Genomic DNA, 60,948 nt, shown 5'->3' with positions numbered 1-60,948 from the left:
GCAAGAAGAGAAGCCAGTGCGATGAGAGACCGGTGCACCGCCACTAGGGCAGCCCCGGACCACCACAGCGAGAGAAGGCCGCGCAGCAGAGGCCGGAGCAACCCGAACAAATACACAAATCTTTGTTTTTTCAAAGTCTGTCTCACAGAACAAGCACTCAAATGCTGGCTGTTATCATTTGTGAGTTTCATGGAGGAGAAAATGTGAGTCCTGTCACTAAAGAACAAAACATGGTTTGAGCAAAAAGCAAACAAAAACAGCAAAAAAACAAACCCAAGCAACCCAAACTTCAGAGCGGCAGAGAGGAGAGACATAAAACCCCAAACACTTCATTAACAATGGAAGACACTTTATTATTATTTTTTAAAGCATCTCTCAACATTTCAACTCTTGGTAGAAATCAAATGCAAAACATCTGCATTTTTAAATTAGCATCTATTTATCTCGATCACAGCAACCTTATACAATTTAGATACACACCGAGGAGGAGCACGGTCACAGCATTTCCTATTCCAACCCATGAACACAGTGTTTCCGTGATGATAACCCACACTGGACTTCTCTTCCAGAACAAGTGGGTTATTCCTGCTTCCGTCTGCTGTGTCAGTTACGTGGCATCACGGTTGGTTAAGAGTTAGTGTAGTGCTAGAGCAGTCTGAAAATGGAAAACTGGAAAAGTCAGGACTGGGACAGGCACTGACATGTCTGAAATGTGAAAAGGAAGAACAACATCAAAGATGGGTGCCCCCGAGTGGGAGGGCCTTAGTAATAAAGTTGGTTGAAACTCAGCTTCATATACACATGGAGTATCTACAAGTGATCCACTAGATATATATATTAAAAAAGCCATAGGAGATTTTGAAAACCTTAAAATCTCTCAACTGAGTTGGAAGAACATCAGCAAATTCACAGTGGCCTCAGGATTCAGCCAGATGGAAATGTGCTCAGGAGCTGAATACCTCCTCCCATCAGAAAACCCACTGCAGGTCAATCCCCGTAACATTCTGTACATCACCAACACTTATGGCTAAAATATATTGTTAGTTCACACGGAAGCGGTTCTATTTTCAGATTCTTGCCCCGCTCCTCCTCTGTAACCCAAAAGGATAATCTGGGGTCAGTTAATTCACATACGGAGAGGCTCGGCTAAGAATCTGAGGAGGCGCCCATCTGCTGGGCGCACGCAGACTCCTGCCCACTTCTAGTGCAAAAAGGTCGCGTAGGTTACAGACGAGTCCTGGAAACAGGTGAAGAGGAGAGGACTGAGGTGGAGGGGTGGTGGGGATCCCAAACCCTCTTCCTTCTGAACTGAGACTCGAGGAGACTGCAGTGCAAGGTCCACTCAGCAAGCAGCGAAGACCAGGCTGGAGGTCCACAGGGCGAGGTTCCCGACTCGTCACTGGTGGTCACAGTCTGCGGGCGCAGAGACCTCTCAGCCCGGACGAGCCCCCCGAGGTGCACACTGGAGGTAGGTGTTGAGATTGGTTGCAGGGAAGACAGCGGCTCTCCACGAGCCCAGGGGACATCGTCTCTGTTCCTCCTCCGCGCCCACACGCTCCACTCAACCTTCCGGCTGCGGCGAGCGGAGGCAGCAAGGTGGAAGGGCATGAGCCCCTCCCCTGGAAGACTAAAGAACCTGGGGCATCTTTATAAATAGCTACATCGGTAATGTTTTCACCACTTTGAAACACACGGCAAGTTGAATATTTATTTAAAAATAAATCTCAAAAATATCTATGTACAGTACAGGAAGAGAAGGATGTGCAAATGACAGAAGGTGGGGGGCCGGGGGTCAGTGCCGTGGTGGAAGGTCCACACTGCAGAGCGTGAGGGCCAAGTTCACAGACCCCACAGCTGCGCTGAGCTGTGGAGGCAACAGCATGACATTCAGTGAATCCTGGGCTCGGGTCACCGTTGATGCGTAGAGGCAGGGAAGGCAGGCGGGGGATGCCGTCGGGGGTCCCGGTGTTTGGGGACGGTGACGGAGGGATGAGCCAGTGGAGGAGGCCCGGTGTGGCAGGAGGGCTCATTTCACAAGCCAACAGGCCTCTAGCTCACCGCTCCAGGTGGGCATCTGGAAGCAACCCGGGGGGGGCCCTTCCCAATCCAAGTTGGCTTGCCGTGGGAGTGAGTGGTCGGCAAGAGTCCCAAAGATAGAAACCATCTTGAAGAAACAACCCCCCCCCACCAAAACAAAAAAAAAAAAAAAACAGGAACAGGGAGTGGAGAGATTAGCAAAAAGGAATCCCAACAGAAGCGCCACCCTCTCTCCTGCCAGAGGACAAAGCAGCCATCAGTTGAAATAATCTGAGTCGGTAAGGGAACTCCCACATGGGGTGGCCGGCCCCAGGATCCCCCAACACCCGCGTGGTCAAGGGCAGGGCTCTGCTTCTGAGATCTATGCCTTAACACTGCTTCCCCGTGACACCAGAAAGGTCGGAGGTGTAGCCCTTGGAGCAGAGAGGTGAGGGGTGGCGTCTATCTGTACACGAGATGGGAGAACTGGGTGGACTTGTAATTCAGCTGGTTGTTGGGCATGAACTTGTGCAGCTCGCTCTTTTTGCAGCAGGGGTCGTAATGGTAGGCGCTGAGGCAGGCGTCACATGAGACTTTGGAACATTGCGTGCAGGTGTTGGCGGCCCCCGGGCGGTTGCAAAAGCCACAGCGGGAGGTGGCGGCCACGGCGGAGGGCGGCTTGGACTTGGAGTGGAGGTGCGGCGGCCGCTCGAGGCCCTGAGTCTGGCCCGCGTACTTCTCCCGCAAGGCGGCCCCGTGGGCCAGGCTGTCGTGGCTGGAGGCCTTGCCGGGGAAGGCGCTGGGCTTGGCGGCCGGGGAGCAGGCCAGCAGGCTGTCGCAGCGCTGGCAGAGGGCGGCACTGCAGGACAGGCCGCAGTTCTGGCACTTGGAGAGGGCGGACTCTTTGGCGGGGGTCGAGCGCTTGTGGTAGCCGGGGTGGGCGTCGTTTCTCAGCAGCCAGACGTCGGGCCGCAGGGCATCCTGCCTCCGGTAGGCGGCCCGGGGCTCCGCGTCCGTGTACAGATCCACGTCGTCCGAGCCGGGCAGATAGGGGCCGCGGAGCAGGCCGAGCCCGTTGCTGGGCGCAGGGGCCGGCAGGTCGTCGGCGCCGCCGTGCGGGGAGCCGGCCACGGTCAGGAGCGAGGGTGGCGGCCGGACGATCTCGTCCTTGAGCTCGTCCCCCGGCTCGGCGGCCGCCGGCTCCTTCCGCAGGCTCAGCGAGGTCTTCAGGGGAGGCTTCCGGCTCTCCCAGTAGCTGTCGTAGGTGTCCACCGACCGCGAGGGCTTGGTCACACGGGGCTTGTAGTAGTCCTTGGCCGCCCGCTCGCTGGCCGACTTCTGCAGCACCACGCGCGCCATCGAGGCCGACAGCGGCTCGCGGGCCTCGGCGCGCCGCCGCAGGGCCTCCGCGCACCCCCGCGCGTCCTCCACGCTGCCCCGGCGCTCGCTCACCACGTCCAGCTCCGTGTAGCCCTTGTCCTTGACCTGCGAGTGGATCTCCAGCATCTGCTCGCACTCCACCTTGGCCAGAAAGAGTTCGAAGGAGACCATCTTCACTTGCAACGTCTCGACCAGCTCTTTGAGCCTGTAGGCGGTCCCCAGCTCAGGCATGTAGCCCATGTAGCTCAGGATGGCTCGGATGTCCTCCTCCAGTAACGTCGACTTGACGTAGTACACGAAGGGGCCCGTGTAGGTCTAGGGGAAGGGAGGGCAGAGGAGCAGAGGTGGGTTCTTCTCTCCCAGACACACCGCGGAGACTGTACCCGGGCGGGCTGCACCCAGTCTGCACACGGGCAGGTGGGGAGCGGGGTTCGGGGCCATCTCAGGGCGGCAGGTAGAGGCTACTGCTCCCCAACAACTCAGCGCAAGGGTCTGAGGGAAATGACCCCGGGGGGGCAGGGAGCAAAGCCACTGGCCTTCCACATGGGCTGCAGGGGCCCTGTTCCTTGGGGAGGTGCAGGGCAAACACTGATGGAGAAAGGGAATCGGGTCAGAGGCAGAAACACCCAGGAGCAATGCGAGTACCCTTTCTGGTATTTCCCTGAGACTTAGCCTGACCCGGGGAACTCTCCTGAGCCACCACCACCTTTGAAATGATTCAGAACTCTCGGTCTCCAGTTCCTCCTCCCCCCTCATCCCTGTCTCCCTCGCCCGCGGCAGCCTCCTCCAGGCCTCCACGCTGTCTACCTCCCATACAACCGCCAGGAGTCGTCTTCTCCAGTGGAAACTGGATCCTGGCCCTGCCAGTTTCCCAGCCCCCTTAGAATAATTTCCAGCCCCTGCCCCGGGCTCCAAGGCCCTGCATAACTGGGTGCTGCCCACCTTTCCAACCTCACGGTTTCAGATGTGAGCTGCCAGGGGCGGGCAACCAGTGAAGAGAAGGCACTATGCAGGGAGGCCAGGTGGCAGCAGGGAAGCCAGGAGGGCCCAAGCAGAGGAAGGAGGAGATTACACGGGCACAAACCCTCTTCCCAAGATGGACAGGAAGGCGCAAGAGGGGAGAGCAGCATGCAGAGCCCGTCCCCAGACCTTACCTTGATGCTTCTGAACTCCTTCTTCCAGGGGCAGAGGAAGAGGTTGATGCCCATCGTCTCGAGCATGCTGAAGGCGCAGCGCAGGGCCCGCAGGCTGGAGGAACGGAGCGAGCGCAGGGAGCTCTCCACCACCTCATAGAACTGGATCAGCCGGAATCGATAACAGGGGTCCACCTTGTGCAGGCTGAGCAGGGTGGAGGCTGCCGCCCGCAGGGACTCATCACTGCTGGGGGTGGCGTCCCCTTGGCTCTCGTGGAACTGCACGTACTTCCGGAACAAGTCATCCTTGTATTTTGCATCCATTGAACTGGGCTTCCCCATCTAATCCGATCCAGGGACAGGGGCTACCTTATCTCCTCCATGGCTTCTGGCTTAGAGGCAGGGACATTGCCAGAAGCATCGACATGCTGCCTGCCTGGACCCGCAGAACACTCTGGAAGGGGAAGACCGAGAAGCACGTCATTCCTCGAAATGAAAGGAAAAGGCTAGTGAGGCTGAAGCAGAGAGAGGAGGAGGGTCACAGGACACAAGGCTGCCCATACCAGCAGGATCCCAGCCTCAGGTCTCAACGAGTCAGACATTTCATTCCAAGATCCCCATGCAGCCCCTGAAGGGTTCAAAGCAAGGGGGACAGGTACATGATCACACCTGTAATCATTTTTTTTTTAAAAGGCTACTTTGGCTGCCGACCCTTGGAGAGTCCCTTGATCTGCCTTGGTTTTTCTGTGGGGCAGGGGTTTTGGCCATGCCCTGTCTTCTGGGATATTAGTTCCCCAACGAGGGATTGAACCTGTGCCCCCTGAAGTGGAGGCATAAGTCCTAACCACAGGACCACGAGGGAATCCCACCCCACCTTTGTTTTTTACGGTTCTCTCTTGGGAGAGGACAAAACCTTCTAAGCTGGACGCACAGGATTCACACACTCTTGCCGTCTCCCTGGCCACTTGTTAGTAGAGCAGGCACAGATCCATCAGTATTCTTGGCGCTACGATGCTGCAGCAATCGGTATTCATCAAGGGATACTGCCAGGGCCAGGGGAGGCAACACAGCCCATAGGGGTTACAGACAGATTTCAAAGCTGGACTGCCTGGGTGTGAACCCTGGATCTGCTTCTCCAGGTTACTTGGGCCAAGTACTCAATTCAGTTTTCTCATCTGAAAAAGGGGGTTAATAATTCTTACAGTCCAGAGCTGGTAGAAGGATTCTCTGCAGTCTGTACAGAAAGCTCTTCAGGGACTTCCCCGTGTCCAGTGGTAAAGAACCTGCCCTCCAATGCAGGGGGTGAGGGTTCCATCCCTGGTCAGGGAACTGTGACCCCAGACACCCTGGGGTAACTAGGGAAGCCTGAACACTGCCACAAAGAGCCCGCAGACTACAATGAAGCCCCAGTACAGCCAAGGGAAGGAAAGGAAAAGAACGCTCTCCAGAATGCCAGCTCAGAGTAGGCTCACGAGGCACACAAGCAGGCGCTCCCAGTGTCAGAAGGTGCGACACCTGCCAAGCGCTCTCCGGAGGTGAGATCAGTGAGGCAAGTATCTCCCGCTGGGGTGGACATGTGCTTCCACACTCACCTGGCCTGCATTTCCTGCCCACAAGCTCCATGGGTGCAGATTGTGACCAAGTGACTCAGGAAAGGTCACAGTGCCAGGGCAGGGCACACGCTTCATAAAAGCCTGCCGCTGTCTTGAGTGAGTGTGTGGGGGGAGGGGGAGGGTCCTGTTGGCTGTGGGAGATGTGTGTGTGTCGGGGGCTCCTGTTGACTGTGGGAGATGGTGCGGGACCGAAAACAAGCTGGGGTGGAATGGATGGACCTGCACAGTCCTCCAGCAGCTCTGAGTCTGGCTCAGAAGTCCTAAGTGCCCATGAGCCTGGTGACGATTAGGAAGTCCATAAAATCACACAGGCGGCAATGAGATACTCCTCTGGCTTCTCCAGTTTTGGGGAGATGCCCGGGGGGTAAGACATGCAGGAGAATTAGGGACACAGAGAGGCCACCTTCTCCCACCCACTGCCCTGCCAAGGAAGCCCAAGGCTCAGACCTGAGCAGCACACAGGTGAGCAGTGCCACTTGGGATCAGATTCTCCCTCCTGCCCAAGGTCGCTGTGGCCCTCAGAACAGCCATCCCTGTCCTTTGAGGTCCACCCACACAGACCCTTCTGCCTGCTTCTCAAACACATCAAGCCCATTTTGATCTCAGGACCTCTGCACACGTTGTTCCTTCTGCATGTTCTTCCTCTGGTCCCTCCTGTCGCCGGCTCACTTTCATCATTCAGGTCTCAACTCAATCATCACTCCTCTGAGGCTCTCCCTGACCACCCCAGCTCAGTAAATCGCACCTGCCTGGCCCTTGTCATCCCATTATCCTGGGGTAATCACCATCTGAAATCATCAACTTTGGGCATCCCAGGCGGTCCAGTGGTTAAGGCTCCACAGTTCCACTGCAGGGGGCATGGGTTCAATCCCTAGTGGGGTAAGTTCTGCATGTCACTGGGTGTGGCCAAAAAAAAATACTCTGGGAAATTTTCAACTTTATTCATTTACTATCTTCTGTCTGTTTCCCCTCAATATCCAGTAAGCAGTCAACCCTGCAAAGGCAAGGACAATGTCTGTTTTGTTCACCATGATGCCTAATAGCACCTGGCACACAGTAGGTATTTGATAAAACAGGCAAAATGCACGATGCTAAGCACGTCAGCATTCACCACGCTCGCGTTTCTCATTTAGCTCTCCTTAGAATTCTGGAAGGCCAGCGGGAGCGGGAAGAAAGCGAGGCTCCATGACATGATCTGCCATGGGCTTATGTAAGCTCAGGGTTAGGAAAAGGTGGACCCCAGGTTCCAAGCCTGGCCTGAGGACTGGAAAGCTGTGTTCCTCCCGCCACCCCATGCTCCCTGAGCTCAGCAATATGCAGGCCTCAGCGGTGCCAGGCCCCAGGCTGGTGCAGTGAGGGGGACAGGGCGTAGGCAGGGGACAGGAGGGCACAGCGGCTGAGAAGACAGAGCTCTGCCCTGAATTCTAGCTGAACAGGCTTACCGCTCAGTATCAAAGTATGTGTGTTCACTTTAAAAATAAAACTGCATTGCAACCTGAGAGAAGACATCACTGTCCTTGCTAAAAAAAACCCATATGCATTTACCATTTTTTTTTTATTTATCCAAAAGAAGCTTCCATCCGGCCTCTGGCCCCAGGGACTGTTTTTTAGTACATCTGAGAACAATTTAGACAGAGCGACATCAAGCCTCTGAAATACTGCTATGATTTTTCTCCAAAGAAGTCAGGCTTGAGCCAATAGAGACTGACTTTTTTTTACAAAAACAGAGTCAGCCACCCTCAAGCTCAGCTCTGCGTCTGCTCAGTGCTGTAACCATACCACAGTCCCCACCCTTGTTTGTGGCTGGCAAATAGACAAGCAAAAGGGCTGCAAACAGCCCGGCTGGTATTCAAAGTCCTAAAGCCAAGGGCGGGAAACACATCTAAGGGGAATCTTGAACCATCCTCCACTGGTGAGGAAACAAGTGAAAGAAAATGCTACAAGATCCTTGAGGAAAGGTAAGAAGGAAGGGAACAACTGTCGTGGTCCTACTGTGCGCTAGGCCTTGGGCTTTCCACTTTAACTGCATCATCCAGTTTAATCCTCACAGTTCTACGAGGAGAGAAACCAAGGCTCTGCCATTAAACAACCTGCTCAACAGAGCCTGAAAAGGTCAGAGCTGGAATTTGAACCTGGGGTGGCCGGCACCATGGCCTGGGATCTTCCTCCTTTACTTCACTCATTTATGGTTACCATGAGTACCATTCACCAAGGGATTAGCACAGAAGGGCCCTCTGCTAAGTGCCCCATGAAAATCAACAAAATCCACTCGACAACCCCAAGGTTAAACAAGAAAAAACTGAGGCTCAGAGGGGCCAACTGGAGGAGGGAATGGCAACCCGCTCTGGTAGTCCCACAGCCACGGAGAATCCCACAGCCAGAGGAGCCTGGTGGGCCACAGGCGATGGGCTCACAAAGACTCTGACACAACCAAGCGACTCGGTGTGCATGCGCAGAGGGGCCGAGTCACTCACCCTAAGCCATAAGGAGAGGGAGAAGGGGCTCGGGGATCTGAACCCGGGTCTGATGCCAAAACCCTGACTCAAGCTCTGAGCTGCGCTGCTCTCAGGCACAGCTGTCCAGCTGCTGGATAGCTCTTCTCAGAAGGGCTTGATGAAGGCAGACGCCCTGTGGCAGGGCCAGCACAGCTGAGTTCTAAAAATTTCGGTGGCAGCAAGACTCCCATCTTCTCACACGGAGTGGGACTGGAAGAGCACAGATCTCTCTATGACGTAAGCTCAAGGGCTGAGAGGGGAGGCTGACCAGCGCCCGGCCAGTGGTAAAGCAGCTGACATCATCCCTCCTGAATTCATTTTCTGAGAATACAGGCTGCATTGTAGCTGGTCATAGCTGGTGTCTCTTCTGAGCACAGAGCCAGCAATTTATTCCTAGCACTCTGCAAGAACAACAAAAAACACGCTCTGTGCAAAAACAGCGTGGTTACAGAATACCAAGACAGCGCAGTGACAGAAGCCGTTAATTTCTCCAAGCAACCCAAGGACTGGAATGCCAAGACATGCCAGGCTGGCGGAAGAATAAAAAAAAAAAGCATGGTACCATGAACATCCCTAACAGAATCGGTGGGTGTCCAGAGCCAAGAGACCTGGTCAGCACCTTCCTGCACCCACAATCTGGGCCCCCCTTTGAAGAGAGATATTGCAGTCGGGGGCGGGGGGCAGGGGGGTGGTGGCATTTTAATTATTTTTTAAACATCTCAGAGGAAAGCTGGCTCTGTTTAAAACCTTACTGAACGGAACTGAAATGATTCTGGATAGCAAAGCATGAGCTTGGCTTTACCTCAGCTGGCCCATTCAAGCAGAAACATTCCCCAAGCAGCATCTGAAGGCTTCCTCCTCCCTGCACAGGCAGAAGCTATTTTGGGCCCGGCACTGCCCCAGTCCACAGGTTTACAGATCCCTGGTCTAGCTTCAGGCCACTCAGAGTTCCCTAGGCCTCCAAACAGCAGCAAGGGGAATGCCCATCAACCCCCTCCACCTCTGCACCCCACTCCTTGGCACTCATCCCCAAGCCCCTGAGACACATCCTAGGCAACCTTCCACTGGCAGTGAAAACACCAGAGGGTCCCCACACCCCAACCCAATCCCAGAGAGATTCAGAAAGAGGGCTTCCTGACCTCTGAAAATAGCCTCAGCCGATGCTGAAATTGGGCTTCCCCAGTGGCAGCTGCCGCTGGCAGAGGGGCTCTGGAGCAAGCAGGCTCCCCTCCCCGCAGCACACAGAAGCTGGCAACTGCTATTCCCAGTCTGGTAATTCCTACAGCCTCTAAGCGCCACATCAGTTGTGCAAAACACCCTAGTCCCAATCTCGGGCCCTCCCCAGGGACTGTGGCCGAATCGACAGCAGCTGTCATTTATTGGCGGGGGGTGGGGGGTGGGGGGGGTGGCTTCCCTGGTGGCTCAGACGGTAAAACATCGACCTGCAACGCAGGAGACCCGGCTTCCATCCCTGAGCTGCGAAGATCCACTGGAGGAGGGCATGGCAACCCACTCCAGTATCCTTGCCTGGAGAATCCTATGGACAGAGGAGCCTGGCGGGGCTATAGTCCTGTGGGGTCGCAAAGAGTCGGACACGACTGAAGCGACTGAGCACGCACGCATCATTTATTGGATGCCTGCTGTATGCCAGAGGCTGTGCTTCCTATGCATCTCCCTTTATCCCCACCCCGGCCCCGAGCAGACAGGTTCACTCCCCATTGAACTAACCAGCCAACTGAGACTCAGACGATGGAGTGACTTGTCCAAGGTCACAGAGTGAGTACAAACCCCGGTCTGCCACCGGAGCCCGGGCTGAGGACCAACTGCGCGGTAACTGCCTGCGGCTGGAATCGGGGTGTTCTGCTGCCGCGGCAGTCGCCGGACATGGGGTGCTCCTCCTGAGCTGCCCTGAGCCTCCCACCGCCGGTCCCCAGGAGGCTGCGAGGCAGCCCTCGGGGGGGAGCGGGTATCCCGAGGAGCAGCCGGGCCCCCGGAGTGCCGGAAAGGCGGGCTCGCCCATCGCCCCCTCGCCGGCCGCGAAGGGACCCCGCTCCCGGGCCGGCCGAGCCCCGCTGAATCGGGCGCCCCCTCCGCCCAGGGAAGCCCCAGACGCCGTTTCCGCCCGCGGCCGAACCGCCCTTACCCCGGCACCGCCGCCGAGGACGCCCCGGCCGAGGTGAGTAGGAAGCAGCCGCGGCCGCCGCCGGAGCCGGGCCCGGATGGGCACTCGGAGCTCCGGCCGGCTGCGGGAGACCGAGACCAGTACCCTGGGGCCGCGGCGACCCGGAAGCACTCAGTCCGGAAGTGACGTCTCGGAGGCGGGCCCAAAGGGAGGCCAGGCCGCGGCTGCGCGCTGGGCCGGGGAGAGGCCGACGCTCGCCGGAGGCGGAGAAGAAGCCGGAGGTAGAAGGGTGAGCGAGAAGCGGCGGCGTCTCACTTCGGAGCCTAAAGGCCTGCCGCCGCCGGGCTGGGGCTGGGACCCGGAAATAAACGGGCCGGAAGTGACGCATGCCCTGGGTCCCAGGATGGCGGCTGGCCGGGTTGTCATGGGAACCTGGCTGGAGCCCAGAGGTGGTAACTTGGATCTGTGAGCTCGGATGGAGAGATTCGCGGCTTCCACCTCCCGGTCTTCCCTATTATCCATGCGATCTGACCATGAGCTCTCGACCGCGCCTGAGAAGAAGCTGACAGTTGGATCCCTCACCCCCATTTTACAGGTAGAAATACCAAGGCTTAAAAAAAGCAAATAAGATGCCCAGTGTCACGTGAGACTGAATCCAGCCTTGAGGGGAATGGCGATGTTACAGGCTGTGTCTAAGAGCGAGGGTTCCCGTTTTGCCTTACCACTTACTAGCAACATAACCTTGGAATAGTTACTTAACTTCTCTGAGCCTCGGCTTTTTCACCTATAAATGCAATAATAATATACCGCCTCCTGGGATTCAAGTGAGTATGGAAGCCACTTACTAAAGTTATTAAAGTAGTTGCATTCAGTTCAGTTGCTCAGTCGTGTCCGACTCTTTGCGACCCCATGGACTGCAGTACGTCAGAGTTCTCTGTCCTTCACTATCTCCTGGAGTTTGCTCAAATTCATGTCCGCTGAGTCGGTGATATCATCTAACCGTCTCATCCTCTGTCCTCTCCTTCTTCAATCCTTTCTTCTCCGCCTTCAGTCTTTCCCATCATCAGGATCTTTTCCAGTGAGTCAGTTCTTCGCATCAGGTGGCCAAAGTTTGGAGCTTCAGCTTCAGCATCAGTCCTTCCAGTGAATATTCAGGTCTGGTTTCCTTTAGGATGGACTGGTTGGATCTCCTTGCCAGTCCAAGGGACTCTCAAGAGTCTTCTCCAACACCACAGTAGTTGCATTAGTGTAATAATCTAAATACACTGTTTTAAAAATCTGGTTAAGTTGGTAATTCCTTGGTGGTCCAGTGTTTAGGTGTCCATGCTTTCTGCTGAGCGACTGCGTCCAATGCCTGGTAAGGAACTTAAGATCCTGCAAGCTGCATGGCATGGCCAAAAAATAAATAAATAATAAAATATAAAATAAAATCTGGGTAAGTCAAAGGAAATGACTTTTCTCAGCCCTCAACTTCCCTGAATGGAAACCAGCATTGAGGAAGACCCAGCCAAATACTGTCTCCTTGATTTGTCACTTCACCAGACTCCTGCAGTGTAGACTACACTGGCGTTAATTCTGGTGGCTTGTCACACTTCACTTCATGGATTTGTCTTCCACCCATCATGTTGATGGTTTTCCCAGAGGTGGCTAGTGGTAAAGAACCCACCTACCAGTACAGTGAGACTTAGGAGACTCGGATTTGATCCCTGTGTCGGGAAGATCCCCTGGAAGAGGAAATGGCATCCACTCAGTATTCTTGCCTGGAGAATCCCATGGATGGAGGAGCCTGGTGGGCTACAACCCATAGAGTTGCAAGGAATCAGACAGCTGAAGCTACTTAGCACACACACACACACACACCATGTTAACTGTGAACTTTGCTTTTGTGGTTCATCCCTCACTGAACCCTTGGTGCTTGCAAAGTGTCCAGCACATACTCAAGACTTTGTTGAACACATTTACCATTGAACCACTCATTCTCTCTCTCTAACTCGCCCCAGATATTTATTGAAGACTCGGGGCCCACAACATGCCAAATTCTCTTTCTCCAACATGGTCTTGGCTCTCTGTACCTACCATATTCTCCGACCACTTTGGCCTCTATACCTGTATATGCTGCTCACTGGGTATGAATGTTCTTCCTTTCTTCCCTTCCTTGTTTTCTTGACTTCCAGCCCCAACTGAGTCCTCATATCCTTTCTGAAGCTTTCTCTGATTTCTCCAGGCAAAACCCACCTTCCCCTGGTTTCCCACCCCACAACAACATCTTTCATAATTAAAAAAGTTAAAAAAAAATTTTTGGCCATGACATGTGCCACGTGGGATCTTAGTTCCCCAACCAGGGATAGAACCCTTGCCCTCTACATTGGAAGTCTAGAGTCCTAGCCACTGGATTGCCAGGGATATCCCGTCTTTCATAATATCTGTGTTTCCCATGAGCTCTGCACATGTCTGATCAGGAGCTGTCCAACAGGCCTTGCTTGAGTGTGGGATTCCCTCTCTAGGTCTTGGTGTCCCCAGCTAAAGTCAGTGGGTCTTGTCTCAGGAGTCAGTGACATGGTGCCTGGAGAGCATTTGGAGAACCAACAACCTGCTATTCAAAGAGCAGCAATTACTGTATTTATCTGTTGCTGTCTGAGCATCGCTTTAGATCTTTGTGTACTTCTGCTGTTACCAGCTCGTGTTTAAGCTCCTGTCTTAATCACTCCTAAGGTGATGGTGTTTATAGGAATTCCAGCTGAGAAAAACTGTCCCACCCAAACTCCGCCTTTGCAACAACTCAAAACTGTACTTTGGAAACCATTACAAGAGTGCATAAGGCTGTTAATAAGTCCCTTCCAGCTCTGTGGTTTTGTGACAGCCAAAAAGAAAACAAAAGTTTTAAGAAGGCTTTACTGGTAGGAAACCCTGGTCACTGATTCTCGGTGACATTTTGTATCAGAAAAATACCAAAATCTCTGAAGGGAGACATTTCTCATCTTGAAAACAGGGCTGGAGGCCTGAGATTTTTCTGCTTGGTGACGTGTAATCACAGGAGCATCCTTTGCAGATTTTATTACATAATGGTTAGCAGATTATGTAACAGTCATGTGACAGTGATCAGGCACCTCTGCGTTCTAAAAGCCAGCAACATGAACCATCTACCTACTTCTTTCTATTTTTTAGCGTATTTTTTTTCATCACAAAAGTGCTGTATGAATTCTAATGACATAGGCATGTGTAGAACAAAAAATGAAAAAGAAAAGCAAGCCTATGACCCACCACTTTGATTTTCTGGAATCTACCAGAGAAAAAGCAGAAGTGTACAAAAAGACCTGTTGCATTATTCTTTGTAATGCAAAAACAAAACCCAGAAACTTTCTAAATGCCCATCAATAGGTGAATGGTGTAGCCATACTAATGACTACTATCTATCACTTTAAAAGGATGATGTAACCCTACATTACTCTGCAAGATATATTTTGGAAGGAAAAAAGAGAGCAATACCCTGAAATGCAAAACACAATATCAACCAACACTATATATATTTTCTAAGGGTGCGTATGTATGAAGCCAACTGGGGACAATAATGCAAATAAAGATCATGTTTTTCAAATCAGTCTACAGATACAAATTATATGATTTTTATTAATATCCTTCTCCCCTAGAAGTCAGTTAACTCTCTGAGGACAAAACTACTATGTCTGTTTTGCTTACAATTATATTACTACTCCATGCCACGCTGCACCCATCAGAGAGGTCAACAGCAATTGTTTTTAACCAAAATTTTCATCGAATGCCTACAATGTGCCAGGACTGATGTTAGATTTAAGGACATAGACAGACCCAAGAAAGACAGATACAGTGCTTGCCCTCAAAGAGTGTACCGTCTCCTTACCAGAAAGAGAAGATTAATAAGTTAGGAGTAAAGAAAGAAAGAAGGTGAACTCGCTCAGTTGTGTCCGAGTCTTTGCGACCGCATGGACTGTAGCCTACCATGCTCCTCTGTCCGTGAGATTTTCCAGGCAAGAGTACTGGAGTGGCATTTCTGAACTGAACACCAATGATTCAGGACAGAAGGTGATGAATGTTGTGAGAAGGACAAAGAGCTTAGAGAATGGAGAAGTGACGTCTGAGATGGCACACGGGACAGCCCCAAGGAGGAGGTGGCATTTGCATGGGCTCTGGACATGTAAGGGTATCCAGCTTTCCTTCCAGCTGGAGGGAAGAAAGAAGCCAAAAGTGAGGACTGGGTACTGAAACTCCACTGCCTACAAGTATACACAGTGGGTGTAACTAGCTTCTAGAGTACTACCGTCTCATCTACGTAGCGCCAGAAGTTAGAAGAACCGTAATACAACCAAGTACCTGGCCCGCAGTAGGCGTGCAATAAATACTTCAGTGAGAAAACAAATGTTGAACCCCTACCATCTGCCAGCTGATTATCACCAGTTTCCCAGCTGATCATGATCAGGCATTCAGGTTTCTGAAGAGAAGCTAGAGGTCCAGCTTTCTAAGTGAAATTTCTCAATTATAAACACCGTATGTAAACATACTTCCTAGGGACTTCCCTGGTGGGCCAGTGGTTAAGAACAGAATCTGCCTGCCAATGCAGGGAATACGGGGTCCGATCCCTGGTATGGAAGGATTCCACGTGGCACCGGGCAACTGAGCCCATTCGCCACAACTGCTGAAGCTTGCACGCCCTAGGGCCTGTGCTCCACAACAAGAAACCACAGCAGGCAGAAGCTTGAGGATCGCCATTACAGAGTAGCCCCCACTTGCCGTAACTAGAGAAAGCCCACACAACAGTGAAGACCCAGCACGGTCAAAAATATTTAAATTTATTTAGGAAAAAAAAAATATATATATATATACACTTCCTGGTTCTGCCAACAAAGGGAGCCTATGAGAAATGACACCACTGTAAAAAAAAAAAAAAAAAAAGGAATTCCCTGGAGTTTGACTGGTTAGGACTCCGTGCTTCCACTTCAGGAGCACAGGTCTGATCCCTGGTCGGGGCACTAAGATCCCGCATGCCAAGTGGTGCAGCCAAAAAGAAATCAAACAAAAAGTGAAAACAACCCAAGTGAAAGTGAGCGTTAGTCGCTAAGTGTGTCTGACTCTTTGCAACCACATGGGCTAGCCCGCCAGGCTCCTCTGTCCATGGAATTCTCCAGGCAAGAATACTGGAGTGGGTAGCCATTTCCTTCACCAGGGGATCTTCCCGACCCAGGATCGAACCCGGTTTCCCACACTCCTGGCAGATTCTTTACAGTCTGAGCCACTAGGGAGGCCCCAAGTGTCTATCAACGTATGAGTGGATATACAAAATGTGGTATTTCTACACAATGGAATATTATTCAGCCATTAAAAAGGAATGAAGTTCTGATGAATGCTACATCATGAATTAACCTTGAAAACATTGTGCTAAGTGAAAGAAGTCACAAAAGGACAAACACTGTGTGATTCCACTTACCAGAAATGCCTATTATAGGCAAATTCAAAGAGACAGAAAGTAGACTAGACGTCCCCAGGGGCAACCATAATATCCATTTTTCAGTTACAGTCATGATTAGATCTTGCTAGATTGACGTTGTTTGTGCTTCATTACATGGCTTGATAGAATACAAATTGCAAAATGCTGTGCAAAAGCGGTGAGCTGGTGGAGTGACTGATGAACAGCAATATTCTGGGAGCAGCCTTTTTATGTAGTCATCCTCCTGTGTCTTTCCTTTTTATAGCTGAATCATTCACTGCCCAAATTCCACCACCTCTCAGGATACCTGACACAAAGAAGTTATTGGTTAAATAGACATTTACATGCCAGTGTTACTCATGTTAAAAGTCCTTTCAATCCAAGACTGTGTTCTTTTTTTTTTTTTTCAGTATTTTTTTCCTTTTTGGTTTTTACTTCCATCCTAAGTTGTTGCTGTTCAGTTGCTCAGTCACGTCTGACTCTCTGCGACCCCATGGACTGCAATATGTCAGAGTTCCCTGTCCTTCACTGTCTCCTGGAGTTTGCTCAAATGCATGGCCATTGAGTTGGTGATGCCATCCAACCATCTCATCCTCTCTCATCTCCTTCTCTTCCTGCCTTCAGTGTTTCCCAGCATCAGGGTCTTTTTCAATGAGTCAGTTCTTCGCATCAGATGGCCAAAGTATTGGAGCTTCAGCTTCAGCATCAGTCCTTCCACTGAATATTCAGGGTCGATTTCCTTTAGGATTGACTGCTTTGATCTCCTTGCAGTTCAAGGGACTCTCAAGAGTCTTCTCCAGCACCTCAGTTCAAAAGCATCAATTCTTTGGTGCTCAGCCTTCTTTATGGTCCAACTCTCACATCCATACATGACTACTGGAAACACTATAGTTTTGACTAGACAGACCTTTGTAGCAAAGTGATGTCTCTGCTTTTTAATACTCTATCTAGGTTTGTCGTGGCTTTTCTTCCAAGGAGCAAGTATTTTAAAATTTCATGGCTGCAGTCACCATCTGCAGTGATTTTGGAGCCCAAGAAAATAAAGTCTGTCACTGTTTCCATTTTTTTTCCCCATCTATTTGCCACGAGTAAGCTATAAGGGCGGAGAAGGCAATGGCACCCCACGCCAGTGCTCTTGCCTGGAAAAAAACATGGACGGAGGGGCCTGGTAAGCTGCAGTCCATGGGTTGCTAGGAGTCAGACATGACTGAGCGACTTCACTTTCACTTTTCACTTTCTTGTATCGGAGAAGGAAATGGCAACCCACTCCAGTGTTCTTGCCTGGAGAATCCCAGGGACGGGGGAGCCTGGTGGGCTGCCGTCTATGGGGTCGCACAGAGTCGGACACGACTGAAGCGATTTAGCAGCAGCAGCAGCAAGCTATAAGGGATAGGGGTAGTCAACATTTAAGCAACTGGGAAGATTTAAGAACAAGGGAAGCCTTGTTCCACCTAGTTGGGCCAGGTGCGGCAAGACTGTGAGATACTCGTTTGCCCCCTAGTGGTGCAGGTGGGAATTCCTACAGCTTTCTATTAGCAATTTGGCAGTCTTGAAGAACTGCTGACATTGAGATGAAATTATCTACCCATAAGTGAAAGTGAAGTCACTCAGTCGTGTCCAACTCTTTGTGACCCCATGGACTGTAGCATACCAGGCTCCTCAGTCCGTGGAATTTTCCAGGCAAGAGTATTGGAGTGGGTTGCCATTTCCTTCTCCAAGGGATCTTCCCAACCCAGGGATTGAACCCAGGTATCCTGCATTGCAGGCAGACGCTTTACCGTCTGACCCACCAGGGAAGCCCAGATTAATAAATGTAGAAATGCATAATGGTGTAAATTCTACCTACTTTAGATAAGCATAGTAATAAATACATTTTATATGTGACCTGAGGTTGAGAGATAAGACTCTGAGGGTTACTTGATTTGAGGTCTAGGAACCATCTGTACTAGAGTCTCAGCTGGCTCAGTGGTAAAGAAGCCGCCTGCCAATGTAGGAGACACAAGAGACACGGGTTTGATCCCTGGGTCAGGAAGATCCCCTGGAGTAGGAAAATGACAACACACTCTAGTATTCTTGCTCAGAAAATCCCATGGACAGAGGAGCCTGGTGGACTACAGCCCATGGGCTCCTAAAGGGTCGGACACCAGTGAGCAACAACAACAGAAACACTGACTGGGGCGGGGTGTGGGGTGTAACGTAGGTTAATGGTGCGCAAAGTGCAGCCCCGACCAGCAGCACCTGCACCAGCTGGAGAAAACGTTAGAAAGGCAGATCCTGGGGCCACGCTCTAGGTTTACTGACCGGCTGAATTCGAAACTCTGGGCGGCTGCCCCCCAGCAACTCTTATTTTCGGAATCCCCCCCAGGTGACTCCGATGCATACTAGACTTTGAGAGTGACTGGCAGTCCTTTTTGGTTGTTTTTTACTTTAAAAAATTTTTAGCCCCACCCTCGGCATATGGGCCTTTAGTTCCCCTTGATCCCGCTACATTGGAAGTTTAGCCACTGGATTGCCGGGCAAAATCCTGACTCCTGTGTTCCATCTGTGTTAAAAGGTGATTTAATACCTCTGTGCATTGATTTGCATGATTGTAAAATGCAAATTGGCTTCCCAGATAGCTTAGTGGTAAAGAATTCCCCTGCTGAGGCAGGAGACACAGGAGATGCTGGTTCTATGCCTGGGTCAGGAAGATTCCCTGAAGGAGGAAATGGCAACCCACTCCAGTATTCTTGCCTGGGAATCCCAGGGACAGAGGAGCCTGGTAGGCTACATGCAGTCCATGGGGTCTCAGAGTTGGATGAGACTAAGCACACACAAAAAACGCAAACAGTAGAACCTGTCATAGCTTGCTGTGAGAATTCATGTAAAGTGCTTAGAATAATAAGCACCCCAAAGTTCACTATTAATATACTATTATTTCAGTCCTGTCCTCTTCTCTTTCATTGCTGTAGTTCAGTCACTCAGTCGATTCCGACTCTCTACGACCCCATGGACTGCAGACACACCAGGCTTCCCTGTCCTTCACCACCTCCCGGAGCTTGCTCAAATTCATGTCCATTGAGTCGGTGATGCCATCCAACCATCTCATCCCCAGTTGCCCCCTTCTCCTCCTGTCTTCAACTTTTCCCAGCATCAGAGGCTTTTCCAATGAGTCAGCTCTTCACATCAGGTGGCCAAAGTATTGGAGCTTCAGCTTCAGCATCAGTCCTTCCACTGAATATTCAGGGTCGATTTCCTTCAGGATTGACTGGTTTGATCTCCTTGCTGTCCAAGGAACTCTCAAGAGTCTTCTCCAGCACCACAGTTTGAAAGCATCAATACTTTGGCCACTCAGCCTTCTTTATGGTCCAACTCTCACATCCATACATGACTACTGGAAAAACCATAGCTTTTACTATACAAACCTTTGTCAGCAAAATAATGTCTCTGCTTTTTAATACTCTGTCTAGTTTTGTAATAGCTGTTCCTCCAAGGAGTAAGCATCTTTTAAGTTCATGGCTGCAGTCACTGTCCTCAGTGATCTTGAAGCCCAGGAAAATAAGGTCTGTCATTGTTTCCATTTTTCCCCTTTTTGCCATGAAGTGATGGGACCAGATGCCACGATCTTCATTTTTTGAATGTGGAGTTTTAAGCTAGCTTTTTCACTCTCCTCTTTCACCTTCATCAGGAGATTCTTTAGTTCCTCTTTGCTTTCTGCCATTAGGGTGGTGTCATCTGCATATCTGAGGTTATTGATATTTCTCCTGGCAATATTGATTCCAGCTTGTGCTTCATCCAGCCCAGCATTTCACATGATGTACTCTGCATATGTTAAATAAGCAGAGTAACAATATACAGCCTTGACGTACTCCTTTCCCAATTTTGAACCAGTCCATTATTCCATACCCAGCTCTAACTCTATAGGTTTCTCAAGAGGCAGGTAAGGTATGTATGAGTTCGATTTCAAGAGCTCAAACTGGAGGCGCTCAGTGGATTTGAAGCCCAAGTCTGGGACTCCCCTGCCCTCACCACCCTCCCTGCTCACAGCACAGGGTCTGGCTGCAGTTACAAGGCCAAAACAAAAACTTATAAATACCTACAACACATCTCTGCCCCCACAGAGGCACCCCCATTCCTGAAGGGGAGACAGAGCACTTTTGGGCTGGGGAGATATCAGATGCACAGTGCCTGACATCGGAACAAGAAAAAGAAATGGTGAAATGGAAGCATTGGCTCTCTTGGGCTGCTGCCTACACACCAAGTTACTGGTTAGTGAAAAGATGGCCCACATGGCTAGTTAAAAATAATCCTCTTGCTGCCAGCAGGTCAAGCAGAATCAATCCAGAGGACTGGGGATGGGCCAGACGAGGCGCAAATTTGCATTCAGTTAACCTGGTTTAGCAAACTGATTTATTTGTCTTGTGCAGACTCCTTACTGTGAGGCCTCTGTGGCCTTACAGGGTAGAGTTTAATTGATCACTGACTTTCCTGGTTAAGAAAACCGCATAGACCTGTTAGTAAAGCCAGTCTTTAAAAAAAAAAAAAGTAGCTTCTGTTATAACGGGCTGTATATGAGAGCCAACTGGGTACAGTGGGAAGTAAAGGAAGATGAGATTCAAAACGTCTGGGTTCTAGGCCTGCTTCTTTCAAGCTTGAGGCTTAGTCTATCTCTTCAAACCCCAGGTTCCCCATCTTCTACAGAGCTGGAGTTGGACCCCATGGCCAGGAGGCACGTGAAGACAATACTAAATAATCTTATTACTTCTGCTTTCCCTAGGAAGTCTCAATGTGGTGATAGCCTGTCTTCAACACCTCTGTAATCATGCTCAATCTCCCTTTCCTGCGTCAACAGTATCCGGCACGAATTCGTAAGACTATACTGTTTCTATTGTATTTGTTCCCCGTGCCTTGTGGAAATACGTGGTGTTGATTTTCTATTTGTAGCTTGGGAGTGATATCAAATCTCCCTGTAAAATTTGTTTGCTGAAACTCGACTGAAGAGAAAGATTAAGGAATAGTCATGGGATTTTCCAGGCAAGAGTACTGGAGTGGGTCGCCATTGCCTTCTCCGAAGTAATAGTAACAACCATTTAAATTTTGGGCAAAAGTGGCTGAAGCACAAACCCTCCTCCACTCATAACAGTCTCTGGATCCGGATCTACACTTTTCCCTAGCGTCCGAGGGGCCAGGAGGCGTGGCCCGCCCGCTGGCCCCGCCCCCAACCCGACACACGTTCCATAAGCCACGCCCCGAGCGCCCCTCACCGCTCTCGCTCCGCCCCTCGGCCTCCTCCTCGGCCGCTGAGGCGCGGAGGTCCGCGGCAGCAAGATGGCGGCGCAGGCGCAGGCCCCGGCCCGTGATGGTGGTGCGCAGCTGGCAGGACCCGCGGCGGAGGCCGACCCCCTGGGCCGCTTCACGTGTCCCGTGTGCCTGGAGGTGTACGAGAAGCCGGTGCAGGTGCCCTGCGGACACGTGTAAGTGGCGGGTTGGGGCCCGATCGGGGTGGTGGTAGGCAGGGGGTTCTCCTGACTGGGATGAAAATGGAGCTGAGGGAGTGAGGCCCCAGCAGGAAGGGTCTCCGGGCTGGAGCGGGAGGCCTGGCCTCGAGGCGCGTCCCCGTGGGGCTCCCGGGGGCCCGTGGACGTCGGCGGGGCGCTCTTCTCTTCCGCCCCGCTTCCTCCCCAGCGTCCGGCTCTTCCGTTGAGTCCGCTGCGTCCCGGGCCCCCCCCGCCGACGCGTGATGGCGGAGTGGCCGCCTGCTGGGGGCGTGGGGCCCGAGGCCCGCCGGGTCCCCGTGAGTGGGCTGCCCGTGGCCCCTCAGCTAGGCCGTGTCCTGTGTCCGGCTCTGCCCGGCAGTTCCAGTGTGCTCTGAAGTTGGGGAAACGCTCGACTGGACCAAAAGGACGAAAGGGGAGTCCTGAAGGAGACCTGCCCCGTCTGCCCTTCACGGGAAAGGGGTCGGGGGCTGGCAGGTGGCGGTGGTCCGCATTCCCACAGGCGTACGGGGCGTGTTGCACTGTGTTTGAAATTCAGAGCCTCCATGCTGCTAATAGGCTGCTTGTGAGGACGAAAGGAGCTTGTGTGAGAATGTGCAGTAATAGGCTCTGGGGTGGGCTTTGAGGCCGGCCACATTTGAATGGAAGCCTTGCTCCATCAGACCCGCAAAACGGCTGAGTGGAAAGAATTGTACAAAGTGTGGCTGCCCGCCTCCTGCTGCTGGGGGTTGATTTTGCTCTGTGGCCTCCCCCAGCGCTTATCACCGCGGGCATCGCTTGGGGTTGGTGTTAGGACCCCTCCGTTGGTCAGGAGGCACACAAGGCACCTGCTGGGCGTTCTTGTTCCTGAAGCAGTCCTGTGGGGCAGAGACGTGGCAGCCATTTTGCAGGTGAGGGCACCGAGGCTCCCTCAGGGCCGGCTTACCGTTGTCTGCTCTCCCCTGATGGACCGGGCGTCTGTTTGCCCAGAGAACCGCGGGCGCCTGGCAAGGGCTCCCCAGCCACCCGGCCGCCTTTTTGTTTGTACGCCAAGCTCTTTCCAGCTTCAGGCTGTTCCTGCTTGCAGTTCGGTTAGCCTGGAAGTCTTCTTGCCCCTTCAGCCCCTCTCCCGTCACCACCCCAAATCCTTTCCATATAGGCCCAGTTCTAGTGACAGCCTCCCTTGTCACTCTCCCATTTCAGTTACCTTCCTGCTTCTCTCCGGGGGACTCCTCCTGCCTTTCAGAGAGTAAAACTTAGGGCTCATGAAGGCAGTGTTTTGCACCTCTTTCTGTCCCAAGTGCCCAGTGTAGTGTTTTGAGCAACTATCTTCCAATCTTATATTCAACTGCTGCTAAGTCACTTCAGTCGTGTCCGACTCTGTGCGACCCCAGAGACGGCAGCCCACCAGGCTCCCTGTCCCTGGGATTCTCCAGGCAAGAACACTGGGGTAGGTTGCCATTTCCTTCTCCAGTGCATGAAAGTGAAAAGTGAAAGTGAAGTCAGTCAGTCGTGTCTGACCCTCAGCGACCCCATGGACTGCAGCCCACCAGGCTCCTCCTTCCATGGGATTTTCCAGGCAGGAGTACTGGAGTGGGGTGCCATTGCCTTCTCCGTATATTCAACTAGCTAAAAATATTTGTATACACACTGTGTGCCAAATTGGGGAACATCCTAAGAAACAAGGTGATTCTGCCCTCAGAGTTCACAGTCCACTGAATTGATGATAAATAAGTACTAGCAGTGTTCAGTCAAACTCATTGTCCACTGGGAAAGTATCACAGAGATAAAGCCCGTGTGCGTGGGGGTGGGGGAGTGATCAGGTGAAGGCCACATAAGCTGAGAAACTGGTGAAAGCACACTGTGAGAATTGAAGCGGCCCCTAGGTGGCTTTCAAGTTGAATCCGCTTTTCTGTCAATCAGCTCTCATTAGGTTTACCTAATTTTGGATTACTTGAGTGGATTTAATTTACATTTAATACTTAAAAAGAGGCTTGACCCAGCACAGTTTACCAACTAAAGAGCAGCAAAATTTGAGGTTTCCTTGAGCCAGGTGGACCTTTCCAAGGTCAGAGGTCAGGGGGCAGTACTGATACTCAAACCTTGACTCTTGTCTGTACTCGCCATACTAGCTCCACATGTTCATCAGTTCGATGCTGATTGAAAACAGTTGGCGGGATCTCTGTGAGGGCCCCCACATCTCCCTTAACTCCCACCGAGTGCGTTTTGCTCTGCCTGGTTGATTTTTGCTAGCTTTTGTGCTTGAAAACAGCATCACTGCAGCTCTAGCCGCACGGGGCGTTGAGTTCTTATAAAACTTTGTTTCAAGCCCTGAATTTTACATCCCTCTCCAGGTTAGTGGAGTACAGCTGGAGACTGGCAGGTGGCTGGGTGCCCAGGACGACTTGTCTAGGGAGAATTATAACAGGAAGGGTGGGGCATCTAGAAGACTGAAAAAGGCCCATCAGTAGGAAATGGAAACTGAAAGCCAGACCAACATTGTTTACTCTCTAAGTCATGTGCAACTCTGCGACCCTATAGACTGTAGCCTGCCATGCTCCTCTGTTCATGGGGTTTCCCAGGCAAGAATACTGGAGTGAGTTGCCATTTCCTTCTCTAGGTGATCTTCCCAACCCAGGGATCGAACCTGTGTCTCCTGGATTGGCAGGCAGATTGTTTACACTGAGCCACCAGGGACACCCGTCCAAGATACAGGGGCCGTTTAAAAGCGAGCTTGTTTGTTAGGCATGACAGGCACAGAGTGGCTTGTGAACATTGATCTCTGAGTCACAGCTAAGAAAAGCAGCATTGACGCCTAGCTGAATGACAGAAGGGAGAAAAATGTTAAGAGACAGTAAAAAACAAAAGAAACGTGCAGATTACCTTTGATTACATATCCAGAGTTCTTCCTGGCAGATTTTGCTATCTTGCCTTAGATCTCTGAGGTTGCAAGTGCAGCTGGGATACTTTCATGCCTCATTATTCCTTCTTTCTCTGTACCTTATCTCAGCATTGCCACCTGTCTAGGCTTCAGATATACAGAAAGTTGGTCATTTTTAACTTTTCTTTTCCAAATTTAGTAAATTGCCAAGTCCTCCTGAATCCATCCCCACATCATTTCCTGAATTCTTTATTGCCTCAGTCAGGCCCTCATGATCTCTTGCCTTCGGCCATCTATTTGGTTTCTTTGCTCATCTGAAAAAAAAAAAAAATTAAAACTGACAACTCTCTTGTCCATGCTAATCCCAGAATTATTTTTCTAAATCTTGATTTTGGTTTGGTTGATACCTTGCTTTAAGTACCTGAGGCTTATGAGGCAGAGTGGTAAACATGCACAATGCATGTAAGGAAATGGAAGCCTAGGGGCCTGGAATATTCTTCCCCTCCTCTGCCACTGAACTCTTCTGAGGCGCTCTCGTGTATGCTGTCTGAAGTCTAACCACTCCTGTCTTTCTCGGGTTACATCTGGCTGCTCTTGACTTTGTGTTTCCATAGTGCTTTGCATTCACCTCTGTTGATGGCTGCTCCTGCTTATGGTGCATTTCATACGTGCTAGACACTGTCCTAAGAGTCCACTATACGTAATCCATCCTCCCTAAATTCTAGAGGTAGGTACTGCAAGCCTCCACTTCACAGAAGAGAAATTGAAGTTCGGGAAACCCCAGCAAGATCCCTCAGTGGCCAGGGCTAAGGACTGAAGGCTGTGCCGTCGCACCTTCTGCTGCGTGTCACGGTAGTTCACGTTTATTTCTGTCGTTGGACCTGTGTGTTCTTTGCAAGGAACACTGCCCTCCTCCCCCTACCCTACCACCACCGTTTTTATTGCCCAGAAGAACTGAATCAAGAGCAGGGATCGAGCAGTTTTTAATTCATTATCCATTGATGTCATTTTGAAAAGTTTATCCATTTTTGTTGTCTTGTCTCCACGATGCATGACGCAGGTTCTCTGTATGTCTTGTTCTAGCTTTTGCTCTGCATGCCTGCAGGAATGTCTGAAGCCGAAGAAGCCTGTCTGTGGCGTGTGTCGCAGCGCTCTGGCGCCTGGCGTCCGAGCCGTGGAGCTCGAGCGGCAGATTGAGAGCACAGAGACTTCCTGCCACGGCTGCCGTAAAAATGTATGTGGGAGTGGGGCGGAGCAGTCGGCGTCTGTAAGATGGGTAAAACACAGAGCTTGCCGCCTTGTTTCTGAACTTAGAGCGTAGCTGCGTGAGCAGCAGCACATGTGCATGCTGGCTGGCTGTGGCCGTGGCCGTGCTGTTGCATTTTGGTAACCTGATTGGTTGTGTGGTTTGGTTTTTTCTTTTAAATAATTGGTTTAGCATATTACATAGCTTAGCTTTGAAAACCATAGAAATCAGTTATCCCAGTTTTTTTCTGTAAAAGACCCATTTTTCCCAAAGCAGCATACACAAATTTAATTAGAATAAGACAGAGTGATATTTCTCCATTTTTTAAAGTATAAAATGTAGTCAGTGCCTCAAAACTACCTGCTGCAGTGAGTCTGAGGGGAAATTTTGTGATGTATTTCACTACAGATGTAAAACTTGTTCAGCTTTTGGCATTTGGCAAGGAGGGATTCTAGTACAAAGGTCAATATGAAGACATTTCACGATAGCGTGTCCAGTGTTTGAAACGCATCCGTGTTCTTTTTTTGTATGACCATATTAGAGTCAAGAATATTTATTTTAAAATAATTATAACTGCATAGGAGAAATGCTATTGTTTTATTTTCAAAAGAGATATATACAGAATTACTGGGTTTTAAATAATTGTGATTTCATAATTCCAGACAGCACAAAAATATAAATCAATGTAGGCTTGTTCCCCACTCCAGAGATTACCTTTTTAAAAATACTGCCGTTTAGAAGGCTGCAAAACATTTCCCCGCTCTCTGACGAACACAGGTGTGGGTTTTATACAAACATAGATGTAGGATTTTTACAAAATAGGATCCTACTATAATATATATTTCTACAACTTCTTTTCACTTTTGAAAATTTTTTTTCACTCCGTGACTTGTCGGACACCCTTGCGTGTCAGTTTCTTTAACACCTTAGTGTGAGCAGCCATGGACTGGGTGTTCTTTACCATTTCCTCCTTTCAGAGTAATTTGGCACTACGGGTACACAGTGGCTATAGTTCTGAATAGAGCTAGTTCCCATCCCCTTTAACTGGGAGCTCTTTGGCAGCTTGAAGTGAAGTTCTTTAGCTGGAGATAAGACAGAAGCATCATGGTAAGCCATAGCACAAGCACTGAAACATATTTTTCCTTCCAGTTTCTTTTGATTTAGAAACTCAAGATATTGAAGTACAATTTTGTCTTTCTGTCTTGCAAAGACTAGATTTTATTAATGAAGTAGAATTCAGAATCTGGTTTGTTTTTTTTTTTGTAAGAAGTTCATTAATTACAATCTGGTGACAGAATATTATCATTTAACTAGGATTACTGGCCTTTATCCCTTTTATGTAAATCATCACTTTGCTGCACTTATAATGGAATGTGGTTCTTGGCATGCTGAAAGTAGACGCGTTTTAAGTGCTGGGGTAGAAAACTTCAGACGCTTCACTGGGTTTGGAGTGTCTCTGTGAGCAGAGAGCATATCATGAATAAAACAAACCTCTCCAAGAGTGATTTTAGAGTGGAAGCAGATATCCTGGTTTGCTCAAGTAAAACATCAGCCTTGATACTAATAGAAACCCTGCAAAAAAAAGTCAGAGTTTCAGGCCCTTCAGTGGAGCCAGGAGTCTCGTGAGGTTCTTTGCCTCCCCAGGGAGGTGTAGGTCTAGTTTACATCTTGCCTTTGCTTTGGCACTGTGTTGGATTGGGTACAAGATCCCAGCTAACTTGTGGGCTCTGATCCTTCCCACCTAAGTTCTTCCTGTCCAAGATCCGGGCACATGTGGCTACCTGTTCCAAGTACCAGAATTACATCATGGAAGGTGTGAAGGCCACCACCAAGGACGCGTCTCGTCAACCAAGGTAAATGGTTCTATGACTCTCTTCGGTGATGTCTGTCTTCATGAGTTTTGGAAATCTGTCTTCATGAGTTTTGGAAAGCAAAGGTGTAATTGTTAGGCTGGCTAAAGCTGATGTAAGTTTTTGTTTTGGGGTGGTTATGGAGGACTCGCATGTTCACTTCAAATTCGGGCTAGACTGTTACTTTCAAAACATTTGACCTGACTCAGACGTGATCACCAGAATCCCTGTCCTAATGCATTGAGTGAACTTTGCTCCTCTGGGGAGGGGACAGTGGTTGAAATTACGTGGAAAGGTGCTCACAGAGAAGTTTCTTCTTTTTTCCTGCCTTCATCTTCCAGAAGCGTCCCAAACCGGTATACTTTCCCTTGTCCTTACTGTCCTGAGAAGAATTTTGATCAAGAAGGACTTGTGGAACACTGCAAGTTATCCCATAGCACGGACACCAAATCTGTGGTAAGAGAAAAGAGTTTTTTTGTTTTGTGGGTTTTGTTGTTTAAATTCTTACAGGGGAAAAGTCAGACTTTACAAAAAGTTAGAGGATTAGTTAATGAACTCTAATGTACCCTTTCCCTGGACTCACAGATTAAGATTTTACCATATTCGCTTAACCATACTCTGTATACATATTTTGTGCTAGCCATTTGAGAGTAGGTTACAGATACCCTGATCCTTTGCCCCTAAATACTGCAGCACATATCTCCTAGGAAGAAGTATATCTTCTTAGAAAACCACATTTTTTGTGTTTTAATTTTCACACTCAGGAATTGTCACATTGATACAAGCTAATACCTGCAATTCCGTTTAAATTTTAACAGTTGAAATGTCCTTCAAGGCAGTTTTCCCCAGCCCGCAGATCCTGGATTTGTGTTATATTTGAATGTTAAGTCCCTTTAGTCCTCAGTTTTTCTTTCTTTCATGACCTTGACGTTTTTTAAAGAGGGTGGGCCACTTGTTTTGTAGCTTGTCCTTCAATTTGGGTTTGTCTGTTTCTTCATGATTACCTACGCGAATGCTCTGTCCCCTGCGTACACATCAGGGGAGTCGTCTGTTGCTCCCATTGTTGGTAATGTTAATTTGGATCTTGTTGGCCAAGTTTCTACATAAAGTTGCTGTTTTCCATGTGAATAGCTTCTTCATAGTTGCGGAGAAAGAGAATTTAGATGGAAGTATTAGGAAAGTGCTGATCAGTCTTTGACATTTAATTTAAATATCAAGGCTGACATATGGTTTCCTTAAAAAGTTCGAATTTGGCCCCTCTCAGCAGTGTCACCTCACCCTCTTAGTATGATTGACAGACAGGCCTTAATACAACTTTCTCTTTAGTTTCATTTCTATTTTCCCATTTATCTTACACCCCAAAGCCAAGTTTTCAGCTGCTGCCTCAAGATGTTTTAGTTACAGTTCTTAATAACTAACTACTGATTGAAAGAGCCAGTGAGCTTAGACACAGAGACAAACAGCCACCGCCACCTGCCCCCATTACCCCTTTCCATTTTAAAGTTAGCCAGGTAAACTCACCTATGTTGCTAATTATGAAAACTAAAACAGATGTTAAATCAAATGACAGATACTTTCATTCATTTCCTGCCACCATCTTCCCTGCACTCATTTCTATTACTATTATTAGTAATAGATTTCTAGCTTTTGATTGGAAGTGTGATTTGTGCATGTCTTCCTTTCTTGTCCCCCTTTCTTGTCCCCCTTTCTTGTCCCCCTTTTGATGCCAGTGACGGTGCATTCTGCACACTGTAACCGGCGTCGCCGACGTTGGTTTCACGTCAGTACATGTGGATCGGATTCTTTTTTAATGAGCTGCCAGTTTTCCATTACTGGTCTCTGTACCATGATTTAACTGGTCCCTTATTGACAAATGTCAGGGTTACTTCTGACAGTATCTAAAAATCTAAGGACTGGATATTAATTGCTACTAAAAAATGGTTGTTTGATGGGTGAGATAATAAGTAATATTATAAAGGGAAACACATTTTTAGGACTGTTCTGAAAGAGTTAAGGGTGAATTGTATCTTATTTTTAAATGCTTCATTTATTGCTGAAGAAAGTGTGCCACACTTAAATCTAGGCATTGGGGATAAGGAATAGTTTATTAAATTATTATTTCCTATAGTCCTGAAGTTTTTCATGGTGTGTTTGAAAAGACTGCCATGGATTTTGACATACCTTCGCCTGTATTTTTTTATGTCTGTGAAGTAAAGTCTTGAACTGCCGCCAGGTAGGCCGACTGTGCTCCTTTCTCCGGGGCCTGGTGTGCAGTGACCGCAGACAGCGCCCTTCCTGGTAGTGTGTGCGCCCTGCTGCCTGGATGGTTGCCCTAAGGGACCTTGGAGACAGGCTTTTTCCATGGACATTTCTGTCTGGCCTCATGCTATTCCCAGTCTAGGCTCCAGACAGGTGTGCAGGGTGCCTTTGGAAAGCCCCAAGGCACAGTGGCCAGGGCCCACGTTGGCCAAGTCATAATGTCCACCAGCACCAAGCTGCTGAACGAGGAGTATGTGATTGAGGCCCTTTTCAAGGCCAAGTTCAAGTTCCCCTGGCCACCAGAAGATCCATATCTTCCAAGAAGTAGGGATTTGCTAAGTTTAACGCAGGGAAGCCTGGCGTGCTGCGATTCATGGGATCACAAAGAGTCGGTCACGACTGAGCAACTGAACTGAATGCAGGTGAATTTGAAAACCTGGGGGCTGAAAAGTGGGCCCATCCCAGATGGCTCTGGGGTCAGCTTCATCCCTAATCATGGCCCCTGGACAAGGCCTTGTCCCTTCCTCAGTCAAGGCCATCAGTAAATTCTACTTCCTGACCAAAAAAAAAAAAAAAATTAGTCTAGATACAGATTAATTTGGTCAAAGGTTAACTATATGCATAATCTTGATCAGATCAGATCAGATCAGTCGCTCAGTCGTGTCTGACTCTTTGCGACCCCATGAATCGCAGCACGCCAGGCCTCCCTGTCTATCACCAACTCCCGGAGTTCACTCAGACTCACGTCCATCGAGTCAGTGATGCCGTCCAGCCATCTCATCCTCTGTCGTCCCCTTCTCCTCCTGCCCCCAATCCCTCCCAGCATCAGAGTCTTTTCCAGTGAGTCAACTCTTCGCATGAGGTGGCCAAAGTACTGGAGTTTCAGCTGTAGCATCATTCCCTCCGAAGAAATCCCAGGGCTTATCTCCTTCAGAATGGACTGATTGGATCTCCTTGCAGTCCAAGGGACTCTCAAGAGTCTTCTCCAACACCACAGTTCAAAAGCATCAATTCTTTGGCGCTCAGCCACCTTCACAGTCCAACTCTCACATCCATAATGACCACAGGAAAAACCATAGCCTTGACTAGACGAACCTTTGTTGGCAAAGTAATGTCTCTGCTTTTCAATATGCTATCTAGGTTGGTCATAACTTTCCTTCCAAGGAGTAAGCGTCTTTTAATTTCATGGCTGCAGTCACCATCAGCAGTGATTTTGGAGCCCAGAAAAATAAAGTCTGACACTGTTTCCACTGTTTCCCCATCTATTTCCCATGAAGTGATGGGACCGGATGCCGTGATCTTCGTTTTCTGAATGTTGAGCTTTAAGCCAACTTTGTCACTCTCCACTTTCACTTTCATCAAGAGGCTTTTGAGTTCCTCTTCACTTTCTGCCATAAGGGTGGTGTCATCTGCATATCTGAGGTTATTGATATTTCTCCCGGCAATCTTGATTCCAGCTTGTGCTTCTTCCAGTCCAGCGTTTCTCATGATGTACTCTGCATAGAAGTTAAATAGGCAGGGTGAGAATATACAGCCTTGACGAACTCCTTTTCCTATTGCTCAACTCCTCTATGGTATCTGATACTACAGCTTAATTTTCTCTCCTTTTCCCCCTTCCTTTGGCTTCCTGAAATCCCTCTGATTACTTTGTCTCGTTGAAGCCCTTGCCCCTCCCCATTCTGCCCTCCTTCTGCAGAACTCTGTAATGGTCAGTGTTTGAGCCCTGCCCTTCGGAAGTCTCCCCCTCAGACTCTGGTCCTGACCATGCCGTGCTCCACAGCACCAGCTCTTCCACTCGAGGAGCTGCCCATCATGTCACATTCTTCTCGTGTCAGCCCCATCTGTCACCGTATCTTCCTTGTAAAGTGAATGGTGACGTGCTATCGCCAATCCAGCCCACTTAGGCCTGGCTCTCCCCCTTCCCACTCCTCTCGGCCTCTCTCCAGGAATTTTCCACTATAGCCACACTGATTGGCTGTTTGCCATGTACTCTTTGTCTTTCCAATACCTCCGACTCTGCAAAGCCGGAATCAGCCTCTTGTGTGAAGGCTTTTCACCCTGAGCCCCTTCATCTGAACATTTACTGTATAAAAATAGCATGTAAGACTGTGTTACTTCCTTGGGATGTTGCTCACCTGTCATTTCCTTGGTTTTCTTTGTGCTTTTACTTTCATTTTGCCCACTGGGTTGGAAGGCTCAGTCTGGGCCCCTCCTGGTCTGACAAACTGACCCTGTTCTCTCCTCAGTAGGGGATTAGAAATGGGTGGTATCATGGCTTAAGCCTTTACCCACCACCCACACCCTGCCCTGCCTGTCCATTTGTCAGTAGGAGACTGATGTCTTCTGGGATGTGAATGTGCCCTTGAGGGTGTGACCGGGTGGTGGGCCGGGAGTCAGGAAAGCTGTCCTGGAGCAAAGGTGGCGGACACAGTCCACAGAGGGCTGGTGTCTGCTCAGGCACCGAGTACCTAAACCATCCCTGACACCATGTTTCTGTGCCGGAAGGTGTGTCCCATATGCGCCTCGATGCCCTGGGGAGACCCCAACTACCGCAGCGCCAACTTCATCGAGCACCTCCAGCGCCGGCACCAGTTCTCCTACGACACCTTCGTGGTGAGTCTGCAGCCCGGGCGCTGATTCCTGACCACCCCCCCACCCCCACGCGCCACCCCCCTCAACCCGCCTGCACCTAGCGGACCACGTGGCTCCCTCCCTCCCCTCACCCGAGAACTGCGGGCCCCCGGGGGGGTTGTCACTGATGTGATGGGCTCCCTGGAATGACAGCTCTGTGGCGTTTAAGGAAGTGAACTGGCCAGCCATCGAGACTGAGACAGAGTGAGCTTCCTTTTATGTTTTCCAAAATTTTTATCCACTTCGTTTCGTATGTGGCTTCTAGCTGTTACAGAACCTGGTTTGGGATCCTTAAGCTCAGAAGCCCATGGGTCCAGGCAAGTCATGGATGTGATTGTCTAGGGAGTTACAAGCTGGACAGTGTATATGACTCATCATGCTGCCAGCAGCTCCAGCTGATGAGGGCAGAGCTGGGCACTGTGTTGCCAGGTTCCTTCCTGCCCCAATACCAAGAAGCTGGAAAGGCAGAATTTCATGTGAAGTGTCCCATATTTATTTCTTCAGGTACTTCAAGTCAAATCAAACACACTGGGACTTCCCTGGGAGTCCAGTGGCTAAGACTCCATGCTCCCAATGCAGGGGGCCTGGGTTTGATCCCTGTTCAGGGAACTAGATCCCCCATGCCACAACTGAATGCCATAATGAAGACCTGGTGCAGCCAAATTTTTTTTTCAATTTAAAAATTAAAAAAAAAAAAAAAAATAGCCAAACGTGGTCATCAGGTTTACATCCTTCCCCTGGAGGTGAGTGGTTTGAAGGGCACACTGTTGTCTTGGCATTATGGTGACAAATCCAGCTAGTTGTCTCAGGTAAGCCTTTTATTTACATATATAGGTGTCAGGTTAGGATTTGAGAGTAGCATTCAGTCTCAATGGCTGTGTTTCAGGACCTAAGATAGAAAGCATGACTCTTTCCTGAGTTGTCCTAAAGAGCAATTTACTCTTGTCCTAATGAGAGTATCTGAAATTCAGACTTCAAAATTAGCATCTTTTTGTTAAAGATGAATACAGTTGCCAAGACAAGCCCAAGTAGGTAGCTTTGCCTTACTGAATCAGAGAGGCTGTTTTCACCGCGGGCACTCCAGCTTTGAGAACCTGCTCTGTGCCAGGCTTCACGCAGGTGCCTGCCCGTCTGAGGGTGCCGTGGGCATGTTCACGGTCAGGGTGAGGTAGCTGCGGCATGGAAATCAAGCAGCTGCCCATGGTCAGGCAGCCGGCATCGCAGACCGTGCAGCTGGCCCCTGGCCCTTCTCCAGAGCTCTGCTCAGATGCCCTGCTTCTCCGACCCACAGTGAGTCCCCTCAGCTGCACACAGTTGCTAAGTGTCTGTGTTGTCCGCAGGATTACGACGTGGATGAGGAAGACATGATTAACCAGGTGCTGCAGCGCTCCATCATTGACCAGTGAGCAGGCGCGCCCGGGGCTGCCCCCAGCCTCGGCTCCGTGTGGAGAACGTGACTCGCCCCCGAGTGTGCAGCAGGCCTGGGAGTGGGCCTGGTGTTAGGGCAGGGTCACTCCGAACAGGGAACGGGCCCGCCTTCCCCCGGGGCTCCGCTCACCTGTGTGTCTCCTGTCTGCTCTCGTCCTGCTCCTCAGCCGCTTTGCGGAGCCTCTGTCCCGTCTCCGGAAGGGAGCCCAGCTGCCCCACCTGTCCGTGGGTCACGCTCGCACCTCCTGTCCTCCTGTCCTGTGTCGATCTCTCAGGTCCTCCAAGTCAGCCAGGACCTTTTCTGGGTCATGAATAGCACAAGTGAGACAAGTGTCTCCTCTCCTTGTCCCCGGGGTATGTGAGCTCTGGCAGTAAGGCGTCTCGTGGGTGATGGAGCTGCTCCCGTGCTGTGCGAGTTCCTGTGTGTTGGTCATTGGCAGCAGCTGCCGGAAGCTGGAGTTACCTCATGGGAAACATTTCACAAGTCCCGTTGGAGTGAGTGTTCTGAGCTGAACATGGTCTGATGCTGGGAGTTTTGATGAGTGCTGTTTCCCTCCCATTCTTGCACACCCTTAGGATTAACTGGTTCAACCTTAAATGCCTGCATGGTGCCTTCTTAGGGTAAGGTGTAACCACATATTTTTAGTGAAAAGAAGTGTTTCTGACTTAGGAAACTTAAACTCCATTTATTCCTAACTAAGGAGAAGGGTCAGCTTAAGTGAGGTGGGAGGGCCACAGCTTTGGGTTCTGATTTTTTTTCAAACTAACGAGTTCCTTTCCAATGACTTAGTCATGTTTGCCTCTCTGGGAACCTGCTTACATTCTTGTCCTCGAAGCACAAAGAGGGGCCCTCAGATGAGTAAGAAGTCCTGGGCCCAGGGGGTACTAGTTCTGTCATCTTTTATTTGGCAACTTGGATTAACCTGAGGGTTGCTTTCCTGTCACAGACTTCTTCCTTATAAAACTGGTTTCAACATGTTAATCAGTGTACGAAGACCTGCCTTCTGAGGCGGAGGGGTTAGGGGAAGTCCAGCCTCCCCACCTGCTGTCTCTGACAAGACCTGCAGGTCAGGAGGCACAGCACACCTCCTGGGAGCAGTTGGTCATTGAAACTGTCTGCCAGAAACTTGCTTTGCTAACAGCTCAAGAAGCTTGAAGTTCACCTTGTTTCACCAGTGTTAATAAATAAGGCCATGGGCTGTCTCATCTGGAGGCGCAGAGCCTCTGGTAGACCAGAAGGCCCCCTGTCTAGGTTCATTTTTCCCTGTTAGACTTCCTGTCTGAATAGGGATATTTTTGTTGGTCAGTGGCTGAAGTTTCAGGTGACCCGGGGTTCTGGGCCTGGACACCGCTGCTGGGGCCTCGCCCTCCCTGCCGCTGAAATCTCACATGCTCAGGAACCAGTAGGGACCGGGTCCAGTGGGGCAAAGTAACTTTCTCTAACGCGCTGTCATTTGGGAGGGCCCGGGTGTTGTTACAGCTTCTTCACTGTAGTTTTGGAAAAAGTTTGCTATGACCCTCCTGAATTGAGATCATCTCAGCCTAAGTTTAGAGGGAAATTTAACAAAGCCTCACCTGATGGTCTCACAGTGGTACCAAAAGACGAGTTTCATTGTATTAAGTGCACTTGATGTATTTCTAATAAGATGACTCTCCAGAAAGTGACGTTTGTTATGTTCTGGCTTTTAAAGTGAAATATAAATAAATCTCATGATTTATCCAACTGGTACCCTGTAATGCCTGTTGTTATTAACCTCAGTTTGCTGAAGCCTGGTCTTGGAGAGCCTCTGGAAGACTGTTGTGCTTTTTAAGGGGAAGTTCTTGTCTGTCACGAGTGAGTTCCATCTGGCTCTGATCTCAGCTCTGACTCTTCACCAGCTGGTTTTACCGGGTCTGTCTTCTCTGGAGAACAAACCCACCTCCCTGCCACCCCTGTCCCCACCGTCCTCCACCACAGACACACACGTTTGGGAACTCCAGTGAGGCAAGAAGTGATCCTGTTCCATGAAACAAGACTTCAGGTGCCTTAGCAACAGCCCTAAAACATCGCAGTAGTGGGTTCCACACGCAAAGATCTGAGGTCATGGGCGTGTCTCGGTTCTGCACTCTGCCTCTGGCTGTGGGACATCTGGAAAGTACTTCCCCTTCTGAGTTAAATAGGTTTATGTCGGATCCTTCGGCATGTGTGACTTTGCTGATGGCTCAGTTAAAGAAGGTACCTACAGTACAGGAGACCTGGATTCCATCCCTTGATCAGGAAGATCCCTGGAGGAGGGCATGGCAACCCACTCCAGTATTCTTGCCTGGAGAATCCTATGGACGAGGAGCCTGGTGAGTTATGGTCCATGGGGTTGCAAAGAGTCAGACACAACTGAGTGACTAACACTTGGACACCTGTGGAAGCCTGGGAGCTCTACTGAACGTACATTATCAGAATAAATGTTCTGAACATCTATTTGCTGGCAAGCTCACACCTCATTAAATTATTGTGCTGTTACTTGTTTTAATGGCTGTCTCCCACACGAAGCTGGGGGGGGGCAAGGACCAGACCTGGTGCGCCACTGTCCTCCATGCTTGGCTCCAAGTAGACTCCATAAATATTCCTTGGATTTAAAGGGAGCCCTTTTACAATGGTACTTCCTTTTCTGTGGTGACTCCAGCTCAGAATTTGGGTGGTAAACAGAGCCTGAAAGAAGCTGGTGGGGACCTGCTCTGCCCACGCCCTCGATGTCCTTAGATGCGCTCAGGATCCATAGTACCTGCTGAATGTCCCACGTGAGGCCTCAGCTGGGCGTTATGGGAACAGGGATAACGGCAGTAGATAATCCTCATCCCAGGTTCCTGACATCCCTCAAGTAATTTTTATTTAATCCTTCCTTTAGCTCCCAGAAGGTGACCGAAACCAGGCATTCAGGATACTCCAGAAAAGTCAATCACATTGAATCCTCTTCCAGCCCTGCAGGAGGGGTGCTGATAGCATTCCCATTACACAGACGATGGAGTGGGGGCTGGGAAGGGTAAGTGATTCACACTCTGGTGCAGCGCAGCGGCTTGTCAGGTGGCTCAGTGGTAAAGAATGCGCCTGTCAGTGCAGAGACTCAGGTTCCGACCCTGAGTCGGGAAGATCCCCTGAAAGAGGAAATGGCTCCCCACTCCAGCACTTTTGCTGGGATAATCCCATGGTCAGGAGGCTGGTGGGCCACAGTCCATGGGCTTGCAAAAGAGTCTGACTTAGCAACTAAACAGCAACAGCAATGCAGCTACTGTTTTCCTCCTCATTCCTGAGACCATCCAGTGCTCAGCGCACCGCAGCAGCTGGCAGCTGTGAGTGTCTGAGACAACTACTGTTAAGTGTTTCCCAAACTTGCCCTGAAGACATGAATTACGTGGGAGGCAGTTCAGTTCAGTTCAGTTGCTCAGTCGTGTCCGACTCTGCGACCCCATGAATCGCAGCACGCCAGGCCTCCCTGTCCATCACCAACTCCTGGAGTTCACTCAGACTCACGTCCATCAAGTCAGTGATGCCATCCATCCATCTCATCCTCTGTCGTCCCCTTCTCCTCCTGCCCCCAATCCCTCCCAGCATCAGAGTCTTTTCCAATGAGTCAACTCTTCGCATGAGGTGGCCAAAGTACTGGAGTTTCAGCTTTAGCATCATTCCTTCCAAAGAAATCCCAGGACTGATCTCCCTTAGAATGGACTGGTTGGATCTTGCAGTCCAAGGGACTCTCAAGAGTCTTCTCCAACACCACAGTTCAAAAGCATCAATTCTTCGGCTCTCAGCCTTCTTCACAGTCCAACTCTCACATCCATACATGACCACTGGAAAAACCAAAGCCTTGACTAGACGGACCTTTGTTGGCAAAGTAATGTCTCTGCTTTTGAATATGCTATCTAGGTCGGTCATAACTTTCCTTCCAAGGAGTAAAGCGTCTTTTAATTTCATGGCTGCAATCACCATCTGCAGTGATTTTGGAGCCCCAAAAAATAAAGTCTGACACTGTTTCCACTGTTTCCCCATCTATTTCCCATGAAGTGATGGGACCGGATGCCATGATCTTTGTTTTCTGAATGTTGAGCTTTAAGCCAACTTTTTCACTCTCCACTTTCACTTTCATCAAGAGGCTTTTGAGTTCCTCTTCACTTTCTGCCATAAGGGTGGTGTCATCTGCATATCTGAGGTTATTGATATTTCTCCCGGCAGTCTTGATTCCAGCTTGTGCTTCTTCCAGCCCAGCATTTCTCATGGTGTACTCTGCATATAAGTTAAATAAGCAGGGTGACAATATACAGCCCTGATGTACTCCTTTTCCTATTTGGAACCAGTCTGGCGTTCCATGTCCAGTTCTAACTGTTGCTTCCTGACCTGCGTATAAGTTTCTCAAGAGGCAGGTCAGGTGGTCTGGTATTGCCATCTCTTTCAGAATTTTCCACAGCTTATTGTGATCCACACAAAGGTTTTGGCATTGTCAATAAAGCAGAAATAGATGTTTTTCTGGAACTCTCTTGCTTTTTCCATGATCCAGCAGATGGATGTTGGCAATTTGATCTCTGGTTCCTCTGCCTTTTCTAAAACCAGCTTGAACATCTGGAAGTTCATGATTCACGTACTGCTGAAGCCTGGCTTGGAGAATTTTGAGCATTACTTTACTAGCATGTGAGATGACTGCAATTGTGCGGTAGTTTGAACATTCTTTGGCATTGCCTTTCTTTGGGATTGGAATGAAGACTGACCTTTTCCAGTCCTGTGGCCACTGCTGAGTTTTCCAAATTTGCTGGCATGTTGAGTGCAGCACTTTCACAGCATCATCTTTCAAGATTTGAAATAGCTCAACTGGAATTCCATCACCTCCACTAGCTTTGATCTAAGGCCCACTTGACTTCACATTCCAGGATGTCTGGCTGTAGGTGAGTGATCATACCATCGTGATTATCTTGGTCATGAAGATCTTTTTTGTACAGTTCTTCTGTGTTTTCTTGCCACCTCTTCTTAATATCTTCTGCTTGTGTTAGGTCCATACCATTTCTGTCCTTTATCGAGCCCATCTTTGCATGAAATGTTCTCTTGGTGTCTCTAATTTTCTTGAAGAGATCTCTAGTCTTTCCCATCCTGTTTCTTTCCTCTATTTGTTTGCATTGATCGCTGAAGAAGGCCTTCTTATCTCTTCTTGCTATTCTTTGGAACTCTGCATTCAGATGCTTATATCTTTCCTTTTCTCCTTTGCTTTTCGCTTCTCTTCTTTTCACAGCTATTTGTAAGGCCTCCCCAGACAGCCATTTTGCTTTTTTGCATTTCTTCTCCACGAGGATGGTCTTGATCCCTGTCTCCTGTACAATGTCACGAACCTCATTCCATAGTTCATCAGGCACTCTATCTATCAGATCTAGGCCCTTAAATCTATTTCTCACTTCCACTGTATAATCATAAGGGATTTTATTTAGGTCATACGTGAATGGTCTAGTGGTTTTCCCTACTTTCTTCAATTTAAGTCTGAATTTGGCAATAAGGAGTTCATGATCTGAGCCATAGTCAGCTCCTGGTCTTGTTTTTGTTGACTGTATAGAGCTTCTCCGTCTTTGGCTGCAGAGAATTTAATCCATCTGATTTTGGTGTTGACCATCTGGTGATATCCATGTATAGAGTCTTCTCTTGTGTTGTTGGAAGAGGGTGTTTGCTATGACCAGTGTGTTTTCTTGGCAAAACTCTATATTATTGCCCTGCTTCATTCCGTATTCCAAGGCCAAATTTGTCTGTTATTCCAGGTGTTTCTTGACTTCCTACTTTTGCATTCCAGTCCCCTATAATGAAAAGTACCTTTTTTGGGGGGTGTTAGTTCTAAAAGGTCTTGTAGGTCTTCATAGAACCGTTCAACTTCAGCTTCTTCAGTGTTACTGGTTGAGGCATAGGCTTGGATTACCGTGATATTGAATGGTTTGCCTTGGAAACGAACAGAGATCATTCTGTCGTTTTTGAGATTGCATCCAAATACTGCATTTCAGACTCTTTTGTTGACCATGATGGCTACTCCATTTCTTCTAAGGGATTCCTGCCCGCAGTAGTAGATATAATGGTCATCTGAGTTAAATTCACTGGTCCATTTTAGTTCGCTGATTCCTAGAATGTTGACGTTCACTCTTGGCCATCTCCTGTTTGACCACTTCCAATTTGCCTTGATTCATGGACCTGACATTCCAGGTTCCTATGCAATATTGCTCTTTACAGCATCGGACCTTGCTTCTATCACCAGTCACAGTTGCTACCCGATAGATTCTCAGGCTTCTTGCTTACCAGATTCTGATTGGCAGGTGTGGGTGGGGCTTAGGTATCTTTTCTTTTAAAAAGAGCCTCTGGTAAAGTGCATCCTTAGGGTCCAAGTGTTAGGCTCAGTCCTGTGCAACCCTTTGTGACCCCCTGGTAGCCTGCCAGGCTCCTCGGTCCATGGGATTTTCTAGGCAAGAATACTGGAGTGGGTTGTCCTTCCCTTCTCCAGGGGATCTTCCTGATCTAGGGATCAAACCCGGGTCTCCTGCATTGCAGGTGGATTCTTTATCACTGAGCCCCTAGGGAAGCCATCCTTAGGCTGGTGTAGGAAATTCTATCTTGTAAGACGGGCTAGTCTTACAACATATCTATTGTATAATAGTTGGGGTAGGGCAGCCACTCCGTTGTTGGTTAGAATTGGGTGGGCAAGCTCAGTTCTTACAGGTTGCCAGACTTTAACGATACCTTTTCTGCTTATAAAACTCATCTAGACTGTTTGGTCTCACATGATCGCCCCTCAAATTATTCACAAAGGAAAAGTTACTAACTTGGGGACTTCCCAGGTGCTCCAGTGGTTAAGACTCCATGCTCCCAGTGCAGGGGGCCCAGGTTTGATCCCCGGTCAGGGAACCGGATCCCACATGCCACAGCTAAGAGTTTGAATACCACAACGAAAGACCTTAACACGCTGCAACTAAAGATCTTTCATGCCACAACTAAGACGGCACAGCAAAATAAAAGTAAATACTGAAAATTAGTAACTTTGCAGTGGAGAAACCTAGCAGACTCCTCCTTTACCAAGGGATCAGAATTAATATCACTGATAATGGGACAAGTCACGGGTGACTTGATGGGACACACTGGAGAATGCAGCACTTCTCAGAGTCCGACAGAAAAACATTTACTAGAGTCTAATTGTAAGGAACGGTTTCCCAAGTGGCACTAGTGGTAAAGAATCCGCCCGCCAGTGCAGGAGACCCGCCTTTGATCCCTGGATCAGGAAGATCCCCTGGAGAAGGAAATGGCAACCCACTCCAGTGTTCTTGCCTGAAGAATCCCAAGGACAGAGGAGCCGGGCGGATTAAGATCCTTGGAGTCGCAGAGTCAGACACGACTGAGCACACACACAGACCGTTGTAAGGAAACATCAGGCAACTCTTCCAACCTGGGAGACAGTCTACGAAACCGCTCCACCTCTTCCAAAATGTCAAGGTTGAAGAGGACCAGAGGCTGCAACCAGCTGCAATGCTGCATGATCCCGGGTTGGATCCTTGACGTTACGGGGGTTGCTTTAAAGAGTGTTCATGGACCAATTGCTAACATTGGAATAAGGATTGTGGAACAAGTAACAGTATTTTATCAGTGTGAGATTTCCTGATTTTGAGTTGCACCACAGTCACATAAGAGAATGTCCTTGTTCTTAGGAGACAGACGTTTAAGAGTTCAAAGGGCGTGATGGGACTTCCCTGGTGGTCCAGGGCTCAAGACTCCTTGCTCCCACTGCATGGAGCACGGGTTCAGTCCCTGGTCAGGGAACTAGGGTCCTGCGTGCCACGCGGAGCAGCCGCCCCAAAATGATATAAGTAAAGGGTTACTCTCAGATGGCTCAGGAAAAAATAGTGTGCCCCTGTGTATAGATACATAAAATGATAAGGAGCAAATATGTACGATGTTAAAAATTATAATGCGTGCTCAGTTGCTTCAACTGTGTCTGATAGTTTGTGACCTGAGGGACTGTAGCCCGCCAGGCTCCTCTGTCCCTGGGACTCTCCAGGCAAGAATACTGGAGAGGGTTGCCATGCCCTCCTCCAGGGGATTTCCCGACCCAGGGATTGAACCTGCATCTCCAGCATCTCCTGCGTTGCAGGCAGATTCTTAACCACTGAGTCACCAGGGTCTCCTTAAACAAACAAACAACTATAATGCTTATTGTTTAGAAAATAGCAGAAGACAGGTAAAGCAGAAAAATATAAAAAATTGGAAACCACTCCTCATCCCACCCCATAGACAATCCGTGATCATTTAATAATGAAATACATGTCCTTGGGTCATATTTTTGGTTGAAACTTAAACTAGGTGAATGCTTTACTTCTTGTCTATATAGATTATAACTTGCACTTTTTACTCCATGATTTATCTCTCAACATCTTTCCTGTCATTGTGGTGTTATTTTTAATGATTGCCTGACCCTCCTGGTGAGGATGGACCTTACTTTTATTTATCAATGAGTATTTAGGTTTCCAGTTTGACTCTGTTAACCTAAAACAATAACACAATCAGCTGTTGTTGTTTTTAACCAATAAAATGAGTTTATTCAGGAACAGCAAAGAATTTCAACTCGAGACATGCACAGGTGGCAAACTCAATGCAAGTCCAGTAAAATAAAGGAGAGGAAACTCTTACACAGGAGAAGGGGAAGTTGGGAGAGGCTGTTATAAACACAGAGGCCCTTGGAGGAAACTGGGAGTTTGAAGGACAGTGCCTTCTCATTGGCTGCATTGTGACAGTCTCTCAGTGGCCAAGCTGTTGACAAGGAGGAAATCTTGTTCCTGCTGGCAGTAGTAAAATAGTGTCCCTTCCTACCGCAGATGCAAGGGACCTCTGCTGTTGGGGTCTGTATTGACTTCTAGTGGTGTATGCATGAGAGCTCCCCTTTCTGGCCTCCCAACTCCATTTTAGTGAGGTTTGGCCAACTGATGTGAAGAGCCAACTCATTGGAAAAAACCTCGATGCTGGGAAAGATTGAAGGAAAAGGAGAAGAGGGTGGCAGAGGAGGAGATGGTTAGGCGGCATCACTGACTCAATGGACATAAACTTGAGCAAACCCCAGGAGATAGCGCAGGACAGAGAAGCCTGGTGTGCTGCAGCCCATGAAGTTGCAAAGAGACTAAATCATTCAGATTAGCAACTGAACAATAGCCCTTTACTAATTTTCACAACTATGTTATGGGCCGTGCTACAGTGAACAGCTTTCCAAATATATCTTTGCCCACCCATCTAAGTACTTTATATACAGGACTTCCCTGGCTGTCCAGTGGTTAAGAATCTACCTGTTGATGCAGGGGGACACAGGTTGGGTCCCTCGTCAGGGAACTCAGATCCCACATGCCGTGGAGCAGCTAAACCCTCACACCAAAACTAGAGTTCAAGGGCCACAACGAAAAGATCTTGTGTGCAATGAAGATTCTTTGAGCCACAACTAAGACCCAATGCAGCCAAATCAATTTAATTCAAAGCTTTGCATGAAGCAGGGCACCAAAGCCAGTGCTCTGGGACAACCCTGAGGGATGGGGTGGGGAGGGAGGTTGGAGGTGGTTTCAGGTGTGTCCCGGTGACCAGTTCATGTTGATGTATGGCAAAAATCATCACAATATTGTCAAGCAGTCCTCCAATTAAAACATTAATTTTAAAATAATGGTTTTAATTCCCTTATAAAAAAATTCAAAACTTCTAAGTATTTTATAGAGAGAGGTGCTGTGTCAAATGAAGAGAAGTTGAGAGAGACAGAAATACAGAGAAAGACTGGGAGGGATTGAGACAGGCAGAGTCCAGGGAGACAGAGAGAAACATACACGAGGTGAGACAGAAAAATAGAAGAGTCAGAGACACCCAGAGAGAGCGTGAAAGAGAGATGGAGAGAGACAAGGAGAAAGCGCAAGGTCGAGGGATAGCCTGAGAGAGAGAAGGTGGCTGCTGTCGGGGAGACAGGGAGCAGGTCTAAGGCGTGGACGCCCTGGCATCCTGGCCACAGGAATCCAGGCAGAGAGTGACTAAGCGACTTTCAGGGACACACCCTGTAGATACAAGTGTAGATGAGGTCACTGTCCTTTGTGCAGGGATTTTCCTGGGACTGTCCCGTTCCCGGTAAGCAGAAGAAGAGAAGCAACCTCATTGCCCATCACCAACAGGGGACGGGTCAGGGACGCACTGAGTGCAGTAGAGCCAGCCTCTAAGCAGGGCTGCCAGATTCAGCGAATAAAAACGCGAGCCCTTTGTGCACATGCGTGCTCAGCTGTGTTCGACTCTGCAACCCCATGGACTCCAGCCCCCCAGGCTCCTCTGTCCATGAGGTTTCCCAGGCAAGAATACTGGACTGGGTAGTCATTCCCTTCTCCAGGGGAGCTTCCCGACCCAGGGATTGAACCCAGCTGTTCTGCATCTCCTGCGTTGCAGGTGGATATTACCACTGAGCTATCGGGGAAGCCCTAAAATACTAGAGAGCCAGTTAATTTTGAATTTCAGATAAAGAAGTCTGTCCCATGCAGTCTGATACTAAAAGTTTATTTGTGGTTTATGTGAGATTTTTTTTTTTTTTTTTTTTCACACTTAGAACTTTTTATTTTGATTGGGGTAAAGCTGATTAACAATGTTATGATAGTTGCAGATGAACATGGAAGGGACTCAGCCATTCGTGTATATGTGTTTATCCTCCCCCAGACCCCGCTCCCATCCAGGCTGCCATTTAACATTGCACAGAGTTCCATCTGGTATACAGTGCTGCTAAGTCACTTCAGTCGTGTCTGACTCTGTGTGACCCCACAGACGGCAGCCCACCAGCCTCCTCTGTCCATTGGATTCTCCAGGCAAGAACACTGGAGTGGGTTGCCATTGCCTTCTCCAATGCATGAAAGTGAAAAGTGAACGTGAAGTCGCTCAGTCGTGTCTGACTCTTCGAAACCCCATGGACTTCAGCCCACCAGGCTCCTCTGTCCATGGGATTTTCCAGGCAAGAGTACTGGAGTGGGGTGCCATTACCTTCTCCATGGTATACGGTATACAGTAGGTCCTTGTAATTTATCCATTTTAATGATAGCAGTGTGTGCATAACCATCCTAGACCCCCTAAATTCTGGTTTCAATGGATATCTGGATTTTGTTTGGCAACCCTATCTCTAGAATCAGTGAGAACAGCAAGGTGAAGTCAACACAGAGGATGTGTGTGTGTCTGTGTACACGTGCCTTCGAGGAGGGCTTCTGAGACGGCTTGTTCAGGTTTTAGCTCCCAGTCTATGCAGTGGTTGTAGTTCTAAAGAAGGGATCTATTCAGGATTACACAATCACAGGTGGTAGGGCGAGGCAGGACCCTAGCTTTGTGCTCTGCAGAGATGTGTGTACATGTCTTTAAAGTGTTAACATATTAAATACAAACATTAAAAACAGACAACAGTGTGTTTTTTAAGTATTTATTTGCACTTGGTCTTAGCTGCAACACGCGGGATTGTCGATCTTCATGGCAGCACAAAACATTAGTTTCGGCATGAGGGGTCCGGTTCCCTGACCAGGGGTGGAACCTGGGCATTGAGAGCGGAGGATCTCAGCTACTGGACCCCAGGAAAGTCCCCAGACCACAGTTTTCTAAACTCCCATTTGGACATTTCTAATTTTATAAAAAGACGGGCAATCTCAAGAACTGCAAGGGTCACCTGTGGGGAAGTTGTTTACAGAATGGGAATATCCCAGGCAAAGCTGCTGAGGCCGGAGCTCGGCTGCTCTGGCCCACGGTGGCTGCAGCGTCCTGGGGGAGTGGGCCCAAGGGGCCTGGGGCTCTCAGCGAGGAACTTCTGCCACCTGAACACTCACATCCTGGAGCACTCAGCTGCCCCGGGCTTTAGTCATGGTGGTCAGCAGTCTCTGCTGCCGGAAATGTCTTCTCACTTCCCTCTCTCACCTGCCCTTCCCTGTGACCTCAGCGTGGGGCCCCTCGGGGTCTCACTCCTCTGACTCACCCGGGTCCCTCAGGCTGGCAGATTCCTCCCTCACCTGTGGGCTCCGGGGGCGCAGGAGCTTGTTTGTGTCTGGCTGGTTTATTATAAAATCCTAACCCACTAAGCCAGGGACATTCCATTGCTTGCTCACTGTAACTTGAGCATGTTGGCATGTCACCTCTCTGAGCCTCGGTTTCTTTATCTGTAAAATGGGGTTGATAATCTTGACTATTTTATGGAAGAGGATGAGATGGTTAGATAGCCTCACAGACTCAGTGGACATGAATTCGAGCAAACTCCAGGAGATAGTGGAGGACAGAGGCAGGCTACAGTCTGTGGGGTCACAAAGAATCAGACATGACTTAGTGACCTGAACAACAACAACCTCGCCCAGCACTCGGGGCTTGCTGGGGCGTCCAGATGGGCCAGCGTGGTAGCAGTGGCCAAGGGCGATGACAGGAGCATTTCCGAGGTGACGGATGAGCTGGGAACGGCTCTAGGAAGAGCCGACAAAGGGCGTTCTGGGCAGAGGGAACAGCGAAGGCCAAGACCCTGCTGTGGGACAGAACCTGCGTGAAGAGGGAGCAGGAAGGCCACAGAGGCTGGAGCAGGTGAGCAGTGGGAGAGCGGGGGAGATGAGCCCCAGGCTAGGTAGCATCTTGTGGCAGCCTCTGACCTAAGGACAGGGTTGTTCTCACTGTCCCCTCCTTGGCAGTATCTCCCACACTCGATAGTCCAGAGATGCACAAAGGTCTCCAGGTGGGTGCGGGTGGGGAAAGAGGCGGCCCTGGGGCTCTTCCTGGAAACAGGTTCAGCCTTCTGCCCAGAAGTAGAGATAACAGGACGATATCAGCAGTCCGAGGGGCGAGGCTGCCAAGGCAAATTAGTGCTCCAGATACCCTGTGAGATAATGCGTGTCCGCCCCCGTGACAAATGCGCGGAGATTAGCCGGGCAAGATGTGCACTGCACCTTCGCGAGATCCCAGGGACCCATGTCGGGTCTGCAGCATCAGCAGACCTCCAGGTACGACGCTGGCCCGGCAGGTGTAGAGACATCTAGCTTCAGGGCCCCAGCCAGTCCCCACACAACCGCCTGGCACCCTCAAGGCTTTGGACTACTGCCTTCTAACCAGGGAAATCACCTCTTTCTGGTTGTCCAGGAACATCCCAGAACTTCCGCAGTCCTGGGCAAGCGGGGCCGGCTGGTCACCCTACTTACTATCCTCATTCACTAGATGAAGAAACCAGGTCTCAGCGGCAGACAGTTAAATTTTGCCTGGGTTTTGTGGTTGGATTTTTTTCATGAAAAAGTATTTTATTTGAAATGGTGACATGCATCTGAAATAGACATTGAGTCTACAGCCATACCACCCTGAATCTGCCTGATCTTGTCTGAAATAAAACATGCATACCATTCAGAAATGGTTTGGAGGGATTGGTCCAGTGGTTAAGACTCCATGCTTCCTACACAGGGGGTCGTAGGTTCAATCCCCGATCTGGGAACTAAGAGTCCACATGTCTCATGGCATGGCCAATAAAGATAAATAAATAACAATAAGAATGATAAAATAATTTTTAAAAAACCAGAACAGTTTGGAGAAAAAGAAGTCTCCTTCCCGCCCTTGTCTGCTTTCCTCCTCAGAAGTAACCGGATTCTTGGGTCTAATTGTACAGCCTGGGCCTACATGTAGATATTATTTATTAACTTCTGCACAACAGGCAGCCTATGGGATATTCTGATCACCTGAATCTTTTGTTTTCACTTAAAAGGTTGTATCGGTTCATTCATTCATTCAGCTAATATTTATTGAGCACCCACTGTAAACCAGGCTTAGGTCACAGCAGTGAACCAAACAGATACTTCCTGCCTCGGTAGAGCCTTTCCTCAAACTGATAAAATGTTTGTCTGTAAAAGCTGTTCGTGGACCTCCCTGGCTGTCCAGTGGTTTCTTTTCTTTTTTTAAAAAAGCTATTTGTAGCGCAAGGGCCATAGAAAAATAAACCACAGGTTGAATCTGGCCTGGGGGCTATTGTTTGCCAACCTCTGATCTGAAGGACAATCAGCAAAATAAATAAAATACACACGGTGTCAGATATGCATCAAGTACTGGGGTGGGTGGGTGGGTAAGGAGTGTGAGACGGGGGAGGGTAGAAGGGGCTGACACGGTGCCAGAGGAGACGTCCCTGAGGTGAGGTGAGCCGGGTGGCCGTCTGGGGGGAGGTACTCCACAGAAAGGGAGCATCACGTGCCAAGTCGCTAAGGCTTGCGTGGTCTGCTGTGGCTGCAGCCTCGTTCCGGAAGTGAGCTCAGAGGGGCCATGAGGGGACCAGTTCCACAGAGCCTCATGGTATCGTGAGCATTTTGGCTTTTTCTACGAGAGAGATGGGAGCCTGGGAGGCTCTATATACTCTTCGACAGGATTTGAGATTTTGCCAGCTGCAAAGTATCCGTTGATTGGACTGAGGTATTTAACAGATCATCTGTGATGGACAACTTTTGCTACCCTATTAAAAATTAATGAGGTTAATACTTGCAAGTGATTTAAACATTTTTTAAGACACAGGAAAGGGCATGTAATAGACCATCTTCTCCGGCTTCTGCCTGGTCGCCACTCAGATCCCCTCTTCAGAGACAATCCCGGAGACCAGTTTCCAGTCCTCCTGCCAATGGCTGTTTCTGTGTTTCTAAGAAATACTCACATATTTCTCCCTCTTTTATGCAAATGGAATCACATTGTACATGCTGTTCTGCACCTGGCTTTTTATCACTTCATGTCTTGATATGATTCCACTCCATTACATCTAGAGTTTTCTCCTTTCTGACAGATGGCTAATCTGTCTGCATTGTAATGTATTAACTGTTCCCCAAGAGTGTCAAATACCACTTGGGGATGCTAACAGGACACCTAAGCTGTGAAGCTCCCGCACAGAACTTGGCACACAGCAGGCGCTCAGCAAATGGGAACAAAAAGGGCTTATCCATCTTGGAGCCCCCAACTCTGGGCCACGCTCAACAGACTTGGACCCAGAAACTTCCCTTGAAACCCTTATTCTGAGATGGTGACTTTTGATTCTCAGAGGGACTTCTGAGTCAGCCAGGGCTGAATCACTGTGTCCTGGCAGGTGGGAGACACTCAAGAGGTTTTGTTTTTTTAAATTAAGGGTAAGTATAGAGGTTGAGCCTTGATTCATTCATTGAACTTTTCGTGGACAATGTCTTCTTCCCGGCAGAGATGAACTCTCTGATTGATCCACTCAGCGGTTAATGATCTAATCAACAGGGTCAGCTAGCCTAATATACAAAGAATTTTTATTGATTAGGAAGTTCATCAAATCAGTGACCAAATGACAGAGATGCAGTTCAGGACACTGAGAAAAGGAAAAGGACACAGGCTGAGAAAAATGCTCCACCCCAATCATGTAAATGCAAATTGTAACTAGGAGATCTCACTTTTCCTTATCAGATGGGGAAAGATTAAAAAAAAAAAATAAGCTGACAACACCCTGCCTCCACCAGGTTTTGAAAAGGGCCCCCAACTCCCTGCTGGTGGAAGTATAATTTAGTTTAACCTTGTTAGAGGACATTTGGACAAATGTATCAACAACTTTTTTTGACATGTCAAATGACTTGCAGGATCTCAGTTTCCTGACCAGGAATTGAACCCAGACCCTCAGGGCAATGAGAGCAGAATCCTAACCACTGCCAAGGAATTCCCTCTATTTTTTATAAGATATCTTTGCACTTCAGGTCAAAGATGTGTGTACAAGACATTCACTGAAATTGCCCCCTTGTTTGTAGTAGCAAAAAATTATATTCTAATCTAAATGCCTATTACAAGTCCCCTTGTAAGATAAATTCTGTGATTATGGTATAATCCATACAATCAAAGAGTCTGCAGCCCTGCAAGGGGTTACGGGAGCTACATGTTAAGATATGGAACAACTTTCAAGACACGCAGTGTAGTTACTTAAGGGGTAAAAGCAAGTAGGCTAAAGTATAGGCTCCCATTGGTGTTATATAAAAAGGAGTGTACATATTAACATCCACAAATGTATATATCTCCTTGTCTCTATAGAGACTATCTCTGGAAGGTCATACAAGATGCTGGTAAAAATAATTGCCTTTGCTGAGGGTAACGGATTCTCCAGGCCTCCACCAGGGGATCTTCCTGATGGAACCCGTGTCTCCTGCATTGGCAGAAGAGGATTTTTTTTTTTCCTGTTAAAAACCACAAGCAGCACTTAGGAAGCCACAGCTGAAGGCAGGGCGTGGAAACCACAAGCCGACGAGGATGGGATTCGAACCCACGCGTGCAGAGCACAATGGATTAGCAGTCCATCGCCTTAACCACTCAGCCACCTCGTCCTGGCACTGGGAGGTGTCCCCAAACTACTCTTCAAGGCAGCTGGACCAGTTTTCATCCCCATCCACGGTGTGCGCGTCCAGCCCCACATGACAGCCAGCAGAGGGCGCCGCAGGGCCGCGGCGCAGGGCGCGGGGTAGGGGGCGAGGGGGCAGAGCCGGTCCATTTCCGGGAGGACCTGACGCCGCAGCATCTAAAGTGTCGGCCGGGACCGCACCCCCGGGAGCTGACCTGCAGCCCCTGGGCCTCGCCTCGCCCAAAGCCCCCTCCCACGTCGCCGTCTCTGGGAGGGAGGGGTGTGTGGGCGAACCAGCAGGATAAAGCGCCCGGATAGTTCAATCGGAAGGGAAGGGACTGCCCAGATGGAGAAAGGCCCCGCCACCAGCACCTTACACCTCCTCCAGGGCGCGGGTGTCTGCCCGCAGCGAAAGGGAGAGCAGGAGGCCCAGGCAATGGCATTCGAGGACCAGCCACCTCCGGCCACTACCCATCCGGCATCGCAGGGAGACAGGACGCTCACCCTGTACAGATGAGGAAACTGAGGCTCAGAGAGGCTGAGTGACTTGCACAGGGTGACTAGGAGAAGGTCCAGCCAGTAATCATTCACCAAACACTTGTTTGAGCCCCTACTAAGTGCTTTGAAGAAAATTGAATGGGGTAAATAGAATTAAAGGGCTTCGCAGGTGACTCTGTGGTCAGGAATCCACCTGCCAGTGCAGGAGACATAGGTTCCATCCCTGGGTGGGGAAGATCCCCTGGAGGAGGAAATGGCAACCCACTCTACCTGGGAAATCCCATGGACAGAGAAGCCTGGCTGACTACTCCATGGGGTCGCAGAGAATCCGATATGACAGAGCATGCAGGCAATGGAAGAAAAAAGATACGTTGTAAGGCAGGATCCTACCTTGGCTAGGATCATCAGAGACGCTTCCCTTCAGGTGACTTCAAATATGTGTTAAATATATCATTCTTAGCAAGAGTGTCTAAATTGCCTATTGTACAATTTCAAGACTAATAATAACATCTTTCTGTGCTTAAAATAGAGCATTGTCTGGGATGGATTTGGAGATTGGGGTTGACATTCATATGTATAAAATATCTATGTATAAAATAGACAGCCAATAATGAGAACCAGGGGACTCTATTCAATGCTCTGTGGTGACCTCAGTGGGAAGGAAATCCAAGGAGGAGGGATATCTGTAAGTTTCTGGTTGATTTACTTTGCTGTTACATGGTAAAGCAACTCCAATTAAAAAAATGTTTTAACCCCCTCAAAAAAAAAAAAATCCCAAAACATTATCAAAACCTCTCTAGAAGCACCTCGGCCCCCAACTAACCACCCTCCAGAATCTTGCAGTAAATATTTTCTTGCTTTTCTTTATAGTTTTACCACCTCCTTATACATTCCTAGACAATAAAGGGTTTCATTTACCTGCTTTTGAACCTGTGTAAATCCAGCTAACTGTATTTGAGTTGGTTCTTTTTGCTTAACACCATGTTTTTTAGATTTATCCCTGTTGTTGCATGGAGTTTTAGTTTGTTTTTTCTCACTGTATAGTATCCCATTATATATATGATTGTAATTTATTAATTACAGTTTATTAACCCTTTCTACTGTTGATAAACATTTGGGTTGTTTCCAGTTTGTTTGTTTCCATATTATGAACGAGGGTGCAAGAAATATTCTCATTTCTTCTGGGATTAAAGCTGGGCAGCAGTTCTCAACCTTGGCTGCTCACCTGAGGAGTTTTCAAAAATGCTACTACCAGAGGGTCCCACCCAGAGTAATTGAATCAGAACGGCTGCAAGGGTGGGGCCCAGGCTTTGGTGTTCCCTGGGGGGATCTGACGCCAGGGCTAAGAACCTCTGGGATGAAGCAGGCCAGAGAGTAGAATGCTAGGAGAGTCACCTGTTGTTCGCTGATGCTAAACTTTTCCAAAGTGGCTCATACCCATGACACTCTCGCCCGCATGGAACCAAAGTCCTCCTGCCCTCACATCCTCAACACTTGCTATGACCAAATTTTAACTTTTTATCTTTCTGATGGGCGTGAAATAGTATCTCATTGTGGTTTTAATTTGCATTTCTCTCCTTACTAATGAGGCTGAACAGTTGCGAAGTTCCTGCTGAAACAAAGACAGAAAGAGACTCTCTGGTAAAGATCCTGCGGAAGAGAGATTCTGGGGGGTCAGGGAAGATGAATGGCAGGTGCCAAGGGCTGGGATGTGGAGGAACAGAAAGAAGGCGGTGGATCATTGTGCAGGGGGAGGGGCAGAGCGGCTCAAGATCAGTGCAGCAGAGGTCAGGTCAGCAGGTGGAGGGCGGTGGTGAAGAATTCGGCTTCTGCTCTGAGTGAGATAGGGACACAGGAGGTTTGGAGCAAAGGGACACGGCGTTACTCCTCCCTCTGGATGTAGGTGGAAAATCACGATGGGAAGTGAACAGACAGGAGCCGTATTCTTTGTAGTGACTGTGCGTGGCCTGTCTCCCCCGCCTCCCCCCACCCTCCCCAGCTAGAACAGGGAAAGGATGATTGTTTTGCTCACAGCACTTAAGGATCCAGACAGTTGTCCCTGCTCTCATGCTAGGTGGTGAGTGGAGGGTCTTAACGGGTTTTCACAGGTGGAAACGAGTTGGAGAGACCTGCGGATTTAGGCCTGTGCCCAATCCCCAGTCCAGGACAGGCATGGCCCTCACAGTTGGTGGGCTCAGAGAGCTGGGGGTGAAGTCTGTCCCTCCCCTGGGCCCAGCCCACAGCTAAATCAGTCAGTGACCCCCGGTGGAGCCTAGCCTCAGGTCCTTTAGACACAGTATCGATGACCCCAGATGAGTGAGGCAACTAACCTGAGCTCCGCCCTTCCCCACTTCTTTCTCCCACCTGCCCAGAGTAATCTTTCTCAACCAAACTCCAAACAGGTCCCTCCTCAGCTCTCCAGTGCCCCTGGGGCAAAGTCCAGACTCCTCCAGGCCCTGACCCCGCCGCCCTGCCCACCCCACCCCCATCCTGAGAGAGGCTCTCAATGGCTCAGACGGTTACTGCCTCTAACCTCAGGCCTTTCTCCTCGGCATTTTCACTTCCTCTGGGAAGTTGCCCCGACCCTTGGTCAAGTGACCCGCCTCTTGACTGTCACAGTGCCCTGTGGTCCCCACCCCCCCCCCCCCACTCATCGAAATACACTTCCCTTTGCATTGGAATTGCCTGTTGACTTCACCTGTCTCCTCCACTTGACTGGGCGAGCGACCCTTCAGCAGAGACCCCGAGTGTTTTGTTCAGAGTCGTATCCCCCCCAGCGCCGGGAGGGGTGCCTGGTCCGTTAGTGGGCACACAGTCAGTCTGTGCGTTTTTCTAGCTGATGCCCGTTTGCTTTGCAAAAAAAAAAAAAGGCCGTGGCATTGCACACTGTCAGCAGCCACGTGGAGGTATCCATTGCTTCTCTCCGCCTCCGAACTGTGTGCTGCCCCTGGTCAATCCCACGCTCTCTGCGAGGCACCCTACGAGCGAAGGCACCCCCCGCCCCGTTCCGACACCCGAGGCGGTGGCGGTCTCCGAAAGTCAGGTGCCCAGACCCGCGGCGCGCGGCGCCAGAGGGCGCCAGAGGCGGGAGAGCGTGCCGCGCCGAGCCGGCCCGGGCGCCCGAGTCCCGAAGAGGGGTCCCGCCTCGTCCAGGGGTTCCCAGCGCCCCGCCCCCGGCAGCCTGCCGCCGGGCGCCCATGCACGCGCCCGAGGCCCGGCGTCCGCGCGGCCCCGCCCAGCTCCCAGCGCCACGCGGCGCGAGCCCCGCCAGCCCCCAGCGCACCTGCTCGGGGCGGGGCCTCTGGCTAAGGCGCGTCTCGATTGGCGCGGAGGTGACAAAGGGGCGTGACCGGGACGGGCCACGCCCACCCGCGACTGGCGTACTTAAGGGAGTCGGCGGCCCGTCTCCACTCACAGCGCAGCTGCACGGCGTTGCGGGTGGAGGGTTTTGCGGTCCCGGCGTGACCCGGCGAGACGCCCCCCCCACCCCCAGCTGCTTTGGCCACCATGCCGCGCTCTTTCCTCGTCAGGAAGTCTGCGGGCTCCCGCCGGAGACCCAATTACAGTGAACTGCACGACTCTTCTCCAGGTGAGGGGGCCGGGTGACCGGACCCCTGGGGAGTTTGGGGGAGGCAGGCGAAGGCTGCATGAGGAGAGCACTTGGAGGAGCAGGGGGCTTGGGGACGAAGTCGAGGGGTCAGAGTCGAGTCAAAGAATACAGCCTGGGTGCGAATAATCTCGGGTCAGGTGGGTCCGGGAGATGTGGAGAGGGTTTTTGGAGGGCGGTGGTCTTGGGCTGAGGAAACTGAAACTTAACCAGCCGCAGAGAAGAGGGGCGCCCCTCCCAAAAGTGAGAAGAGGAGGCTTCTATCTGGACAGACGCCGGGCCGAGGGCTCTGAAAGAGTCCAGAGGATTTGGGGGAGGGTGTGGGAGAAGAAATGTGTATGGAAGGGGGCCTGGGACAGGGGTGTGGTGCCTTGGCAGCTGAGGAGATGAGGGGCCAGGATGCTGGGGGTTGGCCTCAAGCTGGGTACTTGGGTACTTGGAGACCTGGAAATGACCCCCTTGAGTCGGAGCTAGGGAAGGGGGGTTCTTCCCGGAAGAGCTGGAGGTTGAAGCGGGAGAACCAGGTGACCTGGTGAAGAGGGGCTCAGACTGCACGCCGGTCCTAGTAGTGAATCTGGTATTCATCTGATGAGCCCTGAGTGCTAGCCCCGTTCAGCCCCTGGCCCACATCAGGCTGATGTCTGCTGGCTGACTGAGCTCACGCCTGACCTTGCCTTCTTCTCTGTCCCCTGCTCAGAGCTCACTTTCCAGCAGCCCTACGACCAGGCCCACCTGCTGGCAGCCATCCCGCCGCCCGAGGTCCTCAATCCCACCGCCTCCTTGCCGACACTCATCTGGGACTCTCTCTTGGCGCCCCAAGCCCAGCCCATCAGCTGGGCTTCTCTCCTGCCCCAGGAGATCCCCAAGGCTGGCGAGCTGACCTCCCTGTCCGACGAGGACAGCGGGAAAGGCTCCCAGCCCCCTAGCCCACCCTCGCCGGCCCCTTCGTCCTTCTCGTCCACTTCAGCCTCCTCCTTGGAGGCTGAGGGCTATGCTGCCTTCCCAGGCTTGGGCCAGTTGCCCAAGCAGCTGACCGGGCTCTCCGTGGCCAAGGACCCCCAGTCTCGCAAGGCCTTCAACTGCAAATACTGCAACAAGGAGTACATCAGCCTGGGTGCCCTCAAGATGCACATCCGGAGCCACACTCTGCCCTGTGTCTGTAGCACCTGCGGGAAGGCCTTCTCCAGGCCCTGGCTGCTGCAGGGCCACGTCCGGACCCACACCGGTGAGTCCCTCCCCGCCCCCCATTCTCCCTGCCTTCCCTACCAGAGCTTCTAAGATGGGCTTTGCTGTCACTTTCAGATTGTGGGAACCGAGGCCCCCGCCATCTCCTGACGCCTAGCTTGAGTTCGGGGGGCCTGGTTCTGAAGTTTGGCAGAAGTATGCTATCCTTCATCAGCTAAGCACTTGGGCTGAGTAGATAACTTTTACATGTCCCTCAGCAGGCTCAGTTCCTCTCAGCCAAATGGGTTGGAGCTGGATATGGGAAAGGTATAAACAACACCTTGCTGTTGGGGCCAGGTGTGAAGGGGCCCACCCTGCTCCACCCTCCCCTAGCCCACCCCCACCCCCACCCTAGCCAGACAGGATGTTGTCAGCCTGCCCACCTGCCTCCGCTCTGAATCCTGCTTTGGGATCCTCCCCAGACTTTGGGCTGGCGTTTCACCTCCTTTAGCCTCTGTGTCCTCATCTGTGAAATGAGCATAAAAACACCTTGTGAGGTTTTTGTGCCAGTTAAATGAGACACCTGGGACAGAAACTACTTGGGAAAATGCTTGAGACACGACCCGCAGGCACAAAAATCGTTGGTATTTGTTCTGCTCCCAAGCCGTGTTTCTTTGAGTACCGGATTTAACTCTCTCAGCCTCTCTGATTATAACTTAATCATACAGAGTGGGTTACTGCAGTATTGTAGAGGGGGCAGTCTAGGTTCAGTGGCTGCCTCATCACTTGATAATGACTTGTTATAGTATCATGATGGTTCTCAGACCTGCTTTCCCCACCCCCACTCACTGCTGAACAGATAAACTTAATCCCATCATGCAGGCCCAGGAACTCCTTTGCCAGCAGAAAACAATTAGGTCTTGGCATTTCAAAAACTGTAATGCTAAATGTGTAGAAACTTGTGAGATAGAACCTGTCCTAGCCTTTAGCTTTACAGAAGTGCAGAAAAGGTATCCACTCCACCTTTTCAGAGCGTGAATGGGGGAGGCCTCTCTGCTTGGGGCTGCTCTTCAGAGAGAGGGTTCAAGGGTCCTGACTGTTGGTTTTGGGGGTCAGGCTGGCCAGGTTGGAGTCTCAGTTCTGGCATTTCCTGGCCCAAGGGCTGACCTGTGAGCTGTGAGGGTCAGTGAGGTGGTGTGTGAAGCCTGGCATTTTGCAGGCATTATTGATGTCATTCCTCCTGGGTGGGAGGTGGGGGGCGGAGGCAGGCAACCTCCAGAGCTTGCAGCCCATGTCTGCAGTTTCTTCTTGGTGCACAAAAGCCCTGATTTTAACATGTAAAGGCCCAACTGCCTAGCCTGTGTCCTCGGTGGCTGCCCAGCGACGGGGTCTCTATTTGGGGGCAGTGGAAGCCCTTCGATGCTCCCCTTAGCCCCCCAGCTTCTCTCCCTTCCCGTTCAGACATTATTTTCATGTAAAGGCATGGCCCAGACACACAAAGCCTGTTGAAATGCACCAGCGCCATCCTCCTCGCCTCCCATTGTGCGTCTTAATGGTGCGCCCGGGAGGCGGGGGCTGGGGCTGGAGCAGGTGCGCGGGGCAGCGGTGCCCAGCACCTGTTCCGGGTCGCAGCTGCCGGCCCGCAGCGTGTCAGGCCCCTTTAATCCAGGGAGTATCGCATGTACACTGCCCCCCTTGGCGGCCTTTGTCCCCTCCGGCCTGGTGCCCATTTCACACTCCAGGAGCACCAGAGAGATGTGGCCAGGCCAGGGTGGGGGCTGGAGGCCTGCGAGGCCTCCTGCTTCTGCACACAGACCTCCACCCATCCCATCCCATCCCATCCCATCCCATCCCATCCCATCCCATCCCATCCCATCCCATCCCATCCAGCCGGCCTCTTTGTCCAGGTTCGTGTCTAATCACACATAACATAAAGATAACGTTCGATGAGCGCCGGAGGCGGGGAGGCACGCGCTCTGGGCCTGTCTCGTCACCTGTGTCGCGGCAGTCAGTCCAGCAGCCACCCTGAGCGGCCGTCCTGACCCCGTCTCAGCGGTGAGCAAACGGAGGCGCAGAGAAGGGCGCCACTTGCCCAAGTCCCAGCTTTATAGGCCGGAGTCAGGGCTCCTGCACCTCGCCCAAGGTGGGCGAGGAGAAGCGGGGAACCCAGGCACCTCATCCGCTTTTCCAGGTCTGCAGAGCCCAGGCCCTGAGTTTTCAGAGCAGGGTGTGAATGAGGAAGAACTTGTAGGACTCAGTCATCAGACCCTTTGGGCCTGCTATGCAGAGGCGCGCCAGTCATGGCAGAGCAGGTTACACGGGCGTCCCTTCCCCAGTCCTCTGGCCCCGGCCCCACGCTGCTGGTGGCCCTGTTCCTGGTGGCCCTGTCCCAGGAGACTGAGCCCGTGATCGCGGCTCCCCTGTGGGCTGCAGACACCTGGCTTCTGGACCCCACCCACCCATCACCGTGCAGTGCCCCCAGGCACCCACGAAGGCTGCTGGCATTCATTTATTTCCAGCACCGGGATTTAACTAGGGGGCCTTGGCCTAGGGACACAGGGGAATGGGAGGAGAGGAGAATGTGTTTCTGGGAAAAGAATATTCAGTATTAAAGAACAGTGCCTGGGTGGAGTTAGAGGCTTGATTAGTATTTATTTAATGAGTTACTCTTCTGGCTTTATTTGGGAAACACAGCCCCAAGGAAAAGCGAAACAGCATTTGCTGTAAGGTTTCTGGAATGTGAGTTATAGTCTCTTGATTGGGGCAGGAATTATGAAAAACTGGTGAATGGTATTGTCTGGTGGTGACTGAGGAGTCAGGCTCTTCTGAGACCTTTTTTTTTTTTTTATTGAAAAAAGATTTGCTGTCCAAGCACTTAAAGCTCCTACTGTGTATCCAGCCCTGAGTGCAGGCTCTTCCCAATACAGCCTGGGCAGCCAGGTGGCAAGAGGGCCTCAGGTGGGATTCTTTTTTAAAAAGTCACAAGGTGAAAAGATTTCTGTAGCCTCTTGGGGGTTCTAGGCCTTGGGTTGGAAGCTTGGAATGGAGTCAGGGTGGGGAGGTTCCTGCCTTCGTGGGGCTCTCTGATGGGGGGACAGACACACTTGACACTTTCTTGAGTGTGATCCCAGTGATGGGGAAGCAGTGAAAAGGAGTGACCGGGGGAGGGGAGGGGGGCTTTTAGGCTGACTTTAGGAAGGCAGTACAGGGGTGGTAATAAGAAACACCCATGTCAGCCTCCTTAACTAAGAGGCAGTCTCTGTAGTGGTTAAAACCAAGGGCGCTGGAGTCGGGCTGCTTGGTTCTTGCTGAGACCCTGCGTATTCCCTGTGCCTCAGTTTCTGCGTCCCTAAACTCAGGACGAAGGTGGGGTTCAATGAGATAGTGGGAAGTGCTTCCACCATCCCTGGCACAAAGCGGTCAGCAAACACGGCCGTCACTGCCGCGTCATTGTTCAGCACGTCTGCTGGCAGGGCAGGAAAAGTATTTGATTCAGTCTTCTCTCAATTACCAACCCCTGTGTGTGGGGGCTGAATGGCTCCATTTTACGGATGAGCAAACGGAGGCTCAGAGAAGCCCGCTGACTTAACTCAGGGCCACACGGTGGGAAGCGGCAGCGCTCCTTGCCGAATCCAGACCTCTGGTTTCTCTGGGTCACGGGAGCCCTTCAAGGTTGGGGTGAGCTGGGTGGCAGAGGTTGGGGGTGGCTGGGGATGTTAGCAGACATCAGCTGTTCTCCCGAGTGACTGCGCCTCCATCAACCCCTTCTGTCGTCTCTCCCCAGGCGAGAAGCCCTTCTCCTGCCCCCACTGCAGCCGCGCCTTTGCCGACCGCTCCAACCTTCGGGCCCACCTCCAGACCCACTCGGATGTCAAGAAGTACCAGTGCAAGACATGCTCCAGAACCTTCTCCCGAATGTCCCTGCTCCACAAGCACCAAGAGTCGGGCTGCTCGGGGGGGCCACGCTGACTCCTGAGGCTCCTTCCACCTCTCTGGGCCTTCCCTGCAGCCCAGAGGGGCCTACCCCCGCTCCAGAAGGGAAGACCCTGCCTCCTGGGCACTGCCACAGAATCCCCTCGTGAGCTCCACCGTCGGGCTGGACCCTGGGGACTGTTTCCTGGTCTTCTGGATGCCTTGCCAGGCTCAGAGGGGCAGGGGCGCTTCCTGCTGGGGGGGGTGGCTTGCCGCAGGGACCCCTCCTGGCAGCCGCTGCTCCCAAGGTCCGTGGAGCTGGCCTTTCTGCGCGGCTCTGTGACTCCAGAGCTGTTTGGGTTTTGGTTGCAGCTGCTCGGAGCTCGGGGACAAGAGCCGGCAGACTGAGGAGAAGTTCCCGCCCCACTCAGGGGGCCCCAGCCTGCCCCCCAGGGACTCCCAGGCTGCCCCTCCAGGAGGAGTGCCTCACTATGCAAGCGGCCACCCCCAGGTGCCCCGCGGCGGTGCCCCCTGATGCGAGGACCGCGTCTGGACCCCAGGATGCCCCCCGGCCTGGGCAGCTATTTCAGCCTCCTGTGTGTCATGGTGGCACCTGTTTCACGGGCAATTTAACGATGTCTCCAAAGGGACTGTGAATAATTGCCTTCCCTTGTCAGGGGCCCGAGTGGGGCGCTCCGGCCCCACCACTGTGTCTCCCAGAACTATTTTCGGGGCCCAACAGGTGGGCCTGGGAGGAAGATGTTTACAATTTTTTAAAGGTACACTGGTATTTATATCGCAAGCGACATTTTGTACTAAGGAAACGTTTTGTATAGTTATATGTACGGTTTATTGATATTCAATAAAGTGGTTAATTTATATATAAAAAGTCTACCTGGTTTTATAAATTATATATAATTTATATATAAAAAGTCTACCTGGTTTTACCGCCGCAGGAGTGTTTTCAAGGGCCTTCGGGGAGGAAGGACGGGGCAGGGATGCAGGGAGCTCGAGTGCTCTGGACGCCCACAGTCTTGGCTTTGGCCCTCTGGGTTTGCCGGGGGACCTTGTTTGTGCAGGTGGGTTTTCCTCGGAGCGTGGACGTCCTGTCCGATGTGGAGGTCGGGAAACACCTGCGGGCCGGTGGGCGGTAGGGCTGTGCATGCAGGGTCCTTATCCTCTCTGTGGCCCTCTTGTTCTCAAGCCGACCAGGCTCACGGGGAAGGAAGCTGGCTCCCAGGTCTTATCAAGCAGGCTTGCTGTGGGGCCTTCCCCAGCCCGGCAGGTCTTCTGGAGAGGGCGCGGCTGCTGCTCCAGATGAGAGTGGAATGCGGTGAGCCAGGAGGGACAGAGGATGTCCTTCCTGTTTCCAAGGGCTCCGGGCCCGCTCTGGCCTCCCTGGCAGGCCCACACCTCCGTCTGGCTGCTGGGTACCAAATGGCCTTTGATGCGAGGA

General features: G+C 50.5%; 3 protein-coding genes and 2 non-coding genes across 7 annotated transcripts; 3 read left to right on the top strand and 2 right to left on the bottom strand.

Annotated features, from left to right (window-relative positions):
- Positions 1 to 323: 323 nt before the first annotated feature.
- On the bottom strand, positions 324 to 10,932 carry SPATA2 (spermatogenesis associated 2). Of its 3 annotated transcripts, XM_070381053.1 has the most exons (4): positions 10,781 to 10,913; positions 8,617 to 9,038; positions 4,551 to 4,983; positions 324 to 3,711 (listed from the first exon to the last, which is right to left on the bottom strand). In XM_070381053.1, exons 3-4 carry the CDS (start codon positions 4,869 to 4,871, stop codon positions 2,479 to 2,481), a joined length of 1,554 nt encoding a protein of 517 aa, XP_070237154.1. In that variant the 5' UTR covers positions 4,872 to 4,983; positions 8,617 to 9,038; positions 10,781 to 10,913; the 3' UTR covers positions 324 to 2,478. The 3 variants fall into 3 exon arrangements, with proteins under 3 accessions (XP_070237154.1, XP_070237153.1, XP_070237155.1); XM_070381052.1 differs by lacking the exon at positions 8,617 to 9,038 and having other exon boundaries at positions 10,781 to 10,932; XM_070381054.1 differs by lacking the exons at positions 8,617 to 9,038; positions 10,781 to 10,913 and adding an exon at positions 10,366 to 10,763.
- Positions 10,933 to 11,215: 283 nt separating this feature from the next.
- On the top strand, positions 11,216 to 35,692 carry RNF114 (ring finger protein 114). The gene is made up of 7 exons (XM_005899629.3): positions 11,216 to 11,354; positions 20,974 to 21,670; positions 25,635 to 25,785; positions 27,544 to 27,650; positions 27,989 to 28,103; positions 32,412 to 32,519; positions 33,878 to 35,692. Exons 2-7 carry the CDS (start codon positions 21,525 to 21,527, stop codon positions 33,941 to 33,943), a joined length of 693 nt encoding a protein of 230 aa, XP_005899691.1. The 5' UTR covers positions 11,216 to 11,354; positions 20,974 to 21,524; the 3' UTR covers positions 33,944 to 35,692.
- LOC138990616 (small nucleolar RNA SNORA70) lies at positions 29,871 to 30,001 on the top strand. Its single transcript, XR_011466739.1, has one exon. It is a non-coding gene; the product is annotated as a small nucleolar RNA SNORA70 (small nucleolar RNA).
- Positions 35,693 to 50,215: 14,523 nt separating the features above from the next.
- On the bottom strand, positions 50,216 to 50,297 carry TRNAS-GCU (transfer RNA serine (anticodon GCU)). Its single transcript has one exon. It is a non-coding gene; the product is annotated as a tRNA-Ser (tRNA).
- Positions 50,298 to 54,021: 3,724 nt separating this feature from the next.
- Positions 54,022 to 60,436, top strand: SNAI1 (snail family transcriptional repressor 1). The gene is made up of 3 exons (XM_005899628.2): positions 54,022 to 54,398; positions 55,114 to 55,641; positions 59,365 to 60,436. Exons 1-3 carry the CDS (start codon positions 54,317 to 54,319, stop codon positions 59,547 to 59,549), a joined length of 795 nt encoding a protein of 264 aa, XP_005899690.1. The 5' UTR covers positions 54,022 to 54,316; the 3' UTR covers positions 59,550 to 60,436.
- The last annotated feature ends 512 nt before the right edge of the window (positions 60,437 to 60,948 follow it).

Source organism: Bos mutus, chromosome 13 (assembly GCF_027580195.1).
Source record: "Bos mutus isolate GX-2022 chromosome 13, NWIPB_WYAK_1.1, whole genome shotgun sequence".
Classification (NCBI taxonomy): Eukaryota; Metazoa; Chordata; class Mammalia; order Artiodactyla; family Bovidae; genus Bos; species Bos mutus.
Note: the sequence above shows the minus strand (reverse complement) of the source record. Positions and strands in the feature narration are given on the sequence as shown.

What these genes read in the sequence shown, in the direction of transcription:
- RNF114 (XM_005899629.3), top strand. Translation starts at nt 21,525, where the DNA reads ATGGCGGCGCAGGCGCAGGCCCCGGCCCGTGATGGTGGTGCGCAGCTG. An exon ending in CAGGTGCCCTGCGGACACGT is followed by an intron (nt 21,671 to 25,634) that starts GTAAGTGGCGGG and finishes GTCTTGTTCTAG; the next exon opens with CTTTTGCTCTGCATGCCTGC. An exon ending in TCTCCTACGACACCTTCGTG is followed by an intron (nt 32,520 to 33,877) that starts GTGAGTCTGCAG and finishes TGTTGTCCGCAG; the next exon opens with GATTACGACGTGGATGAGGA.
- SPATA2 (XM_070381052.1), bottom strand. Translation starts at nt 4,871, where the DNA reads ATGGGGAAGCCCAGTTCAATGGATGCAAAATACAAGGATGACTTGTTC. An exon ending in AGGAGTTCAGAAGCATCAAG is followed by an intron (nt 3,712 to 4,550) that starts GTAAGGTCTGGG and finishes CCCTTCCCCTAG; the next exon opens with ACCTACACGGGCCCCTTCGT.
- SNAI1 (XM_005899628.2), top strand. Translation starts at nt 54,317, where the DNA reads ATGCCGCGCTCTTTCCTCGTCAGGAAGTCTGCGGGCTCCCGCCGGAGA. An exon ending in ACTGCACGACTCTTCTCCAG is followed by an intron (nt 54,399 to 55,113) that starts GTGAGGGGGCCG and finishes TCCCCTGCTCAG; the next exon opens with AGCTCACTTTCCAGCAGCCC. An exon ending in CCACGTCCGGACCCACACCG is followed by an intron (nt 55,642 to 59,364) that starts GTGAGTCCCTCC and finishes GTCTCTCCCCAG; the next exon opens with GCGAGAAGCCCTTCTCCTGC.